This window comes from Lygodium microphyllum, chromosome 30 (genome assembly GCF_053477565.2).
Source record: "Lygodium microphyllum isolate KBCC chromosome 30, Lygodium_microphyllum_v1.1.10, whole genome shotgun sequence".
Lineage (NCBI taxonomy): Eukaryota > Viridiplantae > Streptophyta > Polypodiopsida > Schizaeales > Lygodiaceae > Lygodium > Lygodium microphyllum.
In genome coordinates this window covers 19,753,681-19,825,769 of record NC_141164.1, presented here as the reverse complement: position 1 = coordinate 19,825,769, position 72,089 = coordinate 19,753,681, and positions in this window count along the sequence as shown.

The window sequence follows — 72,089 nt, the reverse complement described above, 5'->3', positions numbered from 1 at the left end:
GGCTGAGCACATTATTTATGCATCACCTTAGGTGGAGGAGCTTAAAGGGGCTCTAAGCTAGTAAATTCCTTGGCTACGAATGATAGGGATATGGAGCTATGTGATCTCCATCACTAATTAATAATCAATGAGATTGAATACTAGTAAAGAGATAGAATAACCTTAAGGGATGAGGGAGTCCTTATGGGGATTGAGATAGCTCCAAGAAGAAAGTGGAAGACCTTAGTATTGACAACTCAAAGCTTATGGTTGGATAAACCTCATAAGTCAATTAAGTTTCCTAAATACTCTTTAGATTTTTTATAACATGACCCCCCAATTCAATAGGATAGAACTAGCTTAACACCATTTTAGGAAAGTAGAGCATGGTTGAAAACTTGCCATAATGGTTGTGAAAGTTTAGAAGAAGCTTCACTCTCTTTGAATTAGGTGTGGTATTAGCTTGATTTCACCTTCAATTGGCTATAAAGTAATCCTTCTTAGGTCAACACTAGACTACCATCTAGGAGACCTTCATAGATTAGGAACCCTCAAGACAATCCTTCGAATTAAGTCTCAACATTTTGCTATGGGGTAGACTCTAATACTATATGACTAACTAAGTCTATGTATCCCATTGGGTTCGATACTATTGGTTTGAAAATGTGTCCAAGAAAGTATTGAACCTCACCTCCTCTAATCTAGCTAGGGGTGAGTATACCATAGATTGCATCAAAGCAAAATTTTATAAATGTAAGGTTTCAAGAATATAAAATATTAAGAGCATGAGAGATAATTGTTTTCTTCTAAACTTATTAAGCAATTAAATCCTCATTTGAGTTGCTTTGGGAAACTTACTCCATGTCATTTTCAAGAGGGTTTGGTTGAGAAGTGACATTCATATGACTTCTTATGAGGAAGGGATTTCTTGGATTAAGAGAAGAAAAGTAATGGACAAATTAAAATGAGTTAACAGAGTGAATCCCATTGTTTGAATTGAATTTTTTTTTGAATAACTAAATTAATTATTGAGCTTTATGGCATATTTTCTCAAGAGTTCAAGATGAGATATTGTTGTAATCTCAAGAACATCAAGGCATTACAATAGCTAAAATCCAAGAGAAGAAACTCATTCTCAACACTAGGGGAGATTTGAACTCACTTTTGGGTCTTGTAAGAATTGTCATGTCATCATTCTATTAAAAAGAGGGGGCCAATGAATAAATGTATCCATTATACCTCAAAACTATATCATGTAACATATCATTGAAAAGGTTTTGATGAGAGGATTCTAAAGCACCAGCCTACAGCAAATTTGAACTTGGTATGCTCAAGTTATGGCATCTAACCAAAAAAGTAATCTCAAAGTTTTATAACCCTCATTTGTCCTTATTGAATATTCCCTAGAATCCAAAAGAGTTTAAATGGCCCAAAAGTGAGTCCAAATCTCCCCTAATGGACAAAATCACCAAAGTTCAATGGTGAGGGTACCAAAGACAAGGTGGATATGAAAGTTAGATTGATAGAATGAATGTTTTTTTTTTAATTGCAAGGACCAGTGAAGAAAGTATATCTATGGTAGCACATTTAGACCTTAATGAATTGTTAGAAGGGTCAAGGAAACTGGGATGAGATAAAAGCCAAATCATGATGGAAATAGTTGCGCCTTGATAATGTAGTGTTAGAGGGGTCAAGGACATTAGGATGAGATAAAAGCTATTATAAAAGGAAGATATCTCTTTCCCTATTTTAAAACCTTTAAAAATAACAAATTCTTTAGTCTCTTATAACTTGAGCTAACCCTAGAGTAGTATTTCTCAAAATCTATCACCCTTAGAAAGTATATCTCACGAATGTCCACTTGCAACATTGTAAGGTTCTATTAAGGCTTGAATTTTTTAGCTTAACCATTTCCTTGAATCAATGATGCGAAACTCTCATATGCATTGCCGTTTTGAAAAGTTTCAAGTGGTCTTTTAAGTCTTTGAGATAATCAACTTTCCAATCAATTTTATTATAATAAAATAATATTTTATATAGTGTTTCCCAAACTTTGGCTTTTCTATTCCAAGCCTGTCCATTATCAACATGATCCTTAACTGCATTATGTAGAAATTTTCATTGATTATATTTAATGGTTGAAACCCCATTTGTAAAGTTAATATTGCCAATCTTTCCATAAAAGCCGAGGAACCTTTTAAAGTCTTCACCCCACCAATTGACTACTTTTTGGGGATACACTTTCCATCCTTGGACTTTTGAAGATCTAGTTCAATAAAAACATTACCTCTATGAAAACCAGCTTTGCAAATAAAACTTGCTTGATCTTTGTTATAGCATCTTGTCTAGATGATAAGAGTTTTAGCTTCCAAGTAAACCCTATGTAAAGATGAATGAGCTTTTAAATTATTCTACAGAATGCATGAGGTGTACATATATGATCATTATCCAAAGAAATATATAAAATTGGCTTGATTTGTGGGTATTTGATATGCCCAAGGGGGCTCTATTCCGGTTGCTTAAGCTCAATTGTGTAGTTGGGGACATGCAATATAGGCAGGGACATCTAGTGTTTGCTCCTTTGGACACATTATACATGCATTTGAGTATCTTTAAGTCACGAGCTATGCGTCATTCGAACTTGTAGTTCCGAAGTCCCTTGACAAATATCTCTTCTCTTACTTGTTGGCTCTTGATCATATCAGGTATTAAAGTTTGATAGAAAAGCTACTACAATATATCAAAAAATCCTTAATGTCTACTTCAAACGCTCCTAACCACTAGATATTGTGTTCAAATTGAGCACTAAGCTAGATTGAATCATTGCAATGACTTGATAAAAGTACTCTATTCATCAAATTAATGGAGACCCTCTCTAATTTTGTACACTTTAAAATCTCACTTTCATCAAGTAATCAGAAACCTAGCTACTCCTTATGCCTCTTCTAAAGACAAATCATAGAACTTGATAATCAAACATTGTAGGATAGGTAGATCAAGGAAAATGTTATTAAATTCATTATTAACAACCTCTTTCTTCTTGCTCTTAAAGTTGGCATTGATATGGAAAGGCTCACCCAAAGCTTCCATCACCTTGCCATTAACTCTTTGTGTAGTCTTCACCACAAATGGCCTTGGAAGTAAACAAGTTCATATTTGTGCACTAGCTAGAAAATTTGTGTATATATATATGTAACTAGTACTAGTACTATCCGAAGTCTTCTACACCAACTTAGAATCCAAAGAATGATGCCTAATAAAGGAATCTAAGCACTATCTCTTTACTTTTTCGAACTTCTTCTTCTCAAGAATATCATTTGCCATTGTTGAGGGCAAGAGATGATAATAAAACTCAGATGCCTTTGAAGCATCTCTCTCACTTAAATTTGGTTGAAGAAGAGACGTAAAAAAAGATCAGCATCATAACTCAGATACTATTAGAATCAAAATTTTATTCAACATTTCTTAAGTAAAAAGATATACCTTGCTGCTTGGATTCTTTTACTACAACAACCACCTCCTCCTTGTTTGAGATGCTCAATATTCTTGAGAGATCTTTGTCGATTTCGAAGGCCTAAACTAGTTTGTTTCCTTTTGGTATGCTTTGATATGTTTTTCCAATGAATGATTCTTCTGTTGATAATCCTGTAGTTTTTGCAACAACCCATCTCTATATTTTGTTAACAAATCACTACAAGATACAGGCCTCATACCGACGTTCAAAGCGATGAAAATGTTCACCAAAAATTTTGATTCTCCAATTTAAGAATATCCTTCTCTACAAATAAGATTAAATGTATAGCCCAAAAAATCCATTATAAAAATCACAAATAAACTGCATTAGTGAACAATTATTTTAAAATGGAGGACTACTGTTTTTTATAGGATCTTTGGGGTATAATCTTCCATCTAACCAAAGATCAAGATTTTTTTCCTTCGAATCAAAGCACATGTTTCATGGACTCTGAAATATTAAAACATATGTTTTATGGACTTTGAAATAGTGTTTTGTTTTCCTACTTGGTACATACTCACATTCTAGCTCAACATGAAGGTGATAGAGAGCTCATTTACTAGTGTTACAAGGCTCATTGGATGATTCATCCATAGCTAAAGATATGATTTGCAACTCTGAATAAGAATACTCTGTGAATTCAAGAAAGTTGAAGAATAAGTAACCAAGCAACAATGAGAAGAAGAAGGAAAATAGACAATGAGGACGGAGGGAGGTAATGAGATGCCACAAAAATTCAAATTGAATATTCACTTATGTACCTATATGCACACACACAAACATACTCATGCATGCACACTAAGTGTTAGGAGAATACACTCGCTTGCTCACTCACTCACCCACCCACCCACCCACTCACGAGAGAGAGAGAGAGAGAGAGAGAGAGAGAGAGAGAGAGAGAGAGAGAGAGAGAGAGAGAGAGAGAGAGAGAGAGAGAGAGAGAGAGAGAGAGAGAGAGAGAGAGAGAGAGAGAGAGAGAGAGAGAAACAATGAGATCTCAATGGCCCCACATGGCCTTTGTATAGATTTGTGGAAAGCATGTTAAGATTTTGATTGAACTCAATAAATCGGCGAGGAAATTTTAAAAGCATGGTGGGTTTGGTGCCAATTATTAAGTCACCTTCAACCTACTCAAGAGTAAGCATTAATCAATGTTAATATGTTAATAAGATAATCACATATCGTGTAAATATTCAATCTCTGATCAAGGATGTTGCATGTTTCATTGCACATAAGCTTCAAGAGTAGTAATGTTTGGGAGGGTTAAAGGCCTTACTTTTAAGTTCTTTTTGAGATATTGGTAGTGATTCCTTATGGGAAAAAATGGAGATCGAATTTTTACATTTCTTTAAATTTTCCAATACACAATGTGAAATAATAGAATTGTAGACCACATTGCCATGATCAAAAATATTCAAATGGATCCAAATTCTAAGTTTTGGACCAAAAGTTATGGGCAATTTAATTTATATCTCATTTGTAGGAACTTTTACATGTGCAAATGTGTGGATGGGTTACATTTTTTCCTCTTTTGGGCTTCTAATTTTACAAAATCATGAATAGTCTCAAAAACTCAAAAAAAACTTAATTTACTTTTCTTCAATCTTAAGGAAATCCCCCACTCTCTATCTATATAAATAGTCCAAGGACAGCCTCACAGCACACATCTCTCTAAAAGGAGACACCATTCTATAGGTATATGTAAAGCTAGAGGAAGCTTCTCTCTCTCTCTCTCTCTCTCTCTCTCTCTCTCTCTCTCTCTCTCTCTCTCTCTCTCTCTCTCTCTCTCTCTCTCTCTCTCTCTCTCTCTCTCTCTCTCTCTCTCTCTCTCTCTCTCTCTCTCTCTCTCTCTCTCTCTCTCTCTCTCTCTCTGCTTTTTCCCTTACTTCTAAAACCACATGGAAGCTTTAGTAATATCCACAGAGTTTTTCCCCTCTTCTCATAAGCATGTGGAAACAAGCTTTTCTCCTCTTCTCCAAATGTGCATGAAAGCTATGACAAGATCCACCATGCTTTCTCTCTCTTCTCCACACATGTGTAGAATATCTTTAAAAAGACGTCAAGTTTTTTATCTCTTATCCATACTCACACAAAAGGTCTACCAAAATTTACCAAACTTTCTCTTTTTTCTCTATAATAGCATAAAATCTATGTTGAAATCTACCTAGGTCTTTCTCTCTTTTCCATAGTTATGCAAAAGCTCTATTAGATTTACTCTGAATGATAGCCCTTAAGAGGCATCATGAAGAAAAGGAAATCATTAGAGAACTCACGAAAGACACTTTGGTGATGGACTCATAGGATATAGTTAAGGATGTAGACCATATTAAATCGAGTCATAGTAATCAAATTTGAATTGTTTATCTCATATTTCCTTATTTTTATTTGAGTTCAAAGTATTACTTTAGCCAAATTTGTTTATTGATTAGAAATTATTGTGTTTCTTGCTTAGATATGTATGCTTTATGATTGTGCTTGTGAATTGATGAGGAGCTCTAAGAGGATATATGGTTGTTGGATCCATGAGATCAAGAAAAGGACCTATTGGATCCATAAGATCAATGGATTCATGGACTTGCCCCAAGGTCTTACAACAATGGTAGATTCATTGAGATATGTCCAAAAGGGCACTATTTGATATCTAGCCACCAAGATCTAAGTGATGAGAAAGGCCAATCTCATTGTTGTTATATCACCTTAGGCAAAGGAACTTATAGTGATTCCTTAGGGATTCTAAGCTATTGCATCCCTTGGTAAGCCCATGATAGAGACGTAGAGATTTGTAATTTCCATCACTAGTTAGGGATGGATAATCAAAAATATTAATCAAGTGGTGGAACCATCTTGTGGTGCGCAGATCGGTCGATGTATGCTCACGTAGTGAATCCCGGAAGGTCCCCAAGAACAATGAACCCTACTTTTTGCACAAGTTACAAGGTAAAAAGCATGAATGACAAGAGCAAGAGACCAATTGGGTTCAATCTCCCCCCATGCCTTGTGTGAGCGCTTCACAAAGCATGTATTTTATGTATATTTCTTCTTCAAGCTCAATAATAGCCCAATTTACAAAATATATCAAGCTTTTAGCTTTTGAGTTTGCTTTTACAAAAATAGAAATAAAGCTAATGGACGGTGCCCAAAGAGTCTGGCACGCCCAACACAATGTCCAAATAAAAATAACATATCCGTGCGCATAGGCGCATACAAAATAATAATAAATAATCGATGCCTCAATAGACATGACAAAATATAGGCGTGGCGCCTATCAAAATATAATCCATAGATCGAATACTCGCTAGACTCCAATGCTTTCCTCCGCCACTGCTGCTATCTCTACACATCAACTGAAGCATTCACAATCGTTAGTAAAATAATATAATTAAACCGACAAAAGTGAATACCTAGCAGTCTTCAGCTACATAAATAAATCAACTAGTTAGAAATAAATCCTAACCTTAATTTATTACGAGTGCACACTCTATACTCATAAACATTTATTAATTTAATATGCATTTTGCGGAATCACCCGCTATGGAATCACCCATGTACACACTAAATTAATGAAACGCCCGAAAAGGACACGCGTCCCCATCAACTTCTCGCACAAAGAATCCACTTTGTGTATGAGCCCCGGTCATCAAAGTTTACGGAATCCACCGTAAAACCTCACGGAATCCACCATGGCACGGAATCCACCGTGAAATATGCCTACCACTGGTGCGCAGATCGGTCGATGTATGCTCATGTAGTGAATCCCGGAAGGTCCCCAAGAACAATGAACTCTACTTTTTGCACAAGTTACAAGGTAGAAAGAATGAACGACAAGAGCACGAGACCAATTGGGTTCAATCTCCCCCCATGCCTTGTGTGAGCGCTTCACAAAGCATGTATTTTATGTATATTTCTTCTTCATGCTCAATAATAGCCCAATTTACAAAAGTATATCAAGCTTTTAGCTTTTGAGTTTGCTTTTACAAAAATAGAAATAAAGCTAATGGACGGTGCCCAAAGAGTCTGGCACGCCCAACACAATGTCCAAATAAAAATAACATATCCATGCGCATAGGCGCATACAAAATAATAATAAATAATCGATACCTCAATAGACATGACAAAATATAGGCATGGCGCCTATCAAAATATAATCCATAGATTGAATACTCGCTAGACTCCAATGCTTTCCTCCGCCACTGCTGCTATCTCTACACATCAACTGAAGCATTCACAATCGTTGGTAAAATAATACAATTAAACTGACAAAAGTGAATACCTAGCAGTCTTCAGCTACATAAATAAATCAACTAGTTAGAAATAAATCCTAACCTTAATTTATTACGAGTGCACACTCTATACTCATAAACATTTATTAATTTAATATGCATTTTGCAGAATCACCTGTTATGGAATCACCCATGTACACACTAAATTAATGAAACGCCCGAAAAGGACACGCGTCCCCATCAACTTCTCGCACAAAGAATCCACTTTGTGTATGAGTCCCGGTCATCAAAGTTTACGGAATCCACCGTAAAACCTCACGGAATCCACCATGGCACGGAATCCACCGTGAAATATGCCTACCACTAGTGCGCAGATCGGTCGATGTATGCTCACGTAGTGAATCCCGGAAGGTCCCCAAGAACAATAAACTCTACTTTTTGCACAAGTTACAAGGTAAAAAGCATGAACGACAAGAGCAAGAGACCAATTGGGTTCAATCTCCCCCCATGCCTTGTGTGAGCGCTTCACAAAGCATGTATTTTATGTATATTTCTTCTTCATGCTCAATAATAGCCCAATTTACAAAAATATATCAAGCTTTTAGCTTTTGAGTTTGCTTTTACAAAAATAGAAATAAAGCTAATGGACAGTGCCCAAAGAGTCTGGCACGCCCAACACAATGTCCAAATAAAAATAACATATCCGTGCGCATAGGCGCATACAAAATAATAATAAATAATCGATGCCTCAATAGACATGACAAAATATAGGCGTGGCGCCTATCAAAATATAATCCATAGATCGAATACTCGCTAGACTCCAATGCTTTCCTCCGCCACTGCTGCTATCTCTACACATCAACTGAAGCATTCACAATCGTTAGTAAAATAATACAATTAAACCGACAAAAGTGAATACCTAGCAGTCTTCAGCTACATAAATAAATCAACTAGTTAGAAATAAATCCTAACCTTAATTTATTACGAGTGCACACTCTATACTCATAAATATTTATTAATTTAATATGCATTTTGCGGAATCACCCGCTATGGAATCACCCATGTACACACTAAATTAATGAAACGCCCGAAAAGGACACGCGTCCCCATCAACTTCTCGCACAAAGAATCCACTTTGTGTATGAGCCCCGGTCATCAAAGTTTACGGAATCCACCGTAAAACCTCACGGAATCCACCATGGCACGGAATCCACCGTGAAATATGCCTACCACTGGTGCGCAGATCGGCCGTTGTATGCTCACATAGTAAATCCCGGAAGGTCCCCAAGAACAATGAACTCTAATTTTTGCACAAGTTACAAGGTAAAAAGCATGAACGACAAGAGCAAGAGACCAATTGGGTTCAATCTCCCCCCATGCCTTGTGTGAGCACTTCACAAAGCATGTATTTTATGTATATTTCTTATTCATGCTCAATAATAGCCCAATTTACAAAAATATATCAAGCTTTTAGCTTTTGAGTTTGCTTTTACAAAAATAGAAATAAAGCTAATGGACGGTGCCCAAAGAGTCTGGCACGCCCAACACAATGTCCAAATAAAAATAACATATCCGTGCGCATAGGCGCATACAAAATAATAATAAATAATCGATGCCTCAATAGACATGACAAAATATAGGTGTGGCGCCTATCAAAATATAATCCATAGATCGAATACTCGCTAGACTCCAATGCTTTCCTCCGCCACTGCTGCTATCTCTACACATCAACTGAAGCATTCACAATTGTTAGTAAAATAATACAATTAAGCCGACAAAAGTGAATACCTAGCAGTCTTCAGCTACATAAATAAATCAACTGGTTAGAAATAAATCCTAACCTTAATTTATTACGAGTGTGTACTCTATACTCATAAATGTTTATTAATTTAATATGTATTTTGCGGAATCACCCGCTATGGAATCACCCATATACACACTAAATTAATGAAACGCCCGAAAAGGACACGCGTCCCCATCAACTTCTCGCACAAAGAATCCACTTTGTGTATGAGCCCCGGTCATCAAAGTTTACGGAATCCACCGTAAAACCTCACGGAATCCACCGTGGCACGGAATCCACCATGAAATATGCCTCCTGGCATCATCTTGAGAGTCATGAGTCCTTGTAGGAATTGAGATGGCTTCATGGAAGTCAGGATCCTTGCAAGGATAATAGTAAAGGAATTGATCTCTAGTTGATTTCTTTCATTATTGATTGTTTGTCTTATACCCAAATTATATATAATGAAACTTGTATAGTGAGTTAATAAATGAAAGTTTCTTTCATATATTCTTTTAGTGTAGTAGCATTCCTTTCTTAATTAGATAACTAAAATAAGCATATCAAGGAAAGTGGGATACCTTAGTCCTAACAACTGTGACTTTATGGTTGGGTGGGCCTAATTAGTCAAGTGACTTTACAGACATTAGATAGAGTTATCTGAGCATGACCCCCTAATTTGGTAGGATAGAACCAACTTAATACTATTTTAGGAGGCTAGTCATAATGTCCATGAAATTTTAAAAGATAGCTCTACTCTTTTTGAGCCAAGTGTGACCTTAGCCTAATCTCATCTTTTATTTGTTACAAAAAGGTGGCCCTTCTTAGTTATGTTGTCATCTAGGAGGCCTTGGTAGTTTAGAAACCCTTAGCTTAATCCTCTCAATTGAGATCTCGATGTTTTGCTATAATGTAGACTTAGAGACTATCCAAATAGCTAAGTGTATATATCATATTGGGTCTAGATTATGTTAGTCATGAAGAGATATTAAAGCTAGTAATAAGTCTCATCTCCTTTAGTCTAGCTAGGGTGTGTACATCACAATACATGACCTTTTAAAATTAATAATTCACAAAAACAAAAGTAGTAATGAATCAAAAGAATAATCTCAATGTTTATATCTCAATATTACATAGCTACTTATTAAATGACTCAAAAGAAAAAACTCAATATTTATATTTCAATATCTTATTAGCACATTATCTCAAATTTGTTCCTAGTCTAAATATTACTCCTTTATAGATATATCCTCATAGGTTGGAGAATCTTGTAGATGATGACCAATGGCTTAATAGTTTGGCATATGTAGATATCCCCATTTCATCCTCCCCATACATTCTTGATATTATGGCAACCCTTTCAAGACATCTATGTCATGTTCTTGTAGGCATATAAAGTTAAAGGTATTCATTCATTGTTCTCATAGAGTAATGGATCTTTATATGGGACAACAAAGAGAAATAATCGATAGGACTCAATTAAACATCCCCAAGCAATACATATCTCTAGGGAAAATTTTTTACATGACCTATGCACGTGCACGTGCAACCAATAGTTTCATGCTATCTAGACAAAGAGGCACCCAAAACCTTGTCACCCCAAGTGTACAAAAGAAAAGAAAATTCATTCATATCAATGCCCAAATATAAACACGTACCAAACTAAACCAAACTTACTCACACAATAACCAAACAACTAAAATCTATGATAGAATCCCAGTCATGTTGGCATGGTTTGTATTCCTAAGGTTGCCTTAAGACATGCCGGAAAGGAGCGGAATGATGCAAATTGTATACAGAATTTAAAGCTTGATGGAAGCGGAAGACAATAAACAATGCATCCTCTTCTTCATGACGACTTGGTGTTGGGGGGCTGAAAGCAAACTACCCAAATTGATCATAATAATGAAATCTTTGACTTTTTCACACTCCATTTCCGCCTTCTATACGTGAAATGACTGCCCAAATGGAAATTCCAAAAATCAGACTTCTCTATCCTCCCTCTCTCCCCCCTTCATGCATGTTTCTATGTCTTAATATATGAGAGAACAGGGTGGGATGATTGGAGATATTTCGATTGGGATATGATCTTGAGACACAATGGAACATAGATCAATGTTTGGAGGAGCATTAGCAACTATTAATGAGCATTAGCGGCCTTCCAAATATGAGATACATGTGAGATAAAGCGTGGTTTTATAAGTGATAAATTTCATCGTTTTATGATAAGTATCCATTGCAAATGGTTGAAAATAGTTGTTCTTGATTGTCAATGATTTATTTTATGGAAAATGTTAAGAAAATTAGTAAGAATCACTCGTCTATTGATTTTCTATAGACATGCCAAACAATAAAATTATCGTTTTAAGGTGAATCATGGATTTTGGGGATTTTGATGCGTTAATGGTGTTCTCATGGGATGAAATGAGGAATAATAATAATTCTCAATAAGTTTAATCAAATTACATCAAAAAATCATGAAATATAAGTATTTATTGATAAATAAATAGAGAAAAATAAAGAAAAATAGTTTTTTTGTACTTGAAAATAGGAAAAACTAATATATGTGTTTGTGGATGTATGGTATGGCTGAAGCATGAGGTTTAGCCTTAATTTAGCCCTATCTTTATGTTAAAGTGAGTATTTATTGCTCTTTATGAAGAAAAATACATCAAAACGCTCTCTAAACCTATCATTGGATGTGCAATCTTAAACGATAGGGAGAGGAGGGGGTAATAAGTGTTGATTAAATGTTGAATCTAATTTTTTCTAATGCACATTGCATATAGGATAGTGTGCTTTGAAAATAAAAGGGTTCAGTAGCACGAGCATACTCGGTGCTGACCCTATCCACAACACAGTAATTATGCTTAGAATGGAAGCATGAAAAGAAATGGATTTGCACTATCAAATGCTATTCTAAATTAATAAAAATGGTTGAGCATGATGAATCATTCATAGTTGCAACACATAGTATCATCGTGGATGCATTGCAATTGTCTTCATAAACATTGACCAACGCTGAGAGTGAGATATCCTAAGCCATAGGCCTAGTTATTAGTTTCCTTTGGGGAGTGTTTAGCGAGGATTGTCTTTTATCTCTTGGAACAATTGTTTAAAAGAGAGGAGTATGTATCGTACGTGATTTATGTGTTCACATGGCACATCTTAGGGCCAATCCTCCCTGAGGTGTAGAAGAGCCGTAGTGGGGCCATGCCAATTAGCAGAGGGGTACTCCCTATGTCTGTTTTATGTGGTGTATAACACCAATATGTTTAGGGGCTCCCTGTGAGAAACTTGGGAAGGGTCATCCATTGGATTAAGAGTCATATAAATATTTATTTAGTTAGATGGTTTTAGGATAAATCATGGATTTTAGGGGTTTTGATGTGTTAATGGTGTTCTCATGGGATGAAATGAGGAATAAAAGTAATTCTTAGCAAGTTTAATCAAGTCACATTAGAAAATCAAGAAATATTTGTATTTATTGATAATAAATAGAAAAAATAGAGAAAATAATTTTGTTGTGCTTGAAAAATAGAGAAAAGTAATATGTGTATGTTCAAAGAGAAGAGAGAGAGAAAGGGAAAAACTCCATATCCATGAGCCTTCAGGCTCTCAAGCTTATTTCTTCATTTCCACACACTAAACTGAAAAGCACACACACTACAAGATAAAGTGACCTAGTGTAAATGTAGACTAGACTGACTAACTCTAGTCAAGTCACTAACTAACTACTAACCCGACTTATTTAATGTAGTCACATGTAGACAGCTGTACACACTAGCTGTCATAGATGTCGGTCATAGATTGTCAAGAATCGCGTGGTGGAGGGGGTTGCTCAAGATGCTGCGCCGAACACACACAGAATGCACAAGGAGAAGCTCACTCAAGAGACAAGAAGAGAGATGGAGGCCAAAACGTTTTCTTGCTGATTTCTTCTTCTTCTTCCACACTCTTTACAATGTACACAAAGTATAGATAAGATACAACATAAAAGGAAAGTGGCCTACTAAGTCAAACAATGCATAACCGACTACACTAGTCGACTGGCGCTATAACTATGCCAGCTGTAAATAGGTGTAACAACCTGAATATAATAAGTAATGAGTCAGTGGCCATGTGAGATGCATAATGACCACCGACGTGCTAAGTGTAGACGTGTGGACCCATCTAACCAGGCGGTCCATCATCCATGTCCACATGTGTTGAGCTTGCCATCTCAACACTCCCCCTCAAGCTCAACTGCATCTCTGCAACTCCAAGTAAGCTTCGAAACTTTTGAAGCTTCTCTGTACCCAATGCCTTCGTGAAGATATCAGCTATCTGATCCTGTGTGCTGACATACACCAAGTCAATCTCACCTGCTAGTACCTTCTCTCTCACAAAGTGGTAGTGTACCTCAATATGTTTTGTCCTGGCATGGAACACAGGGTTCCTAGCCAACTGTATACTGCTCATGTTGTCACAATAAATGACAACTGGACCTTCCACCTGCACATCCAAATCAGCCAGTAACTTTTGCAGCCATACTACCTCACATGCTGCAACAGCAGCACCTCTATACTCAGCCTCTGTACTCGACAAAGCAACTGTAGATTGCTTTTTGCTGCTCCAAGCAACTGCTGCACTACCAAGAGAGAACATGTATCCGCTGGTAGATCGTCTATCAGACATACTACCAGCCCAATCTGCATCTGTGTATCCAAACACCTGTACATCTGTACCTGCCTCATAGAAAAGCCCATAATGTAATGTGGACTTCACATATCTCAATATGCGTCTCACTGCATCCAAATGTGGCTTTCTAGGTACTTGCATAAACTGACTCACAAGACCAACAGCATAGCTCAAGTCTGGCCTTGTAATGGTCATGTAGATCAAACTCCCCACTATTCTCCTGAACATAGTAGGGTCTTCTATCTCATCCCCAACATCAGCACTCAACTTTACATTCTGCTCCAACGGGACTGAAAGTGGTTTGCATGCAGTCATACCATACTTGGACAACATATCCAAGCCATACTGTCTTTGGGACAGCCATATACCATCATCACATCTGATCACCTCAATGCCAAGGAAGTACCTTAGCTCACCTAAATCCTTCATCTCAAACTTCATCTTCAAATAGCCCTTGACTTCAGCAATCCCACTATCACTATCACCTGTAATAATCAAGTCATCCACATAGATGACTATGATGACCAAACCTGCATCTCCCTTTCTCACATAAAGTGAGTGATCAGCATCAGAAACATAAAAGCCAATATTGACAAGATACTCTCTGATCTTGTCAGACCATGCTCTTGGTGCTTGCTTGAGCCCATAGAGTGCCTTCTTCAACCTGCACACATACGTGGGATTCTCTAAATCTTCATAACCTGCTGGCTGATCCATATACACTTCTTCCTGCAAATTACCATGCAAGAAGGCATTCTTTACATCCATTTGCTCCAACCTCCAACCTTTGGCTGCTGCCAAAGCAATCACACATCTGACAGTTGCCATCCTAGCAACTGGACTGAAGGTTTCATCATAATCTATGCCATATGTTTGGGCATAGCCTTTTGCAACCAGCCTAGCTTTGTACCTGCTAATAGAACCATCTGCATTGTGCTTAATCTTATAAACCCACTTACATCCAATAGCTTTCTTTCCCTTTGGCAATGATACTAGATCCCAAGTCTTATTGGCCTCTAATGCAGCCATCTCCTCATCCATTGCTGCATCCCAATGAGCATGACCAATAGCCTCCTCAAAACATGTGGGCTCAACATCCTCAACTAGTTTCACCATATAAGCATAATGGTGAGCTGCATAACCCTCAAAACCAAATCTTTTAACAGGGTATCTCACCCTGCTAGACCTGCGTACCACTGGATCACTCAATGGAGTCTTTGCATTAACACGTGCTCTCTGCACACCTGGAGTCCTCACTGAAGGAATGCCAAGCTCATCATCCAAGCTCTCTGAGCCACTAGAGTCTCCATCAAGAACTGCATCAATGCCTTCTGACACTTTATTCTTTCCTTTGTCTTTACCTGTAGTGCTACTAGATGCACTCGAAGATGTAGAGGTACTCCTTAGTCTCCCAGACCAAGGACTACCAGATGATGTCTCTGGTCCACTAAGAGTCCGTGATTCTTGCCTTTCAGCCTGCACATGAGTGTCATGATCATCATCAACATCCAATGCATCACCACTAGATGCATACCAACTGCTCATTTCATCAAAGATGACATCCCTGCTCACTCTGAACTTACATGTGATAGGGTTGTAACAACGATACCCTTTTTGCTCTAAAGAGTATCCAATAAAGATACACTTTTCAGCCTTTGGATCCAGTTTCTTCCGCAACTCATCTGGCACATGAACATACGCAATGCAACCAAATACTTTCAAGTGTAAAACATCAGGCTTCTTACCTGTAAAACATTCTTCGGGGGTCATACCATGAACTGCAGCTGTGGGAGTTCTGTTCATAATATAAACAGCAGTATGAATAGCCTCAGACCAAAAATGCTTAGGCATATTCTTTTCAGCCATCAAGGCGCGTGCAACTTCTGCAATATGCCTGTTTTTCCTTTCTGCAACCCCATTTTGCTGTGGGGTATACCTGCATGTGAACTGTCTCTTTATCCCATGAGACCTCAGAAAATCACTGAACTCATTTGAGAGGTACTCTCCCCCTCCATCTGACCTCAGGCACTTTACTTTCAAGCCTGTTTCTCTTTCAACTGCAGCCTTGAAAGTTCTAAAGTGCTCAAATGCTTCACTCTTTTCCTTCATAAAATATACCCACAGCTTTCTAGAACAATCATCAATGAATGTGACAAAGTATGAACTGCCTCCAAGAGATACATTTTGTGTAGGCCCCCAAATGTCTGTATGCACAACATCAAGGATATTTCTGCTTACATCTCTGTCATGTGAAAAGGGTTGTCTTGCCTGCTTACCAAACTGACATGCTTCACATACCTTCTGAAATTCTGCAACTTTAAATGTAGGCAAACCTGTAACCAACCCTTTAGACTGCATTAATTTCAGCCTTTGTACATTTGCATGTCCAATGCGTTTGTGCCAAATTTCAATGTCTGCAACAACACCTTTTCCTTTGGCATACATAGCCGCATTCATAGTAGGAATTCCAGCATCTAGAGTGAACATACGTCCAACTCTACTTCCCTTTGCTACCAACCTGCACTTGTCATTGAAGTCTTCTACAAAGCAGCCCTTTGCATTAAATCTGACTTGCAGCCCTTGCTCTACCATTTGACCGACTGACACCAAGTTCTTTGTAATAGATGGTACATGTAATACATCTGAAAGACTCTTTGTCTTACCATCATGCAAGGACAAGGGAACTTTTTCAATGTGTGAAATTGGGTGGCATGAGTCATCACCCGTCTGCACATAACCTGCATTCTGCAAATCCTGCATCTCTCCAAACCATTCTGCATGGCTGGTCATATGATCGGATGCACCTGAATCAACATACCAAACATCTTCATGTGTTTCCTTTCCTGTAACAGCATTCAACATATGCTGCATAACGAACAAACGTTCATTTTTGTCTTCATTCTGTCGTGAAGATGATGCATAGTTTCCTTGCTGCAACTTACCACTACGGATATCATCTCTCTTAGCATAACATTGGGCTGCAATATGACCTGTTTTGCCACAGTAGTGGCACACAATACCAGAGTTGTTAGAACCTCTGTTCTGCCATCCACCTCTTCCTCTAAAGCTCCCCCTGCCTCTAAAGTTACCACGGCCTCCTGAAACCTGCATATCGCCAAATTGCTGATTCAATCTATTTTGCTGGTTGTCACTACCACGTCCTGTACCACGGCCTCTTGAAGAGAACCTGCCACGTCCCCTTCCAGAACTGGAGTAGAAAGCTTGGACCTATTCACCACTTCTTTCAGATGTCTCACTCTGCATGTTGATCTCTTCAGTGATCATAAGGGAGACCAATTCATCGAAATCTGGAAATGGCTTTCTGACATATACGGAAGTTACAAAAGACTTCCAAGCCTTTTCATTGTTAAGTCCACCCAAGGTAGACGACACCAAATCATCATCATCGGGCATTGCATCAATCGCTGCCAATGCATCTGCAATGCTTCTTACTTTCAGTGCATACTCATTGATAGACATCTTCCCTTTCTTCAATGTATTCAACTCTTGCTTGAGTTGAATCTTTCGTGCCTTTGTATTTACAGAAAACATACTTTCAAGTATGGTCCAAGCTGCATATGCATTCTCTGCATTTCTAATGTGTCCCAGCATGTTATTGTCAATTACTGCAGACAACCAATACATGACCTTCTTGTCTTTTGCATTCCATTCCTTTCGTGCCTTTGTCTCTTCTGCAGTTGGAGGATCACTCACCTCCGGCTCCTTTTCTTCACCTGAAACGAACTCGTAGAGGCCTTTTCCAATAAGGAAGTTCGTGACACGAAACTTCCATGATGGGTAGTTGTTCTTGTCGAGCTTCTCAATGATGGGGCTTCCACTGTTCTCTGCCATTATCACAAAACTAATACCAAACAGCAAGCAAATCTTCTGCAACCCTTGACCTGTAGTGCACAGCAATACACCAGACAGCCTTTTTTACTGTCTGCTCAACAATACATGCAATCTGCAACCAGTTTGCAGATAAACCTTGTGTTTACTCACTAATAAACACCTTTGAACTTACAGATCTGAAATCTGTAACCTGCGCACCCACGTTCGGTCAATACAGTCGAAGTCACAGTGTACCCCGAAACTGTTGTCCGCAACCTTGCGGCTCTAAAACGGGCCCTGAAACGGCCTCAAATGCCCAAAATCTCTGCGGGTAAGCCCTAAAGGGCTTATCTGCAGAATATACAGCGCTCTTTGCGCACACCAAATCTCACTGCAATCTGAGATTTTTGCTCTGCCCTGCTTCCGGTGCCTCCACAGGCACTATCCAAGAGAAGGAGTGGAAGAATGGGAGAGATTCTTACCCGTAGCTTGCTTGCTCGAACCTTGCTTCTTCTCCTTCACTTCAACCTTCGAAATCAGCCTCTCTCAATGGCGTGGCTCTGATACCATGTCAAGAATCGCGTGGTGGAGGGGGTTGCTCAAGATGCTGCGCCGAACACACACAGAATGCACAAGGAGAAGCTCACTCAAGAGACAAGAAGAGAGATGGAGGCCAAAACGTTTTCTTGCTGATTTCTTCTTCTTCTTCCACACTCTTTACAATGTACACAAAGTATAGATAAGATACAACATAAAAGGAAAGTGGCCTACTAAGTCAAACAATGCATAACCGACTACACTAGTCGACTGGCGCTATAACTATGCCAGCTGTAAATAGGTGTAACAACCTGAATATAATAAGTAATGAGTCAGTGGCCATGTGAGATGCATAATGACCACCGACGTGCTAAGTGTAGACGTGTGGACCCATCTAACCAGGCGGTCCATCATCCATGTCCACATGTGTTGAGCTTGCCATCTCAACATAGATGAAGACACACTGACGGTGAGCTTGATTTCTAACACTCCCCCTCAAGCTCAAAAACAAAACTCAAATCATCTGCATCACTCCAAGTAGCTGTCTAAAGTGAATGAACTTATCTTTACCAAGTGATTTGGTAAAGATGTCTACTACTTGGTCTTCAGTCTTCACATGCTCCAAGTCAATCTGATCTGCTAAAACCATTTCCCTGATGAGATGATAGTAAACCTCAACATGTTTTGATCTTGCATGATAAACAGGATTTCTTGCTAACATAACACTGCTCAAATTGTCACAATACAGCTTGACTTTGCTGTCCAAGTGTACTCCCAAGTCATTCAGCAACTTCTGTAACCACTTAGCTTCACAAGCCGCTAAGGCCGCACCACGATACTCTGCTTTCATACTAGACAATGCAACTGTAGGTTGTTTCTTACTCTGCCAACTGATCATGCTACTACCCAATCCAAATGCATAGCCACTGGTTGACCTCCTGTCATATGTGCAACCAGCCCAGTCAGCATCAGTGTACCCCATCAAGTCAAGGGGTTTCCCATATGCATAAAACAACCCATGATCTGTGGTACTCTTTACATATCTCAGAATTCTTCTGACTGCATCCAAGTGTGGTTTGTGAGGCTTCTGCATGAACTGACTGATCAGCCCCACAGCATAACTAAAGTTATGTCTAGTGATCGTGAGATAGATCAAGCTGCCTACCATCTATCTGTACATAGTAACATTCTCAATCTCTGTCCCAATATCAATCTGTAGCTTGACATTCTGCTCCAAAGGCGTATCCATAGGCTTCCAATCAGCCATACCATATTTCTGTAACATGTCATGAGCATACTGCTTCTGTAGCAGCCATATGCCTTGAGGTGTAGAGACAACCTCAATCCCCAAAAAGTATTTCAACTCTCCAAGGTCCTTGACCTTAAATTCAGTCTGTAAACATGTCTTTATTTCAGCAATCCCATTTTCATCATCTCCTGTAATGATTAAGTCATCAACATAGACAACTAGGAAAACATAGCCATTATCTGTCTTTTTCACAAACAGACTATGATCAGCATCTCCCAATCGGAAACCATGTTGCTGTAAATAACTGCTGATGCGAGTATTCCATGCTCTGGGTGCCTGTTTCAGCCCATATAATGCATTTTTCAGCCGACATACATGTGCTGGAAATTCTGGATGTACATAGCCTTCAGGCTGTTCCATGTAAACCTCTTCATGTAATTCTCCATTGAGAAATGCATTCTTTACATCCATCTGCCATAGTTTCCAGCCTCTAGCTGCTGCCAAAGCAATCACACTTCTAACTGTAGCCATCTTTGCTACAGGGCTGAAAGTCTCCTCATAATCAAGACCGAATTTGGGTAATCCATTAGGGCCAAAAACGCTTCAAAAATGGCACTTGTAAGAAAGTAATTAAGTTGCTAATTAGTTGAGGTTTAGGAAGAATAAAACCTCTAAATTTGGTTGTCCAGATGTGATTAATGAGAGAATATTTGGTTCATTGAAGAGGTCGGCCATTAATTGCCCTCATCTTTTAATCCAGGTCAGGGGTCACCTTTTCGGCCATTTATTGTCTTGGAACTCGAGAGATTTTGTATTTTTGAGATTTTTCGTACGAACTTCGCATTTGTTTGCTCCCGCGTTTTCTTTCTATACACTATTCTCTTTTACCATTCCTTTTGTTGCACTTGCTTCCTATCACTATGAGATTCTTGCTCGATTCATTTGCTAGAATGTCTAGCAATACTACTTCAAATAACACAGGCGCAAGCACACGTAAATACAAGCTATCTATTCAGCTAGATCCGACTTACACATCTTGGAGAAGTATACATCATCGAGTATTGATAGATGAGATTGAAGCCAACAGGTTGCGAACACAAGGAATGAAGCATATAGATTTGTGGGTGGACGGAAATATCTATCCCAGGGATCCTTCTACAGGTAAACCACCTCCTTTTTTGAATGTCCATGACTATATAAGATATGCTGGAGAAGGTTACAATGGAATGCTTGGCTACTGTATGAGGTTAAACTCTGCATCTTACACATATATAGCTCAAGTGCACGAAATGAAAAAAGCACTAGAAACTACACAAACAAATATTTTAGAGTTGACAAGTCAGATTGATATTTTGAAAAATGTTAACAATTCATTGCAGGATAAGCTAACACGCTTGAGAGAAACTCCAATAGGATTTAGAGAGAGGAAGAGACCATTAAAAAATATAACCAGCTTGTGTGAGAGAGCAAAGAAAAGGAGACTAAATCTTACAAAGAAATATGTCTCTAACATACTAGGCATAAATATCCGAGAGAATGAGGAAAGAATCAAACTTTTGAAGGAAACCATGAATAAGAAAGACATTTTGAGGATTCTTAAGTCACCAGAAAATGTGGATTTGAGAGGTCCAACTCTAAGAGAGTTAGTGAAGGATTTAAAAGGCACAGTGAAAGCAAATGAAATCGTAGAGACATGTGATACTGTGGGTATAAGTCGAAAAGGTTATCGTGCTATCTCTGGATTCTGGTTTAAAAATCTTAAACGCATTAGGGTAACTATATTTGGATTGCCCCGAGCCCTTGCAGTTTCGACTGCAAGAATTTTCATGAATCGCAAGATTCCACATGTTTTTGGAGATTACATTCACATCGAAAGGTCTATGTCCTATGAAAAACAAAAAAAACAGGTAATTTTTTATTACAATGAGTTTAACAATATATGGGTTGATCTAAAAAAGGTGCAAATTGCAATGGTTCACATGTATAAAATCACAGTAGAAGAAAGTTATGGTGTTCTAAAGTTTGCCTTGAAGTTGGATGAAGCACAGATTCAAAAGGGACAGAAGATGAAAAGAATTAGCATTTGCCTCATGAACATGGCATTGGACCATGGCAATGGCGAGGGCAAAGCTCCATTGCATAAGATCCAATCCGAGATGGAGATTTGGTAGATTAGTGCAGCCCAGGTACCAATTGAAAATCATCAAACATTGAAATGGTTGTTCAACCATACAGGTATTCCAAATATCATTAAGTCTCAAAGTGAAGGCGAAATGTTGGTAGTTGATGGGGTTGGTAAATTTAATGTGGAATGGCATATGAGTGCTGATTTGAAAACTATCAAATGTATGCTTGGAATATGTAATGGTGCAAATGCAAAATATCCTTGCATTTATTGCATGGAAAGTATTGGATCCAAAGATTGGAGTAGTTTGCGACCAGTAAGAAGAGCCCCAAATAGAGACTCTATAGATTTGAGTAAATTTAAAAACATAGAAGACATCTGGGATCCCATTCTTTCCATCTCTCTTAAGAATGTTCATATTTGTACTTTGCATGCAGAGATTAGAATAATCGATAAGCTTCTCAGGTTGCATCTTGACTACGCATATTCCATTAAGCCATTATCTTTATCAGATGAGTGTATTGATAAATGCGAGGCATTGCTATCGAAAATGGGATTTCATGGGGGCCAAGTTCACTTGAGAAAGGATCCAATACTTTCAGGAAAAACAAGAGATATCTTGGCCGATGTCTCTATAGGAGGCTCAAAAGCTAGACGATTCTTAGGAAACCATTCAGGAAGGCAGGTGAATGCGGCTTGGGAGTGTTGGAAAGAGCTATGTGAGATCACAACAAATGTTGCAAGCACGCCGAGGCTTGCGTTTCTTAGAATGGAGGTCTGGATACACCTTGATGTTTTTCTGAAACTCCTCAGGCAACATAAGACAACATATACATATGCGGAAGAGTTCAAAAGATCAATCACAAAGCTTGTTCAGGCGATAAAAGAGGCATGGGGAGAAAAAGATATCACTTTTTATCTGGTAAAGTAATAATTATTTAATATGGGCTTATTTTGATAGGTTTTTCAATTGGTATAAAATTTGTGTTACTTTGTATTGCAGCATATTCTTCATATTCATGGACCTTTCTTTGTGGAGGAGCATGGCCCCTTAGCAACTTATAGCAACCAAGGCATGGAAAAATACCACTATCAAGCATGCACAAGTTATTTTCGAAGCACAAGGCATGGGAGAGGAGTTACAAAAAGCAATGCTTTGGAGGAGCTATTCAACTGGTTTTTTCGATGACAACTTCAAAGAATGCAAATAAAAGACGGCAATGACACATGAGCAATCGCACTTTTATATATAAGAAAGAATATATACAAAGCTAGTTTTCCAAAACTCTCACATTCTCTTCCTCCTCAGGAATCTTTCCTCTATAACGTAGAAATTTTTTTCTCTTGTAGCTAGCTATAGATTTTACATCAGTTCGGTCTGCAGCTAAGGCGTAGGATGAAAATGCCAAAAAGTATCCTGTTCTAGAAGTAGAGTAACCTGGACCGTAGCCAAAAATCCTAATTGCTGCAGTCTTTTCCAAAAACATTACTTTGTGGGCATTATATTGTAATCCTGAGAAACCTAGAAGCCTTGTAAGAGCTTTAATACAAAGTATGGGCCATGCTGCATCCTCTGAGAAACTACTATGAAGTACAAAAAAGGAATCAGGGTCAATCCTAGCCAAGTAGTGGCCGAGTGCAATGTCTTTGGTGGTGTTACTAGCATCTCTCGATCCTTTGCCACGCCCCAAGAAGTTATCTGTATCAGCAATCTCCAACTGCAAATAAAACCCATACTGAATGAGCATGAAATGTAAACCTACCAATGTGTAAAAGCAAATTCAAAATTATCTTACCACTTGATTTTCATCGTACTCCAATTTAAATGGATTCCATAAATTAATTGATGATGCTGTCTCATTGGTGTTAGTCAATTCTTTAACATATTCAGACTCCTCTCTTCCAAAATTGAAAATCCCGAGTTCGCTTTGAATGCGATCGAAGTCCTCATCAGTAATACTCAACTCTTTCTCAGCTTCTTTGGCCTTTTCAAAACAAAGAGAGAGGGCCTCACCAGCATCAATAAACTTATCATCTAGAGTTTCTTTATCAAGTTTCAGAATCTCTTCCTTTGATTCATTTTTTGTGTCAATTATCCCATTTGCAGCATCAGAAGCCTCTGCAATAATTGCAAGACAATAATCTTCCCTGAGATTAAAAAGTTTTTGAATATCTGACAGTAAAATGTACTCCTTGTCCTTGAAAGGTATACATGGTAGGGAAGGAACAATATGGTGAGAACTCTCATCAGGTTGAGGGTTTGTATCTGCTTGGCTCTCCTCAATGATAGTCTCAGCTTTGAAGTGAGCAACATCCAAATTCTCAGCAATAGAAGCCTCAAAATCTGTATCTACAACCTCCTCTGTTTCCTTTTCATCTACCAGATCATCTAACATGCAAAAGCTTGCAGACTTTGCTCCTTCCAATTGTTGCTCCTCAGCTTTCATAGGGTATTTGACAAGGGTGAAAACAATAAAAGCAGCAGATTTTCTCATCATCTTGCAGTTTTTGGAATGAGTGCAGCAAAATATGTCTCTTGAATAAAACCTCTCCAGAGAGTGGGCCCTACACTTTTTAGTAAATACTGACTTTTCATTTCCTGTTGACCCAATGGGAACATGGACATATTCAATTGTGCCAACTTCAACAGAAGGACCTGCAAGATTTTTAAACTCCAAAAAGTCCTCCACAATATATTTTTCACAAGATTTCAGAACTTTGTCAAGTTCCCAATCAGGATTAAACACATTTTTCACAACTCCATAGAATGAGAGATCCATTCCATTCTGAAGCATAAAATCAAGTAGCCTCTCTGATGGAGTGATATCAGTGAGCTCTGATACTCCTTGACCTCTCACTACCGACGTTCGCTTCCCTGGAGATGTACTTGGCTTTCTCACACTGGTGGCAAAGGATGGAGAGGAAAAAGAATGCACAGGCTCATCAGATATTGATGCCCTTGAGCCTTTTGAAAGCCTTCTTCTTTTACCAGTTCCTGGAGAAACCTTGGATCCTAGGAATTCTATGGGTTCAGACATGTTAACAACTTTTGCCGATACGGCGCGATAAGAGAGAAACGATTCAGACGGATAGGCCCCCTCGTGCCGTATCGGTGATTCTTGGGCAAAATGAGCTTGGGCAGAATGAGCTTGAGAGGAGAGCTTGGGCAGAATGAGCTTGAGAGGAGAGCTGGAAGAAGACTCTACAGAACCTCCAAAACGACGCGAAGAGAGGAAAGCGAAGAAGGCGTTCAGTCGCCCTCGCGCCGTATTAGCAATACAAACAGAGCTCCCGAAAAACCGAAAAAAAACGTACGGATAAGGAACACACCCTTATGTAGGCGCGGAATTATGCCACTTGGCAGTATCCGTTGGTCTCCGACACGTGGCAGTAGCCGTTGGCCAACACGTGGCCGATAACCACGTGGCAAACAAGTGTACCTGTCGTTACTTGACACGTAGCATACGGACCATAAATGCAGATACGTGGCACAATCAGCGTCGGACACGTGTTCGACACGTGTCATGATTGACGTGGGTATATAAGTGGTAATTTTTCCTACATGTACACTTTTCATTTCTCGAGCTCTTCCCGCCTTGCTTGCCGATACGGTGCGATACAAGACTTGCATCTTCTCCATTTCTTATCTCTTGCATTGTATCGGTGGTCTTTCGGCTGAGTCCTTTATTCGCTAGTAAAAAAGAGGTTTGCCGATACGGAGTGAGGGCGTCCGAACACTGTTCTCGTTTCCTCCATATCGCGTCGTATCAGCAGTTTGGTCTCACCAATACGGAGCAGGTCTATTAACATTCCGCTTTTGTCATTGCCAATATGAAGCGAGGGCGTCCATACGCTGTGTTTGTTTGCTCCATATCGCGCCGTATCAGCATTTTGGTCTCACCCTTATGTCATTGCCAATACGGAGCGAGGGCGTCCATACGCAGTCTCGGTTTCCTCCATATCGCGCCGTATCGGCATTCTGGTCTCCAATATGAAGCGAGGGCATTGTTCCATTCTGCTCGTTTTGTTCATATTGCGCCGTATCGGAATTGCTCATTTCATCCCTTTTCGCGCCAATTAGCCTGTTTGATTTACTATTTCAGTTATTGTCCTTCTGGTTGGTATTTTTGCTTTTCTGGATGGCAAGGACAAAGCAAACTGCAAGAAGAGTGTATCTGGATGGGAAGGACAGTGGGGGGAAAAGAAAGTTAAAATTTGATGAATCTGAGGAGGAGCCCTCTTCCAAGTTTACTGAAGCTGGTCCATCACAGGCCCCAGAGCATTTTACAAAAGAAATCCCCCCTACACCAGGTGTTGGCCTTACATCTTCTATAAATGTTTCTTCTCCTGAAGTTGAGGAAGCAAAGGGTGAGGCTTGCCCTGTGAAAGATTCATTCCCTACAATGGCACCTAAGGCTACATCTGCTGAAGCCACTGAACCTCCCAAGCCACAAAAGAGAAAGAGGAAGTCCAGGTTCTTCTATATGCAGAGATGTTTCAGTGAGATCAAGAAAGCCCAGAGAGCTACGCAGCATGTCATTCCAAAAGCTGTTTTTATAAGGGTCGTTAAAGAGATCTCTGATAGATTGTCTCAAGTGGCAACTGTCTCTGGTCTAAACAAGAAGTGGCAACTCTCAGCCATTCTTGCCCTGCAAGAGGCCGCAGAAGATTTTGTTATTGATTTCATGAACGACGCTTACATTGCTGCCGCCCATGCTCATAGGATCACCCTTATGAATAAAGATTCCAGCATCATCAGCAGAGTCAGGTATAGGTTTGACAAAGTGCTAAGGCCCTTGCCTTCCAATGATCAAAAAGCCTTTGAAATCCTTAGCATTCCCCCAAAATTGTCCAGGAAAGAGAAAAAGCTAAATGTTGAGGATGTTACTCACCTTTACCCTACAAGGGGTGCCACCCAGCAGGAGGCTTTCTTGAGTGAAAAAAATCAGGAGGTGCTTGAAACTGAAGACGATGTTTACAAGAGGAAAGCCGCATCACTTGCTCCCGTCAACAGCGAGAGGATGGGCAAAGTGTATGGGCAGATTCTTGTGAATGTTTCTGCGGAACCTGAGGAGGAATATCTTAGTATATCTCCCGAGGACAAGCCCATGTTGGAAAAAAGGGATGTCCAACTATCTGACTCCGTGGTTTTTTGTTGCATAAGGTAAGGTTTATATTTTTTTTTTTTGCGTAAGTTAAGTCTTATAGGTTCAAGTATATTTTGGATGAAATTTGTATTGAATAGCTTTTGCTATTGTCTGCAGGGCATTGGTCTCCTCTCTCACTCTCGATATCCGAAGAACCATATACATTGTTGATCCACTTCTCTCTGTGGAACTTTTTGCAAAATCTGGTTCTAATATTTCACCATTTTTTCGTAGCTTCAATAGTGTGAAAAATTACCACATCTTTTTCCCTTATGTAGAAATGTATTTTTCTTTTTCTGTAGAGGAAAATTTATATTCATTTGCTTTCACCCTTCTACTCACCTCTTTTATGAATTTGCAGAGGGCATTGGAGTCTCATCTACATTAATTGTCTTTCAAGGGAAATTATCTTTATGAATTCTCTCAGCGGTGTTCATGGTCAAACACGAATGTATGTTGAAAGAAAATTACTTACTTTGATTTTATTTATAAAGAATATTTTGAACTTACAAAGCTTCCTTTTGCAGTGCTGGTAGACTCGTTTCTACATTTTTGGATACAACATACGAGGATCTTGCTGATCCTCAAAGGCCTTATACTTTTCTTCTACAAGAAGTTCCATTGCAAAGCGATGCGCATTCTTGTGGATGGAGAGTTATCTCAAACATTTGCAGAACAGTGGATTCAAAGTTGTTACAAATAGAAGGAGTGAATGTAAGTTAATTTCATTTGATGTTTGTGTAACCCTTATCATGATTTCTTTTCACTAACTTATAACATTTATTCTTACAGTGTAGAGACTATCCTGAATCATATGTTTGGTGGATAAGGGAGAGATGCATCGAGCTGATTCTGGACAAGGCAATCACACCGTATGATCCTGACTCCCCTCTTCCTCCCAAAACTTCAATGGCCAAGGGCACAAGCAAGGGAACGGTCAAGGGAAAGGGTAAGGACAATTGCAATGGTAAAGGCAAGGGCAAAGGAAATGGAACCACTGCTGCAGAGTCTAAGAAAAAAGGAATGCCAATGCTCTCTCCTCTTAAATTTGATACATCCCCTCTTAAGCCCCAAGAAAAGAAATTACCTGTAAAGGTGAAATTTTTTCAACAATCAAAGAAAGGCCCTGTGAGAAAAAATATCTTTGAAGAAATCGATAAAGAATGAAAATAGCAAACATAAGCATACACAAGCCTTATTATTTTGGCTTTGTACATTTTTATGCAATTTTTGTACCTCATTGTGTAATGAAAATTTTCACTTGTAAATCAAATGTAATGTACATTTTATTTATACACATTCGAAAGGCAACTTGCTTCATGATAGCTTATGAGTTCCCATTAAAAAATTTCTTAAGGACAGTCTATTAAGATAAATTCCTGCCAAGTTTTCATTCTCAAGGCTCAAAACTCACAATTGTGGGAGACAAACAACTCGTACAAAAGAAAGAGCGCTCGGCTCTTTTACCAATTGTTACACCATTCACTTTGAACTTATATCTAGGGGATGTATTGTCTAGCAATTCCAAGGTATCCCTCACATCTTTCAGACTCCAATTGGAAGTAACATTCACCTTCTTTACTTCTTCATGCGGCAAAACGTGCACCACAAGTTTATATGGTGTGTTATCTGTATCGGAATCCAAGGGAACCCAAATACCCAATCTTAGTTTGTATCTCCTGTAATCAAAGCCCAAAGCAAGAGTTTGGCGAGGGATACTGTAAGCCAAAGCCAAGGATTGAGGGCATGCACTGCACCTCAAGATATCACCCTTATGATCGCACTCTCTAGATTTCCAATGCGTCCCTATAATGTTGTCCAAATCCTCTTCCGGTTTCTACTTAGCCAGGATACCTTCGTTCTTTGTAAATTTGCTGTTTTGAAGCAAGCCACGAAGATATGGAGGGGTACAAACCATGATAAACGTATTCTTCTTGAGATCCTTCCAGCTGTCATGGACTTTTTAATATCTTGAGATATTTTGAATTTGAAACTCTGCACCGTTACCTTGTCAGGAATCTCCCAGTTTAGAGATGAAAGACTTGGCAATGGCAAATCTTCGATATTCCCATACCTATCCACTTTAGAGGGAACCACATACTGTGCATAATATATAAAAACCTTGCATTCACTATAAAAAGACAGTTTGATCGGCATAAATAATGTCTGCCAATACCTTATGAATGGCATGGAAAGTCCCACTTAGGCTTTCCACAGGTTGCCATTCAATACTTGTTGACGGAAAGATATCTACAATGACGAACCGTTTGTTAGAACTTGCATAAATGGAAAAGAATTATATACATTATTCAACTTATAACTTACAATGTGTTTGTTGGGGAACACGTTCGTTTGGAGGCAAATGCATATCCTTGGCCATGTAAACATGTTGCACCTTGACAAACCAGCCTTCGGGCATAATTTTGAAGGCAATGATATGCCCCCTCCAGTGATGTTTTATATCTTCTCGTTTTCTTATTTTCACCTTATGAGAGCCCTTGCAAGAAGGCAGCATGGTAACCCAATCGTTTACAGCAAAGGTTTTGGGCTCAAAATTTCCATCTACTCCCTGGCTATAGACTGTGCAAGAGTGTATTAAACGAGAAGGGCGCCTGGAGGAAGCCATGAAAAGAAAGAAAGCGCAGAGAAAGAAGCTCAAAGAGGGGTGAATGAACTAAAAAGTAGCGCCAAGAACCCAAATGAGTATGTATTGGGTGCCAAAAACAATATTGAAAGATCTCTCGACTTTCAAAAAACTCATTATTAATTTCATCACATCTCTGTCACGTATTTTGTCAGATTTGTAAGTAAATAACGTCTTTAGGACTCCAAAACATGTCAGACTTTAGGGGTTTTGGCTAAAAAAGAAGAGAGAATCACGAAATGGACTCCACTATCTCTAAAAAAGAGGAGACAAGAATACCATATTCTTGCACACGTGGCGAACTCTCTTTGGCCCTTTCCTTAATCCCGTGATTAACAAAAGTGCATTTTTTGAAGCGTTTTTGGCCCTAATGCCAAGTACTACTTCTTTCTGCTGCATAGATTTCAGCTTTTGTACATTGACATGTCCAATCCGCTTGTGCCAAATCTCTACATCCCGAATGGCACTCTCATCATGTGCAAACATGGCTGCCTTGAGTCCCGGAATGGTCGCATCCAATGTAAACATCCTGCCATCCCGTCTGCCCTTGGCAATTAACTTGCAGCCATTTCCATGCTCCTCAATGAAACACCCATCTTTGTTGAACCTCACTTGCAAATTCTGTTCTGCCATTTGACCCACAGACAACAGATTCTTTGTTATGGTCGGGACATGTAATACATCATGTAGGGCTTTCTTCTTGCCATCAGGCATCATAAGAGGAACAATCCCTTTATGCTTAATGTCATGTTGGGTGTCATCCCCAGTACATACATGACCATGTGTACCTGCAACCATCTCATCAAACCACTCTCCATGCGGGGTCATGTAGTTTGACGCTCCAGAGTCAATGTACCATTTTTCATCTCTATCATGTCTCGATGCATTTTTAGATACATGTTGCATGGCAAAGAGTCTATCAACTGGCTCATCATGAGCACCACTAGAAGATGCATAGTGCCCATGCTGTCTGCCCTTTGCCTTCATATCTCCCTGCTTCTTGTAGCAATCCTTTGCAATATGCCCATACCGGCCACAATAATGGCAATCCTTGTCCCTGTTGGACTGATCAGATGACTGCCATGAACTAGATCCACCACCTCTACCTCGGGGTGATCTCCCCCTACCTCTAAACGCACCAGATCCATGCTGGCCTTGTGTATTTGCACCATGCCAATTACTCTGCTGCTACTGCTGTCCATAAGTATTACGAGTGTCATCACGACCTCGAAATGAACCACGACCTCTAGATCCTCTACCACGCTGGCTAGAGTATAACACAGTGTCTCTACTCTGAGATGCACTAGAACCTGTATTCAAACCAAGTTTGACTTCCTCATGCAGCAACAAAGCAACTAGCTCTTCGCAGCTAGGGGGCTCTTCTCTGACAGAAATGGAAGTATCAAAAGCTTTGTACTCTTTGCCTAAGCCATTCAAGGCAACAACAATCATATCATCTTCTGATACACTTGAGCCAATAGTAGCAAGTTGATCAGCTATGGTCTTAATCTCCGTGGTATATGTCTGGATGCTCTTGCCATTCCTAGACATGTTGTTGAACTGCTGTTTCAGCTGGATCTTTCTTGCATGTGTCATGGTTCCATAATTTTTCATCAGTATGTCCCAAGCATCCTTCGGAGTCTCACATCCAGTTATTTGAATTACCATAGCATCAGATATACATAAGGAAAACCAATGCAGCACCTTGCATGCTCTTTCATTCCATAGCCTGTAGGCTCTTTTCTGTTCATTTGTTGGATTGTGTGCAGGCAACTCAGGAGCAACTTCATCTCCTGTACATAAATCCCAATAACCTCTGCCAATCAGAAAGTTTTTCATTCTAAATTTCTATAATGCAAAGTTCTTATTATCCAACTTCTCTCCAACTATTTGAGTGATATTGTCAGACCCATGTGCATTAGCCATGATGCAATAGACTGCCTATCAAATGCCTGACTCCCTATAGTCCAATAAGTATGACTAACTAAGTTTAGTCCGTAACAGTTTATGACAGTTTTTTACACTAAATTGCAGAAAAAAACCAGGGTATTTCAGCCCACTAACACCCCAAAAAAACCCACAAACAAATGGTCTCAACTGTAGATATAACTGTCAATATATAAGCTATGTGTTTGCTTCAGCTTAAGCTTCTGTAACCTCACTGCCAGGGTACATACATGCAGTCTGAAAACTGTGAACTGTGAGTAACTAGCAGCCATTTCAAATTCAAAACTGAGTGGTAATCATGTCATACATGTTCCAAAATCTCCCAGGTAGCTGCTAGTACATTTGGCAGTCAAGACATGAGCATAAAGGCACAAAACAGTGCATAACCAGCACATACAAGTGTCAACAAATTCAGTTGCAGGTTGCAGTCAACCAGAATTTAGCATAACAAGCTCCAAACCACTTCAAAGTGTCTTCAATCCAAATCATACATTTGCTCCAGTATGACATGGTCAATGCATGACTATGTAGTGACCATAGACTGTCTATCTCTAATGAGCAAAGTCATACATTACTTCTGCAATTTGTACTCAGCCAACAAGACAAGATTGTATTTGCTTCAGCTCCAAAAATTTTAGCATTCAGTAGCACTTAATGCTTTTCTCAACCCATAAACATTCTGGCATACACATGTCAGTACATACATCTCATAGATGTCACCAAATATCACACTATGCTCCAGTAAGGAACTAATGCTTGCTGTCCATATTAAATGACAGTTTTCAGCCTGTCTGAAATGCTCCAGATCTGAGTATTTCAATTACAAAAATCAGCTTGCAATGGATCACAACAAGTACATATGATCTCCAGCATATATTTATGCTCCAAGAGTGCTTCTGGGCTTGTCAGAGAGCTTCCAAAGCTCTTCAATGTGTTGCATATACCATGTATACTATGTATACAGCAGTGCCTGCCCTTTTTTCCAGATCTGCCCACTTTGATTTCAGCTCATGTCAGAGCTTAAGGTCAAGCATTTGCCTCTTGCCATCTTAAAACACTTCATACCTGTCATAATCAAGCATTTGATGACCAAATGCACCAGCATTTGATGAGATGCAGCCCAACAATTGAGAGCAGGAAACATGCGCAGTTCACACAGATCTGTCCTCTGCTCTAGCAGCTCTGTTTGCTAAGTTTGATGCTCATGGAGCACACACTAGTGCTCAATACAGCCTCCACAAGGCTCTGAACAAGTCACAACCTGTAGCTTGACCCATAGAGTAGGTAATCACTCGGTGCATACCTTCAGCTTTCAATGGCATTCAGCCTATTTGAGAAAATGACACAAGTCTTCGACTGTAGATCATCTTCACTCCCTCTTGCTCCAGGAGGTCCACCAAGTAAGGCTCTGATACCATGTTCAAATAGAAGAGAGAGAGAAAGGGAAAAACTCCATATCCATGAGCCTTTAGGCTCTCAAGCTCATTTCTTCATTTCCACACACTAAACTGAAAAGCACACACACAAGATAAAGTGACCTAGTTTAAATGTAGACTAGACTGACTAACTCTAGTCAGGTCACTAACTAACTACTAACCCGACTTATTTAATGTAGTCACATGTAGACAGCTATACACACTAGCTGTCATAGATGTCGGTCATAGATGAAGACACACTGACGGTGAGCTTGATTTCTAACAATGTATCCATGGATCTATGGTATGGCTAAAGCATGAGGTTTAATCTTAGTTTAGCCCTATCTTTATATTAAAATGAGTATTTATCGCTCTTTATGAAGAAAAATACATCAAAATGATCTCTAAACCTACCATCAGTAGATACACAATCTTAAATAGTAGGGAGAGGAGGGAATAATAAGTGTTGATTAAATATTGAATTTGATTTTTTGTGATACTCATTGCATATAAGATATGTGTGTTTTGAGAATTAAAGGCTTTAGTAGCATGAGCATGCTTGGTATTGACCCTATGCAACACAACAATTATGCTTAGAATGGAAACATGAAAAGAAACAATTTTGCATAATCACAATGCTATTTTGAATGAAGAAAAATAGTTGAACACTATGGATAATTCATGGTTACATTGCATTCAACACATGGTACCATCTTGGATACATGGCAATTGTCTTCATACATATTGACCCACGCTGAGAGTGAGATATCCTAAGCCGTAGGGCTAGTTTTTCGTTTCCTTTGGGGAGTGTTTAGTGAAGCTTATCCTTTATCTCCTAGAACGATTATTTAAAAGAGAGGAGTATGCATCATACGTGCTTAATGTGTTCACTGCACATTTTGAGGCTAAACCTTGAGGTGTACAAGAGCCGTAGTGGAACTGTGGCAATTAGTCGAGGGGTACTCCCTATGTTTGTTTTTAACATGGTGTAAATACCAATATATTTAGGGGCTCCTTGTGAATAGTTTAGGAAGGGTTATCCATTGCACTATGAGCCATACAAATGCTTATTTAGTTAGATCAGTATGTAGCCTCTTGGCACTCCTGGCCGGGAGGTCGTGGGGTGTTTTGGTTGAGCATAGAGGCCTAGCTAGAACCTTAGAGTTAGTGTTGGGCCTATTTTAGGTCCCAACAACATGCATGTGTGATGTGTGTGTGTTGCACGTGTGTGCATATACATATGAACATTGGGGTTCATTTTAAGTTAAAATTTAAGTATATTATTGTAGCAAAGTGCTTGTGCAATGGTGGGGGTTTTCACTTTATCAAGTTTAATAATCCATTCATTTTATTTAAAAGTTATTAGGGTATAGTGTGCTAATTCTATGGTGGTATGATGATGGGTTGATTTTATTGAAAATTATTTGCGTGTTAGGATGCATGTGGAGAAGGAAAAAGAAAAAAACCTAGAGGTGTATGGGCACACTTACAAGATCTAACAGCATGCAAAATAAAATTATTAAAGAAAAAAAATATTGGTGTGATAAGTTCCTTGGTTTTATATGGCTTGGATTTATGCAGGTTTTTTTCAAATTTTATTCTCATTTTTTAATTTATTTTACTCAATGATGGGACCGAGAGATAACATAATGGAGATTTGGATACTTACATATATGTCTTTTATTATTAGTATACGTTGTGTGTGTGTGTGTGTGTGTGTGTGTGGTGTGCTGTGTGTGTGTGTGTGTGTGTGTGTGTGTGTGTGTGTGTGTGTGTGTGTGTGTGTGTGTGTGTGTGTGTGTGTGTGTGTGTGTGTGTGTGTGTGTGTGTGTGTGTGTGTGTGTGTGTGTGTGTGTGTGTGTGTGTGTGTGTGTGTGTGTGTGTGTGTGTGTGTGTGTGTGTGTGTGTGTGTGTGTGTGTGTGTGTGTGTGTGTGTGTGTGTGTGTGTGTGTGTTGCACGTGTGTGCATGTGCCCATGTATACATGTGCTTGGGTGTTATTTTTAGGTTACATTGTGATTAGTAGTTTTTGGTTTTTTATTGGGTTTTGCAAATTAATGGATGTGGTGTGTGCTAATGGTATTTCTTACATTGTTTACTTTTGTTTCTTTTTTAGGTGCTTTTTTGTTTTTTTGTTTTAATATGACTTTTGTTTTTTGTTTCTATTATTTTTGTTGATATTCTTTCTTGTTTGTTTTTTGTGGGGATGTGCCTATGTGTTTACTTAGCTATGATTTCTATGACCATCTTACATACAAGTACGAGTCAATCACCTCTCGACCCACTCATCCTATGCTACTCTATGATGTGACACTTTCGAGTACAAGCTCATGTTCTATCACTTGGCTTAGAGAGTGTATGCCTTCTTGCTCAATTCTATCACTCTTAGTTACAAAATCAAAATGGCATTGCTTTCGCAATCTTGACCGAAATGGAACACTTTTTATTTTCAAGATTTTGAGCAGTATGGCTATGGCTAGCTCTCACATAACCATTGCAAACTCTTCAAATAAATGCAATGAACTCATGATTTACCTTCTCATTGTAGTCTATCCACAAGGGTTATCAATGGCTCCATGATCCTTATGATGCACCTCAAGCAATCTCCACCTCTATTGCCTCAATTGTCATGGAAGCTCTGTGAAGAAGAAAAAAGAGAAGAAGATGAGGAGGAGGAGGAGGAAGTAAGAGGTTCTCTACACCACTCCCTCATCTACCACACACACACATTCTCTCTCTCTCTCTCTCTCTCTCTCTCTCTCTCTCTCTCTCTCTCTCTCTCTCTCTCTCTCTCTCTCTCTCTCTCTCTCTCTCTCTCTCTCTCTCTCTCTCTCTCTCTCTCTCTCTCTCTCTCTCTCTCTCTCTCTCTCTCTCTCTCTCTCTAGAGATCTCTCTCTCTCTCTCTCTCTAGTAAGAAGCAAGAAAAGAGCTCAAAAGATTACACACTATAAGAATGAGCTTATCCATTCACTTCCTAGTTTTTTTGCATGACCTTAGTTTTTTTGGGCACCCTTCCATTACATTAGCTTAAACCAGCCTTTCTCTCATCTTACATACGCTACTTTACATTTTCCAATTGTATTTTGACTTGTTAGGCTAAAATCCCTTGAGCCTCACTTATAATTTTACCATTTGCATAGGAGCAAGCCTAGCTCTCTTTTGCAAAAATAATTTTCTTCTCCAAAAATTACATGCACTAGACAACAGTTTTGATTTCTATCTCTTGTCTTTCTAAAATTTAAAATTTATGTCATCCTTTTGCATGCTTTCTTTATTGCTCCTTCCCAGAAGGGGTTAACAAGTCCATTGTGTACTTTTCACACTTTTTTTGTGCACACTATGGACTATGTGCTATCCTTCATGTGTGAATTTTTCATATTGAATAAAATTTCTTGATGTTCATATATGTATGTAGTAGCAAATTTTGACATATGCCTTGTGTCCCCTTTTCTAATATCTCCCCATCAAATATTTAAAACAAGACTAAAATATTTAAAAATAAAATATCCATAGGAAGGTAGAATGGTGATGATTAAGGTCCCAAGAACTTTTAAAAATCTAAAAAAATAAAAAACTCTTTAAGTCTCTACTTGTTGATGCAAAACTAGAAGCAAGGGGCTTGAGAAAATTCTATATGACACTGAGTGTAATTCATTTTGCTTTCTTTTGACTTTTGATTTTGAGTTCTTGCTTTGTGTGTCTCACTTTTGTGTTTTCTGTGGAAGTTTATGGGATTGCAGAGTCATAAAAATAGGCAAGACAAGAAAGAGGAAACCATGTCTAGGAGTGTTCTACATGAGAGCTAAGGCAAAGGAAGACAATTTGATTCCTACTAAGGTCGGCTTCACTCCTTCCCTCATAAAGAGCTCACAAATATGGCTCTCATGGTCTCACCTTACATAAATTGTAGGTGTACTTGAAACTTGGAGGTTGTTTAGCCTTCTTACCCTTTCTCTTCTCATGAAGCTCATAGGCATTACCTTAACAACACATGCAAAGGCCTTACATACAATCGCTCCCATGTGAGAATCAACCAACAATATTGTACCAAGGCAAAAGAGGCATTAGAGCCACTATTGGGTGAGTGGAACCAACTAGGCCTTAAGGTCTTATTAAAATATAGGCTTCTACATATCAAAGGCCTTCATGCCACTCATCAATTTGTTAATCACTATCAAGACCATTGGGCATTTAGCAAAATCAACACATCCACCTCATCTCATGGAAAATGCCACTAAGGCCATAGAACATTTGTCTGAACAATGATGTTGGTCTCCTTAGGCCTCAAGGCCTTCAATTAAAATTTAGCTTCCACTCATCAATTCATCCACCTCCATTCATAGTCAATTCATCCTAGCCATTGGGGCCTAGAACAAAGCCATAATTAATTCACCACTAATCAAAGGCCTTAAAGGCCATAGGAAATCACACTCAAATGAAATCAATTGGCCATTGAGGCCCTTGCATTATAATTGACCACTCTCAAGCCATAAAGGCCACCACGATTGAGTACGACCAATTTGGCCCTTGCAAGGATAAGTAAGGCCTTCTTATTTTTTTCAATTATATTCAACCGCTGTAAGAAAACCAACCAACTACTAAGGGCACCATGTACCACCAATTTGGCCATAAGAAAATTGGCTACATACACCACATAGCACACAATCAACCGCTATAAGGCCATTTATGTTCATTGGTCGCATATACCATTGTGAGCTATCACAAAATTATCATGCAATAAGGCTAATTAGGCTCATTGCCCACATGGGCCACATATGATTTATCACAATTGACCATTATAAGAATGCTTAGGTTCATTGTCCCTCTAGGCCAATGATGATTTATCACAATCAATCATTATAAGGTTGTTTAGTATCATTGGCCACATAGGTCACTTATGTGCTTGTTTGAAAATTTCATGGGCTGCACCGGCACATCTCATGAGAGACCATAGTGCCCAATTTAGATCATGGTTACATGCGTGACCACAAGCACATTACGTTCTCACTTGTTGGCAAGAGAAATATGATTGATTAGCAAGCATTGATTACCTCATTGAGTTCATCCGGCATAGGTTGCACACCAGCCAATCAAACATCCATTGTGGGACATCGTGCTATATTGTGCTTTTCACCCAACACATGGTAGTCACTTAGGTATTATGGAACACATGAGGATTGAAGAGTACTAAGGCCCATATACACATTTAAATTAGTGGGTTAGAATTTATCCCTTTTAGACCAAGCCCATAGTGCATTGGCATACATGAGCACATTATCTCAAGACACCCACTCTTAGCCTATTTGTATTCCCTTATAGGTAGAGTTAGATTACTCCTTTGATTGTTTAGAGATAGCATAGTTAGCATCCTGCCACCAACACTAGGATAGCTTACAACCACCCTAGACATATATCTACCTATCTCTACCTCCATAAATACTCATCCTCGTTTAGGAAGATTTATTTAGGCTCACCTAGTCCTTAGGAGGACCCCTTAGATCTAACCCTAGCACATTCCCATTGCACTCAAGCACATTGCCTTATCCATAGCATGTTGGATTCTCATATCGCTACACAACCTACGAACCCTTTGAATATCCAAGCTTACACCCTAGAGCTGTGTGCACCACATGGAGAATAAGGAAAACTACTAACCCCTCAAGGGGGGTCAATATATGTAAATCATATGTATCATGTGCATTCAAAGCCTATTTATTTAAAAGTACCCTTATATTTGAATTTTTCCAAAATAAAATACACCCCTTTTGTATTCAATTTGTAAGTAACCCCTTTATATGGCATCCTTCTATATATAAAACAATAAAAATTGTTATTTTAAAAATCATTTCCTTTGAACCCAAATGATATGATTACATATTTACAAGTGATCCCCCCATGAGATTAAACCCTCACCATTGAAACCATCAAGTCCTTAGCGCCAACAACTAAGTTGATTCTTGCATTATTCCTAGTGGAAATTCACTTGGGTTCTCATTTTTTCTGAGATCACTTGCACATCTCTACACTTAGGTCAAGCTCCACATATCAATTAGGTGAGAAGGAAATCAACTCACCACAAATACTAGGGCTGAATTCAAATCATGCACAAAGATGTCATTGACTACATCAAGACATGCGATTGCAAGGAAAAACCCAACACCTTAGTTAATTACCTTGTCTCCTTTGACCTAACAAGCCACATCCATAGGGTGCTCACTTAACCCAATCAATATTTTTTATTCTTTCAAAGCCAAACTTAGAGTTACTTACTTCAATTAATCGAGACTAGCCAAGGAATATTGCCTAAAGCACTATGACTTGACAAAGTATTGGGCATGATGTTGTTAGTAACATATTCTTGATTGCACACCAACATATTAGGAGAAAGTAGTCCCTTCAGGGGAAAACTTAAAATACAAACACAATTGAGAGACATGCAATAAGGAAAGTGCATTGGCAATAAGAGGATTACTTATGCATTTCAAGAGGATCTTACGATTCTACTTAGAATCATCCATTGTACGAAAAAAGGAAAAAATAAGGAGAAGTCTAGAATAGTTAAAAAACCTTATTTGACTAAACCTTAAGAGCACTAATGGACCATCCATGAGGAATCAAGCCAAAAGTGAGAACTAATAACCCTTGTGACAATCACCTATAGTGCAAAACTAACAACTAAGTCTAAAAGGGGGGGTTAAGACTCTATCTCAAAGTCATCATTTCAAGTGTGTAAAATTGTTAAAGGTTAATAATACGCTCCTAATTAGTGCTACTTGTTTTGAGCTTTGATGTTTGTATATGGATTGTATAAAAAGTGTAAACACTTTGATGTTACAAAAAGTGCATTGTATTCACTCACATTTTTTGAGAAAAACTGAAAGCTTGGTTGCGCACCATGCACTAACATTTGTACCAAATGAATAACATTATTTGTGTCAAAAAGCAATGTGCGACTAAATAAAAAAGAGACAACAAAGGAAATTGGAATCAACCAAGACAAGCCAAGCAAGAAAAACGAAACCATAGATTTGTACACTTGACCCCACAAACTATCTTACTGTAATAAAGAAAGGAAAACACAAAAAAAAGAAAGGTAGATTATTGAGACACTCCAAGAGAGATAATGTGACAAAGTTACTAGCATCAATACACCTTGCTAGCCCCAAGGAGGGCTACCTAGGTGACAAAAGTCTTAAGCCTAGGTAACCAACATGCTGATCACTTGGTAAGATCTTAGAAGCAAAGAAAGTTGTCTACAACAAGGGTACCTACCACTCTACCTGATCTCATTAGTATCATCAAAACCTTAATTGCATAAGAAGAAGAAGTGACCATGTTAGCATCAAGCTCAAATACTGATGAGGGATTAATCCTAGAGAATTTCCAACTAAAATCTAGGAATTTCTAGTGCAATATGAGTAGAAAGCACAAATTGTGTATGTGGGTATACTAGTGCATGAGATCATAATTGAATCAGAAGAAGAGAGAAGGCTAGGAAAAGATCTATTGCAATACGTTGCTAGGTTTACACAAGCATAAAGGGTCAATAGGTAGAGGAAAGAGGTTGAACTTACTTAGGTCCATGGCATTTGTGGAATGTATCAAACCAAGGGTCAATGTAGAGAGAGAAAGAGCACTCAAAGAAGACGAGCATACTCAAACTAAACTCTTGACAATAGTTGTTAAACAATTGAGCCAACATGCAGAGTAGTATGACATGAACTGTCTCCATCCTAGTTGGATTAGGAATTTCACTCAATATAAGAGCCAAATGAAAATCCCAATAGTCGCAAAGTAAATCAAAAAGTACAAGCAAGAGATGACCCTTAGAGTAGTTTGACCAAGTTTGTGAGGCCAATAACCTCTAAGATGTTGTCCAAAGTGCACAAGCTTTAGGGTTGTACCTGAGAGAAAAAAGATGTAGCTAGTTCATTAGACTTGACAATGCTGAATGCAATGATTTTCAAATGGTTAAAGACCTCTTCATTGAGACTTTTTCCAATGTGGGATACCAGATAATTTGATCGCCAAACTAACGAATGTTAGTTATAAATATAAAAAGGACATCCTTGATTATGTTACCCACATCTAAAAACTCTACAAAAGGATTCTAATAGCTATTGAGTCAGCTGTGATGGAGCTTCTGTGTAGAGATGCAAGTTGAGAGAGAGAGAAGAGATAGAGACACACGATTTGTGGTACTGAAGAGTGTACCTCAATAATGATTTTAGATAGGTATATGTACTATTACTGCCTAGCCCTTTTGCGGGCGAACACGGGCACTTCTGTTTATCCCAATAACCTCCCCCCTAAAGGCAATGTGCCCAAAGGTAGAGGAAAAGAACCAACTAAGTCTAAGTATGTAAAATTTTGAAGAGACTATACCTCCATCATCTGCCGGGGCAATGGGCAAACCTCTATGTGGGAAGACCCTTCATGAGAAGGTCTGTAGGGTTATCATTAGTGTGCACCTTGACCAACTCAATGCTCTTACTGTCAAGTACCTCTCTAATGAAATGATACTTCATCTATATGTGTTTTGTCTTTGCATGACAGATAGGGTTCCGTGCTAACATGATAGCACTTTGACTATCATAATGGAGGATAGGAACCTCAGTAATCCCAAGCTCAGCACAGCCAAATGTGATAGCCATAAGGCCTCTTTGCATGCATCAGTGATGGCAACCACATACTATGCTTCCGTAGTAGACAGTGCAACACACTTCTTCAACCTAGATATCCAAGAGACAAATCCCCCTGTGAAGTTAAACACATACCCTATAGTGGACTTCCTATAGTCCGCATGTCTAGCCTAGTATGCATTCGTAAAGCCAATGGCAGATGCCTTCTGCTTACCAAAGAAGATGCACAAATCCTTTGTGCCCTTGAGGTATCTCATAATACCTTTCACTGCTTCCCAATGCTTCTTGCCAAGGTGATGGGACCTAAAATGGGCTGGCACTGGCTATGGCACTAGCCGGACCTCATGAACACAACAGACAACCCCACCACATGGCCTCGCGGGCTAGGAGTGTCTATAATACACTGATGTACACTAGGTAGACTTAATTATGTGTTTGAAGTTGATATGCAGTTCAACATTTACCTTCCCTTCTCCTCAAAGGGAGATCTCATAACATATAGGCATAGTGCCTTGTAACACAAAAAAAAGGAAGCTCCCCTCGACTGATTGCTGCGGCTTCACTACGACTCTCCTACACCTTGAGGATTGGCCCCAAGATATGTTGCCTCGACATATAAAACATAATGAAAAAACTCCACACTTTTCTTGTTTTGTACGATCCAGGAATATATAGATCCTCACTAAACAGTCCCAAGGAAAGCGTACACCTGCCCTACAACAAAGGCTCCTTCCCACTCCATGTATAAGTCATGTCCTAGAAAAACAATTGCTATGCAATTCAAGACTAATACCATGTCATGCCTCAGCTTTGTTATACATCCACAACCACAAATCATGCTTTTCTAGATTTTATAACGCGATAATCCTAATTTTTCCCATTTTAAGCTACTTTTATCTATTTATTTGTGCATAAAAATAGATTATTTTTTAGTTTATGATTAGTGACTGATTATGACAGCTAAAAGATGTTTTTTCTTAGAATTTAATCCCATGCGCATCTATTTTTCCCACCTGAAACCAATAAAACCTTCATTTTTACATTAAAAATACGCTTTACGGGCTTTACTTTAATTATTGCAACTATTTATTATTACGGATACGCATTTTTTTTATGCACAACCCTCAATCATAATGCAAACAAGATCCAAACAAATTTTTGTTCCATATGAATTCCATTTCAACCATCAAACATAAAAAAGAAGTAAATTTCCTTTGTAAAAATGATGCATACCGCTTATTTGCATGTTGCGGGTTTTGTGATTAATTTTTCGGGTTGCCAATGGACTGACCAGTAGCAAATCTTCAATGTTGAACATCTCCCCTCAGTCTCCTCTTAATCTTGGAGCAATCTGGACAAGCATCCGTCAACCGGTCTTCATTCTTCTTCATGTGCATGAACTGCCCCTTAAGGGGAAAGAGAGGGAGGAGAGAGAAAGACTAAAACTGGTTCTCTTCATTTGGGCAACCATTGGATGCATGAAGACCGGTGATGGAGAGCGTAGACAACCAGCATCAAGCTGATATAATAAGTTGGTATGGTTGCATAGAGGTGGAAGATGGCCTATAGGCCCCCTCTCCCAAAATCGTCACCTGTCAACAATGGCGTTCATTTTTCTCCATGCGCTGAAAAAAAGAGGCCCCCCCTCCCCCCACGAAATCAAATTTTTTAGGGGTCCCCCCAAAGGGATCCCCCAAGGGTCATAGCCTTTTTGCCCCTGAAGTCCATTTACACTTGACCTTTCTGGGTCTTGGTCTCTTGGGCACTATCATTCGACTGTCCGGCGTCCAATTTGAGGACTGGAAATTTTTGGCATTCTGCCTTGGAGTCCCCCACTACCGGGCATCTCCCAAAGTCTCATTTGACATTCTGAGAAATTATTAGCATCAAGTTGTGACCCATCCCTCTTGCATATATAGCAAGAGTGGTATGCATAACATGTTGTCTGATCAACCTATGGGTCCAAGATAATAGTGATAGATGGGTCTCGACTACTCTTCACATTACCTATATCAACCATCGCATGCCATATAATGCGTGATCTGATAACATTTCCCACAAACAACCAAGTCCTATCTCATGATCAATAGCAACATCTGGACTAGGACCACAGTTGAAGAAGAGATCACAATCAATTCCAGTGGTCGTTTATTTGGCCAATTGCTAAGGAGTGAATCTTTCTCTCCGAATGCATCCAACACTCGATCCAATATCAATTGCGACTTGGCAAGATCCCCAAGGGTTTGTTTGTTAACCCTATATCCTTGGGTTAAGGCCGTACCCTACTAACCCAACTTAACCAATACCTTAAGTTCTATTTAACAGTAAATATGTTATTCCAATTTACTAATTGGTCTTTTGCTTCCAAGTAAATATCTAATCCTCATATCTTGGTTACTTTACCCAAGAAAGGTACTATATCACGACGATTATTTCTCCTCTTGCAAGATAAACTGGCATAAGAATCTGCCAATCTCATTCCGAGGAATTGGCCATTCCCTTTTGATCAAATCACAAGATCATGCGACTCTGCAACCAATTGCGCGAGTGTCGCATAAAAATCATGGGACTATTTTACTCATCGAATGGCATTGTCTAATCATGAAATCATGATTAGATAGGAAACAGGGTTAGGGTATCTTCATAACAATCCGTTCCTGATTGTACTAGGTCGATATTGTCGGTCCTAAAGGTCCAAATCCAAATAGAGTTTCATTCTTTTAGCGAGCGATCCTTAGGGTAAAAACCCTAGATCGTTTCTCGCAAGTGTGTCCTATTGTCCCTACATTCCATGAATGAGGGCGAGTCTTTAGGGTATAAGAGTTTCAACTTGGCAATAAGTGCGACTAGGTCATGTCCTCAATGTGCTAAACCCTAGTTAGCACTTAGGATATGTTGCATCGATTTAACCAGTCCTAAGGAAGTCCTTTGCGATTTAGGTGTTTAGGGTAAAACATTATCCTTGTCTATTCATGAAGATATTGTCTTGATCAAAGAGAAGAAAAACTAGTTGCATTACGATACCATACACGATTCATTGCTTACCTATGATTAGATTTACAACTCCTAACTTTTCTTGTTAAGATCAAAGCGTATGTTAAGTTACGACATAATTTCCATTGATGCATTCATGATTCATGCTACTAAGCTTTTAGGGTTTTATGTTAAAACGAACCATGTAATCTTTCCCTAATTTCATTTCTGAATGAAATATTCGTATGCTGAATGAGCATTACACAACCTTTCTCTAACTACTTACGTAGTTGATGGAGATTTATGCCAATTGACTAGAGTTTAACTTGCTTCATGCAGCCGTAGAATCATTTCCATGCCTTGCAAATTCCTACAGTTGTCAGCAACTTTCTTTAATGAATCATTACTAAGAAAGATTCATCTAATAATGCGATTTGTGATTTAATCTTTCCATGCATAGTCAAAGATGTACTATAATAATTCCGACTTTGTAAATGATAATCGTTGTTTGTTCTAGATTCGTTACTTTGCAATGCACAGAAGCCACTTGCTAAAAATGCATAAACATCTTTCGTTCATTTCCTTTAAAAAAAATTACAATTGACCAATCTTCATTCGTGAGTTATTTCCTTTAAAATAGCCAATGTATTTCATTCATAAAAGTGCATCCTAATTCCATAAATTATCCATGCACAATTGCAATACTTCGACGTAAACTAAAATTAGGAAGAAAACCTGGACTTGTGGATTCGGTGAAATGTCCACCTGAATGCTAGGAGATGATCCTCCTGCGGTTGCGCCTTGTGTCTTCTTAGGAGCCATCGTGACTTGGACGTTCTTGCCTTGATCGTAGACTTATGATCTTGGCCCGTCTCCCTTGCACGCACCATTCCTTTTGAGATTCGGCTTCCTTGACCGATGCACCATCTTGCGGAATTGGGCTTTGGAAGGCTTTATAGGCTTTGTTCTCGAAGCTTAAGAGGGGAAAGAATTTTGGGTTTTTAGAGAGTTCAAAAGGGAAGACCCTTTTTAATTCGGTTAGAAAAACCTGTGGGAGATTCAATCGAAAAGATGGTTTTTGAATCCGTCGGTTAGAGTGAACTTAAGGAGAACCAATGGAAAGAGGGTTTAAAACTTGCTAGCATGGCTTGAGTGGGAATGCCATGGGAGCCTTTTAAGAACTTGGGTGGGGGAAATCCACCATAGGGTTTAAAAAATGGCTTGGTGGAATGCAAGGGGAGGAGTTAAAAGGAAACGGGGTTAACTAGCCTTGTGGAAATGCTATGAAAAGGCCTTAAAAACCCCGGGCTAGATGACTTATGGGGAGACCAAGGGGGGGAAGGCTTAAATCACAAGGATGCAAGGGGAAAGACCTTAATTCCGGGGGTGTAAGACCGCACAAGAAGGGAAAATGGACAAGGGTTTTTTTTTTTGAAAACCGGGAAGTGATAAAAACCCACTTGAGAAGGCAATAACAAAAGGTCCACGGGAAGGGGGTTTAAATGGACCACGGGAAGGGGGGCTTAAAAGAAGATCCCTTTGAAGCTTCCAAGAAGCTTCTTGGAAGCTTCTGTGGTCTCAGTATTCACGTGGGGGGAGAGGGGATGGCTATAGTCGACAGCTGTTGATGGGCAGGAGGTGAAATATGGGAGCAGCGGATCTTCAGGAGATTCCTCCTCCCTCTCGGCCAGCAGAGCGGCGCAGCTCTCTTCTCTCCTCACACCCAGTAGCGTTACGCTCTCCTCCCTCACGGCTAGCAGCCGATTATCACAGCCTACTCCTCGGCTAGTAGAGCAGCGCGGGTCTCTTCTCCCCTTCAACGGTGGCATCTCGGCTCTCTTCAATCTCGTTCTTCCTTGGCCTGGCCAGCGCCCCGTTGTATCATAGCCTCCTTTTTTCTTATGCCTACCTTCTCCCCCCCCCCACTCCCAACTCCCATGGCGATGGGTTTTATAGGGAGAGGGAGAGATACCTCCCCTCCCCCACGCGGCCTGCTGCATGAGCATCGAGCCTTCCATGAGTTCCAGCACGGTGCACAATCATCGTGCCTCCCCTCCCTCTCCTCCAGCACGACCGTCGGCTGGGGAAAGGAGGGGATAATTTTTATAAAAAAATTGCTATTATCTAACTTAAGAGGAGATTCATATGCGGGAATATTACATTCTCTCCCCCTTGGAGGAATCGAGATGTCCTCATCTCGAGACAAACTGGGGATATTGATGGTTGAGAGTGCTTTCATCTATCCAAGTGGCATCCTCTTCGGGATAATCTTTCCACTAGACGAGGCATTCTCTCAAGGTTCTGGATCTCAATTGTTTCTTCCTAACATCTAGGATCCTATCAGGCCGTAGCTCAAGGACTCCTTGACTAGGTATTGCAACTTGTTGGTCATCAAGTACATGGTTAGGATTAAGTATATACTTCTTCAGTAGGCTGATATGGAATACATTATGAACCTTTAGGTTCTTAGGGAGTTGCAGTCTATAAGCATTTGGTCCTAGGTACTTAAGGATCTTGTATGGTCCACAATACCTTGGACTTAGCTTCTTGCAATCTTCTAAGGATAGGAAACTCTTCTTTGGGCGTACACAATTGAAGACCATGTCTCCTTCCTCGAAGGTTCTACCTTGACGCTTCAAATCTGCGTATGCCTTTTGTCTATCCTTGGCGGCTTGGATGTCCTGTCTTATTGACTTTACTTGGTCATCCATCTCTTCCAACATCTGCCTTGAAGCTTAAACCCTCAAGGTTGGACCTGAGAAGTTTAGGGTACTTCAACAGTCATGACCATACAATGCTTGAAAAGGGGTCATCTGAATGCTTTGTTGGTAAAAAGCATTGTAGGCAAATTCAACTAAAGGCAAGTACTGAATCCACCTTTTTGGCTCACGACAGCAGTGTGCCCTTAGCATATCCTCAATGACTTGATTGACTTGCTCTGTTTGGCCATTAGTTTGGGGATGGTAAGCTGTGCTAAAACTTAGTTGAGTCCCAATGGCTTTGAAGATGGCTCTCCAGAAGTGTGATGTGAAGAGAGAGTCACGACCACTAATGATTCTTCTGGGTAGCCCATGTAGCTTGAATATCTCCTTGATAAACAACCTTGCAATGTCTGAGGCTTTATAGTTTTTCTTTGCAACCTTAGTCAGCATGTCAACCACAACCATGATGGAGTGGTATCCTCCCTGAACTTGGGGTAGGCCAACAACAAAGTCCATACTGATGAATTTCCATTTCATTTGGGGAATGTCGAGTGGTTGCAACTTCCTTAGCATCTTGACATGTTCGATTTTAATACGTTGACAAGACAAACACTCAGTGACATATTTGAAAATGCCACCTTTCAAACTCTCCCAATAGTAGCTCTTCCTAACTGCATTGAGAGTCTTGGCATAGCCAGGATGTCCTGAGAAAGGGCAATCATGAGCGTCGTACAATATCTTCTGCTTAAGTGACTGGCTTGCCGGTATACATGCTCTCATTCTATAGTAGACAAGTCCACTATTGACAGAGAATTCATGATACTCAGCCTGTAGCTTTTATTCATGGTCCTTGATAGAGATTTCCCTTAGCATCTTTTGATAGGCTGGATCGCAGCATCCTTCCTTTCTAGCTAGCTCAAGTATTGGATTTGTTTGGCATGGACACCTTTGTGGCTAGAGATCTAGCTATTGATGGATTTTGCAAGATCAGAGAATTAAGGAATGCCTTGCGAATGAGTGCATCAGCAACTACATTCTCCTTTCCAGGTCGGTATTTGATTTCAAGGTCATACTCCTCCAACACTTCAATCCACTAACATTGCCTCATGTTGAGCTTGTTCTAGGTAAAGTTCCACTTGAAACTTTTATGATCAGTCACTAATGTAAACTTGTTACCCAGCACGTAGTGTCTCCAAAGCTTGACAACCAAAAGTTCAAGATCATGGGTAGCATAATTCTTCTCATGGCTCTTCAGTTTCTTGAAGATTATGCTATAGGATGACTTTCCTACATGAGCACACATCCTAAGGCAAGTATTCTAGTATCAATTACTACCTCAAACTCCTTACTGTGGTCTAGAAGTTTTAGGATCGGTGCTGATACCAAACTTTGCTTCAACCTATCAAAGCTAGTTTGTTCGGTAGTTGACCATGCAATGGACGTTTGCTTCTTCAGTAAGTCTGTCAAAGGTGCTACAATCAAAGCATAGTTTTTTATGAAGACCCTATACCATCTTGTCAAACCAAGAAAGCCGCGTATTTCTTTGACAGTTGTTGGTATTTGGCCATCCTAGAACATTTTTGACTTAGGCCGGCTCCACTGAGATTCCTTCTACTGATATGATGAATCCCAGATAACCAATCTGATGTTTGAGGAATGCACATTTCGTCATCTTAGCGTATAGCTTGTGTGACCTCCTTGTCTCAAGGAAAATCCGAAGTTGGGGTTCATGATCTCCTTCCTGTTTGGACTAGACTAGAGTGTCATCAAAGAAGACGAGCACGAAGTTATCAAGATATGGTCTAAAAAATATCTTGCATTAACCTATTGAAGGTGGCCGGCGCATTCGTAAGCCCTAATGACATAACTAGAACTCAAAGTGTCCATATCTAGTGCTGAAGGTCGTCTTTGGGATATCTTCTTCCTTGATTCTTATCTGATAGTAACCAGACCTAAGATAATCTTGGAGAAGATATTGGCACCCTGAAGACTATTAAGAAGCTCATCTATTCTAGGAATATGATATTTGTTATTGACTGTTGATTGATTCAACCCTATGTAATCAATACATAGTCGAAGTGTTACATCTTTCTTTTTCTGGAACAGTACTGGTGCTCCCCATGGTGAACTGCTAGGACGGATGTAGCCCTGATCTAGCAGTTGCTTGAGTCGTTCCTTCATCTCAATTGCTTCCGGTATAGACATTCTATAGGGTCTCTTCGCAATTGGCGCAGCTCCTATTACTAGCTTGATCTCATGATCTACTTCTCTTTGAAGCGGGAGTTCTGTTAACTCTTCAGGAACTACGTCCGCGTATTCCTTTAGCCAAGTGACCAAATCACTTTACTTTTTTATCAATATTCATAGTCAAGACAATCGTTGATTTTTTAAAAAAAGTTTTATTCCATTCATATCAGCATAGCCCTTTCGAGGTACAATTATTTCTTGGGGCGATGGAACAAGTTGATACATTAATTCGAGGAGAATAAGATGTTGTTGCATTCAGCTACAGGAACTAAGTAGTAGTACGGATTGGGGTCATCGATTTTCAGGAATCGATAGTTCATTGGAAGATTAGGGTATCTTTTCCTTTGATATCCATTCTTCTCATGACGTCCCAAAACCTTGATTCGGTCGGCAGGGATTCGTTGAGTCACTTCCACGTACACATACTTATTCTGGTTAACCCTTCGACCTCCGACCTGTAGGGTCGCGTTTGCGTGAGTCTCAACAAAGACAAATAGCTTCACGATCTTCAAATCCTCCATCTACTTGATTCTCTTCAAGTTAATTTGAAGGTACGCAAGTCGATGGGCAGCTATATAATAGATCCCTGAAACACCCATCCATCTCCGTTCCACGTACACAGGCGATGGATTGTAAATGCGGTATAGGATGTTCATCATCTCAACCCTTTGTCGATAATCCGTGGAATGCATCGCGGTCATAAACATGACTCGGAACACTAAGAACCTGTTCCATGCTTCATAATTCTGCAAGACAGCATTGAAAGTAAGGAAATGTTTGGGACAGTAACATTTGCTTTACTTCTTCTTATTAAAATTTCTTAAAAACAAGTCCTTTGTTGGTTCGCTCTGATACCAAGTGTAACGTGTCCACTAGAATCATCCAGGACACGTCTTAGCAATCCATCGGAAAGGATGTCTAGAAAGCTCCGTCGGCATTCCCATGGAATGTTACGGGATTTGCGATCTAGGTCTTCCCGCGTCTGCCATGTAGCGAAAGTATCTTGGCCGTTCCCACTTAGGATCGACCTGAATTAGGGTTTTTTTGATTTGGTCATTAGCTAACAGCACTAGCGTCAGACCCGAGCGAACTACTTTACACAGAAACGCCAGGTCCGAAGTGGATTCACGCTGCACTTGGTTCAAGGAGAATGGGAAACGAGAGGGATGCAAGGCTCAACCTTTCTACCATAAGGCATAGTCCCATTCCGTTCCCCTAAAACAGCGTAAATCGGGTAAGATGTAACTCTAGGTCATCGCTCTCGTTATTCGTTTTGATGATGATGATCATCCCGCTGTACTTCGAGATTTTTGAGAAAAGTTCCCGGCTAACCGGGACCACCCAACCGTAGGACAGACTCCTGGCCCATCCTCCGCACTTTCCTCGGTTTGTTTTAGTTATATAATTATCTAACACATTAATTTGACATATAACAATCAGCTTCTTTAATTACTCCTATTAAGCACTGGTTCCTTCACGTAATCTTATCACATGACATAGAAAAACAATATCAAACAAATTCTTTATTATCATTCCATCATTTTATCTTTGAAATACAAGGAGTTCCGCCCGTAGACTTGTCCATAATCCGCCCGAAGGCTATCCAATGATCCTCAAGGATCACTATTCCAAGCTTCCGCCCGTAAACTAGTATGCGGGCCTCGAGATCCAATCCCGAGTCACGTTAGCCTCTTGTACAGGACCCGGAAGGCGAGGGATTTACGGCCAGAGCCCCCCCTGGCACCCAAGCATCCTCCTGCTCCAAGTAGAACTCAACGGAGAGACCTCTCATGGCGGGTTTGGTCCACATTCCCGGCGCGGTCAACAACCCCCTTGGTTAGGGTCAGGCAGGCATCGGGGGTAACTGAAGCTGCCTCTCCCTTCAGGCCTTCAACTGAAGCATTAGATATCTTTTCATCCTTTAGTTCCTTGAGCAAACAATGCAAACAGTGCTTTCTAAATTGTTACAAGCACAATCAAATCCAATGGTCGTTTATTTGGCCAATTGCTAAGGAGTGAATCTTTCTCTCCGAATGCATCCAGCACTCGATCCAAGATCCATTGCGACTTGACAAGATCCCCAAGGGTTTGTTTGTTAACCCTATATCCTTGGGTTAAGGCCGTACCCTACTAACCCAACTTAACCAATACCTTAAGTTCTATTTAACAGTAAATATGTTATTCCAATTTACTAATTGGTCTTTTGCTTCCAAGTAAATATCTAATCCTCGTATCTTGGTTACTTTACCCAAGAAAGGTACTATATCACGACGATTATTTCTCCTCTTGCAAGATAAACTTGCATAAGAATCTGCCAATCTCATTCCGAGGAATTGGCCATTCCCTTTTGATCAAATCACAAGATCATGCGACTCTGCAACCAATTGCGCGAGTGTCGCATAAAAATCATGGGACTATTTTACTCATCAAATGGCGTTGTCTAATCATGAAATCATGATTAGATAGGAAACAGGGTTAGGGTATCTTCATAACAATCCGTTCCTGATTGCACTAGGTCGAAATTGTCGGTCCTAAAGGTCCAAATCCAAATCGAGTTTCATTCTTTTAGCGAGTGATCCTTAGGGTAAAAACCCTAGACCGTTTCTCGCAAGTGTGTCCTATTGTCCCTACATTCCGTGAATGAGGGCGAGTCTTTAGGGTATAAGAGTTTCAACTTGGCAATAAGTGCGACTAGGTCATGTCCTCAACGTGCTAAACCCTAGTTAGCACTTAGGATATGTTGCATCGATTTAACCAGTCCTAAGCAATTCCTTTGCGGCTTAGGTGTTTAGGGTAAAACATTATCCTTGTCTATTCATGAAGATATTGTCTTGATCAAAGAGAAGAAAAACTAGTTGCATTACGATACCATACACGATTCATTGCTTACCTATGATTAGATTTACAACTCCTAACTTTTCTTGTTAAGATCAAAGCGTATGTTAAGTTACGACATAATTTCCATTGATGCATTCATGATTCATGCTACTAAGCTTTTAGGGTTTTATGTTAAAACGAACCATGCAATCTTTCCCTAATTTCATTTTTGAATGAAATATTCGTACGCTGAATGAGCATTACACAACCTTTCTCTAACTACTTACGTAGTTGATGGAGATTTATGCCAATTGACTAGAGTTTAACCTGCTTCATGCAGCCCTAGAATCATTTCCATGCCTTGCAAATTCCTACAGTTGTCAGCAACTTTCTTTAATGAATCATTACTAAGAAAGATTCGTCTAATAATGCGATTTGTGATTTAATCTTTCCATGCATAGTCAAAGGTGTACTATAATAATTCCGACTTTGTAAATGATAATCGTTTTTTGTTCTAGATTCGTTACTTTGCAATGCACAGAAGCCACTTGCTAAAAATGCATAAACATCTTTCGTTCATTTCCTTTTAAAAAAAATACAATTGACCAATCTTCATTCGTGAGTTATTTCCTTTAAAATAGCCAATGTATTTCATTCATAAAAGTGCATCCTAATTCCATAAATTATCCATGCAGAATTGCAATACTTCGACGTAAACTAAAATTAGGAAGAAAACCTGGACTTGTGGATTCGGTGAAATGTCCACCTGAATGCTAGGAGATGATCCTCCTGCGGTTGCGCCTTGTGCCTTCTTAGGAGCCATCGTGACTTGGACCTTCTTGCCTTGACCGTAGACTTATGATCTTGGCCCGTCTCCCTTGCACGCACCATTCCTTTTGAGATTCGGCTTCCTTGACCGATGCACCGTCTTGCGGAATTGGGATTTGGAAGGTTTTATACGCTTTGTTCTCGAAGCTTAAGAGGGGAAAGAATTTTGGGTTTTCAGAGAGCTCAAAAGGGAAGGCCCTTTTTAATTCGGTTAGAAAAACTTGTGGGAGATTCAATCGAAAAGATGGTTTTTGAATCCGTCGGTTAGAGTGAACTTAAGGAGAACCAATGGAAAGAGGGTTTAAAACTTGCTAGCATGGCTTGAGTGGGAATGCCATGGGAGCCTTTTAAGAACTTGGGTGGGGGAAATCCACGATAGGGTTTAAAAAATGGCTTGGTGGAATGCAAGGGGCGGATTTAAAAGGAAACGGGGTTAACTAGCCTTGTGGAAATGCTATGAAAAGGCCTTAAAAACCCCGGGCTAGATGACTTATGGGGAGACCAAGGGGGGGAAAGGCTTAATTCACAAGGATGCAAGGGGAAAGACCTTAATTCCGGGGGTGTAAGACCGCACAAGAAGGGAAAATGGACAAGGTTTTTTTTTTTTGGAAAACCAGGAAGTGATAAAAACCCACTTGAGAAGGCAATAACAAAAGGTCCACGGGAAGGGGGTTTAAATGGACCACAGGAAGGGGGGCTTAAAAGAAGATCCCTTAGAAGCTTCCACGAAGCTTCTTGGAAGCTTCTGTGGTCTCAGTATTCACGTGGGGGGAGAGGGGATGGCTATAGTCGACAACTGTTGGTGGGCAGGAGGCGAAATATGGGAGCAGCGGATCTTCAGGAGATTCCTCCTCCCTCTCGGCCAGTAGAGCGGCGCAACTCTCTTCTCTCCTCACGCTCAGTAGCGTTACGCTCTCCTCCCTCACGGCTGGCAGCCGATTATCACAGCCTACTCCTCGGCTAGTAGAGCAGCGCGAGTCTCTTCTCCCCTTCAACGGCGGCATCCCGACTCTCTTCAATCTCGTTCTTTCTTGGCCTGGCCAGCGCCCCGTCGTATCACAGCCTCCTTTTTTCTTATGCCTACCTTCTCCCCCCCCCCCTCTCCCAACTCCCATGGCGATGGGTTTTATAGGGAGAGGGAGAGATACCTCCCCTCCCCCACGCGGCCTGTTGCATGAGCATCGAGCCTTCCATGAGTTCCAGCGCGGTGCACAATCATCATGCCTCCCCTCCCTCTCCTCCAGCACGACCGTCGGCTGGGGAAAGGAGGGGATAATTTTTTAAAAAAAATTGCTATTATCTAACTTAAGAGGAGATTCATATGCGGGAATATTACATCAAAATTTATAAACAATGATGGCAAAAAACTTTGTTCTCCTACACAAAGGTACAGTCCGCGTGCTCAATCACTTTGTACCCTTTGCTCCACCAGATAAGCTTCCCTTGATGATATCTTTGCTCTAGAGATGGGTGCTCCAAATAAGGTCTCAAATCAACCCCATCATGGACCTGCAATGCATTTAGCACATTAGCATATTAAAAAATAATAAGGTTTAATCTTATTAAGATTACCCTTATTTTTAAATTTCACTCCCTGAAGATCAACTAGTAAAGCCGTGGACTTATTTTTTCCTATCCTAACTACCTTGTAAGGGCCATCCCATCTAGGTTCCAACTTTCCTGGAAATAGCTCCCTATGCGCATAATAGTATAGAACTAATTGTCCTTTCTTAAAGGTATATTTCTTCGCTTTTAGATCATGGAGCCACTTCATCTGACACTTAGTTACCTCTTGGTTCAACAAACTCTTCAATTTAAGCTCATCCAAGTGGGCTATAGTTGTAAACCGCTCGAATAGGGCATCTTCATCACCCGAAGAATGATTGATTGCAAATCTTATGGTCTGCAAATCAATTTCTAAGGGCAAGGCACACTCCTCCCCATAAACTAATCTAAATGGGGTGTGGCTAGTGGCTTGTTTAAATGTTGTGTTATACGCCCAAACTGCTACATATAATTTTGTATCCCAGTTCCGTTTCTTTTCGAATACTATCTTGGATAGGATACCCACAAGCTGATTGTTGGTACTTTCAACTTGTCCATTTGCCTGTGGATTATAGGGAGTCGTCTTATTGTGCTTAATTTTCCAAGTTTCAATTAGACTTTTAATCACCTTGTTCAAAAAATGGGTTCCACGGTCTGATACTATTTCCTTTGGTAGACCAAAATGGCAAATGATCTACTCAAGTAGGAAATTGACAGTCTCTTTTGCATTGTCTTGCCTCATCACCTATGCTTCTGACCACTTTGTAACTATAATGTATCTCTTCTAAGTAGTAGACGACGGGGTAATAGGACCCACAAAGTCGATGCCCCACTTCTCAAATGGAAGGATAGCCATAATAGGCATAAGTGGTCGCTTCCTATTCTCTTGATTGTCATGTCTTTGACATGTATCACATCTCTTAACATACTCGAATGAATCCTGAAAGATGGATGGCCACCAATAACCAACTCTTAAAGCCTTCTGTGCCGTCAACCGTCCAACAAAATGTCCCCCCACAAGCGGAGTCATGGCACTCTTCCAAGATAAATGGAACCTTGTCAAGGCATCACACATCGGTGATAGATATCATCAAGACCCTGTCGATATAGTGTCCTTGAAATCAAGGAAAATTTCCATGCCTGCTGTTTAATTTTCCTCTTCTCGGATTTTGATAAAGTAGTTCCAGTCTCTCCTATAGAGAGATAATGCATTATAGCAGCATACCAGGAGGGAATAGACATTGTATCAATCTTAAACAATGTTTCCATGTCACTTCCTTCAGCTACGACCTCTTTTGGCTCTCTGAAATCCACAAGACACTCTAAAATGCCCTGTAGCTTCGGTATCTTGCTCTTGATCTCGTAATCAAATTCCTTCAAAATGATTAACCACTTTGCTAAACGATCAGGCGGCTGTAGCTTATTTAGCAACAACCAAAGCCCTTGCAATGGTATTTGTGACCAGAATGTAATGCTTGAACTTTTTGGTCACAAATACCATTGCAAGGCACAACTTCTCCATATAGGTATAGTTAATTTTCGATATGCCCAACTTCTGACAAGCAAAGGCTATCAAATGGTACCACTTTTCCTCCCAAATTTGGGATAAGTAGCAGCTGATACTATACATGGTGATGGCTGCTGAAAATATATAGAACATTTTGCCCCTTTTAGGTGCTTTTAAAACAGGTGCTTTGGCAAGCTCCTACTTCACATCGTCAAAAGATACTTTGCAAGCATCACTTCATTCAAACTGACAATTAAAAGACAATAGGTTCGTCAATGGCAACGTTCTTTCTGCCATGGCATTTATAAACCTCTGATAATACCCTATTGATGACAGAAAGCTATGCACCTCCTTTGGAGTACATGGCGGACTCATGGCGACTATGACCTTGATCTTTTCAGGGTCGGTCGCAATCCCTACTAAACTGACCACATGGCCTAATAATAGCCCATAAGGCACTCCAAAGACGCACTTCCGTGGGTTGAGAGCTATGCAAAATTGTCTGCAATGCTCAAAACACTTCTGCAAAATAATCAATTGCCTTTCTCTTGTGGTGGCTACCCCCAGATCGTCAATGAATACTTTCAACTCCTCTGGGGAGATGTCACCAAAGGTTTTATCGATTGTTCTTTGCCACGAACTGGCTACATTACATAAATCAAATGCCATCACATGGTACGCAAAGGTACCGAAGACAGTAATAAATGTCGTTTTAAGTTTGTCTTGCTTAGCAATTGCCATTTGGTTATACCCTGCAAAGCAATCCATGAACGAATACATTTTCCTACCTACTAATTGATCTAAAATTTGGTCAATAAAGGGAAACGGGTAGAAGTCTTTAATAGCTTGCTTATTCAACTCTCTAAAGTCTACACAAAGCCAGTTTTGATTATTCTTCTTCTTTCTAATCACAACTAGTGAACACCATTCAGTATGCTGAACAGGGAAGATCAAACCCACTTTTCACAACTTTTGTAGCTCCTCAAACAACCCGTCCCTTAATTCAAAAGGCATATGCCTTACTTTCTAACGTATAGGGCGGGTACCTTCCTTTACAGGAATAGTATGCACAGCTAGATTGGGGGGAATGCCCCTAAGTTTGTCATAGCTCTAAGTGAAGATGTCACAAAACTCCTGCATCAAGGACACATAGTCCTCTCTCTTTCGAACTGAGCATGGAACCTAATCTAATTGGCTACAAATCATTAGACATGCCAAGGTCCAACTCAATAATGTCAGTGTCTCTTATTCGATCTTGAGGCTCTATCAGCTCATTCAATGTTATCTGATAAATGTTCTCTATAGTGGACCCTTCTTTAGATCCATCGCTCGATGATGTCTCACTACCAGATGGATCATCTACTATTTCTAGCTCAATAGAGGATAAAGGAGCTCTCTCACTCTGAGGAGACTCAAGGTAAGCATCCACTATTACACGATTGGCACCTCTACCTAGAATCACTTGACCAGTGGGTATATCGACTTGACAATCCGTTCGTAAAATCCGTGGCGTGCCTAGCAAAACTCGATAGCTAGGACGTCCTGCAAACCTTATCACCCTAAAGTCCAAATAACATTCCACTCTTGCAATGGTAACATGGACTTTAGTGATGCAACCTTCTGGTTGTCTTAGACTATCATTCACCATCCTAAGAAGTGTGGAGCCATCTTTTTGAATTTCTAGACCTAGCCTCTCCATCAAGTCCGAGCTCATGATATTGACGGTGGATCCAGTGTCCATGAAAGCTTGCTCTACTAATATTCCATCCACGTATGCTTGAACCCTAGGGCAATGCTTTTCAACATGATCGAACCAATCTTCTCCCACTCGTGAGATGCCCAAAGGTTCTACAATATACCTAATAGGCAGGATTTTCTTGAATTCCTTGCATACTCCTAGAGAAATTTTAATCAATTGCAGGAGATTCACGTCTGGTTTGACTTCACAAAGAAAACTTGCTAGATCAAAGACGTGATAGTTAGCCAAAGTTCTCTTCTCGTGCCAAACCATTCTCTCCTTTGGTCTTTGGACCGACTTTGGTTCCTCTTTTTTAACTTTTGCCTTCTTTCTTAGAAATCCTTTATCCTTCTCGGGATCAACTTTACTATCAACAAGTCTTAGAGGTCCACCTTCCATATCAGGATCCTATCTTCCTAGCTTCCTTCCTACTGCCAATCTACCTTTACAAATTGTACGGGTGAGAGCCCGACGCTCCTTAAATTAAATCATGGTACCCTTGTGCTTTTTTACAAAAGTATTGACTTGCGCCTTTTCTTGTGTGCCTTTTTCCTTTATTTAGGACTTTTCTACACTTCTTGCGTTCCCATATTTTTCTTGGCCCGCCTTCCTCTTCCGTTTCACTTTTGTCTTGGCCTTGTATTCTCTTTAGCTTTTTTGAATTTTCCACCTTTGTTCATTTGAGAATTAATAGTATGGAGTTCTCTTATAGGTCTACATGGTTGGTATATGCTTGAAAATGAGGGTACAAGTCATTAAATGGCCAAAACAGAGCATTCACAAGCTGTATGAATTTTCAGACAGCTATAGTAAACTACTTACAAAATTTTCTATACTCAACTACTTTCAACACTTGATAGCTCGCTAGAAAGAGGAATTCTCAAGCTTCAAGAAAAGCCAAAGAATTTGTTATTTGGAGCACTAGAACTCAAGATATTTGATTTTTTCTTCTGTTGTATACCCAGGAATGCATGTATAAAATGGGAGACATACATGTATATTTTGATGGGTGTATAATCATGCTTATAATGATCCATATGGGCAGTATGATGCTTGTGCATTATGTACAAATGGTGGGCAACATTAACTGTATGCATATGAGCATGATATGGGTGCAAATCATGCGTATGGGATATACTATGTAGGGTACCAAGGGCAATCAACATATGCAATGGATTATCATTTGGAAGAAGAAGTACTAACTCGTCCTTTTTCCTTCAACAATGTCCATGGTACCTACTTATCAAGCCATATGTTGGATGATATCATTTCTAGGGGCCTATGCTACAAATGTGGAGAGAAGAATGTTATTGGCCATTCAAATGTATGCAGGGCACATCATGTTAGAATTTTAGTTGTCATATGCTATAAATGTGATGGTCAATGGTCTCCTAATCATGAAAGTTATTGCAGGAATAGACATTTTGCTACAGCCCTTGTATTAGAGGATTCTAATGCATATGTATCTCAATTGGAAGTGCAAGTTTGTCAAGGACAGCAAGAAGAAGATAAAGATGCTGATAATGAGATTGAAGACGTAATATGGCAGTTTGAGAAAATGTCACTTAATGCAATACAAGTAGAAAATTTTCAAGAGCAAGATGAAGATGAAGCTGAAAATGAAGATTGTCAGATATGATCAATGCCCCACGCTCATTAGGTGCCACCAATGATCCACGGTGCTCAAATTTGTAAGGCCCCCATCATGAGGAGAAGCCAAATGTGAGCCCGGACATTGGTTGAGTCTTGACTTGTATATCAGATGAGTTCTATGTGACCGGATGGCACAAAGGTGACCATTGTGGGTCTAATCTTTGGGTAGACGGAGTGGTTAAGCTAGTAGCAACTCGAGGTGCATTGCATCGAGTTACGGGGTAAGGGAGTTAAAAGGGGCCCCTATTTTGGGGTCCAAGGGCGGCGAAAGCGGCCCCTGGCTGAGGGGCCATCGGTCAAGCCAACCTAATGGCCTTCACGGGCTATAAAAGCTAAATCCCTTCACATCCATCTATCATTCATCTTTCACCCAGTCAGAGTTGTTGTTCCAACTAGCCTTAAGCTCTTCACCTATCTTCTGTCTACATCGCCATCTAAGCTTCACACAGTGGAAGCACATGGGTGGATAGAGCCATCTTTGTATCAGTTGTTTGGAGCTAAATAATTTACTGATTCTCCTCTTATCTGTTGTGTACTCTCTATCTCTTTCTCAGATTTTGTTCGCTGCGCCGTGTAATTTTTTACATGGTATCAGAGCCCAGGGGGCTCTAGAGATCGGAGAGTGTGCAAGAGGCAAAGGCTTCAACAACAAAGAGAAACTATGTCGACTTCCGGAAGCAGTTCTGGCGCATCAGGAAGCGGTGCAAGAGGTGGTGCTACTGTACCGACTATTCAAACACTGAGGATTCGTCCATCAACCTTCAGCAAAGGCAAGTTAGATGGTACAAACTACACCTTGTGGAAGTTCAAAATTACAACTATCTATGATTCTTATGAGCTTCTGGAGACTGTGCTGGGGATTGACACAGAACCATAGCCTACCCCTGACCCATCAAATTCTAGAGTGATGATTCCTCTGAATGCAGATCTTCTACGAGCTTGGAAACGAAGGAATGCAGATGCATTGTGTGCCTTAGTTACAAGCTGTTCTAACAGTGTTCTGACTTTGATTCAGCATACAACCAAAGCATCAGAGGTTTGGAATGTACTAAGGAGTCAGTATGAAACACGAAACCAAACAAGGATTCAAAACTTGGAGAATCAACTAGCAGCGAGAAGTTTGCTGAAGGAGAGACGGTTGAAGCATTCATCACTCAGATTAAGAATCTGCACGACCAGATGGCTGGCGTTGAGATACAAAAGACTAGCAAAGAGTTAGCTCGGAGATGTCTTCGGATTCGTCCACAAAAGTTTGATGGACTAGTAACTGCCCTTAATACTCAGGTGAGACCTCAAGCTTTGACTTTTGAGGAGTTTTGTGCATTATTGATGGAGGAGGAGTTAAGGCTGAAAGCCCGAGAAGGAAGCAACAATGGAGATGCTGCATTCTCTGCCAATGCAAAAGGCAAAGGTGGTTCCCCTACCAAAAATGATGGTGACAAAAAGAAGAAGGGCGGCAAGAAGAAGTTTCAAGGAGAGTGCTTCTATTGCAAGAAGAAAGGACATGCAATTGCAGATTGTCGTGTCAAGAAGGCAGATGAAAAGAATGGTACCCTTAAAAGTAAAGGGAAAGAGACAGCCAATACGGCTGAAGCAAATTTGGAATTATTCATGGCGACCATTGAGGAAGTGTGCTCCTCGGCGCAAGAAAAATCTACCATTGACTCATGGGTGTTGGATAGTGGGGCCTCCCGTCACATGACCAACAAGAAAGGTCTATACAGTTATATGCAGCCTCTACAAGAATCCATCACTGTGATGGTTGGAAATGATGCTAAATGCCCTGCTACAGGCACAGGTACTATTTCTTTTGTTGCTGCAAATGGTGAAGTCAAAAATCTTTCAAATGTGTTGTATGTTCCCGAAATCAGGAGAAATTTGTTATTAGTTGTTGCTGCCATAATTGATCTTGGTCATGAAGTGAGGTTCAAGAAGACAGGTGCAGAAATTCTTGATAGTGCTGGCACAATGGTTGGCAAAGGAGAAAGAAGGAACAACCTGTATGAGCTAAGTGCTCTTACAGCCACCGCTGGAGTGGGCACAAGTAAGCTTTGGCATGAAAGGTTTGGACACATTGGATTTGCAGTGTTGAAGGAGATGCAAAAGCAAGGCATGGTTGCTCACTTACCTACAATAACTGAATTAAAGGAACCATGTGAAGCTTGTATGATGGGCAAGCAACAGAGAAAGGCATTTCCACAAGAAATCAAGAATAGAGCACAGGCTCCTCTAGAGTTGGTGCATGCTGACTTGTGTGGTAAGATGCCTACACAAGCCTTGGGGGGATTTTCTTATTTTATGTTGATTGTCGACAACTACAGTAGGAAGATGTGGGTGTACTTCCTTCGTGATAAGGCTCAAGCTTTTGGTAAGTTTAAAGAATGGCTAAAACTTGTTGAGAATGAAACAGGGAAAAGTGTGAAGAAATTTAGAACAGATGGTGGTGGTGAGTTCAACTCAAAGGAGTTTGAAGACTTTTGCAAGAGCAAGGGGATCAAGCATCAATTGACGACGCCTCACACACCTCAACAGAACGGTGTTGTGGAATGCAGGAATCGCACCATTGTGGAGATGGCAAGATGCATGCTAAAGGGCAAGTGATTGCCTAACCATTTTTGGGCTGAAGCTATTAATACTGCAGTCTACATTCTAAATCGGAGCTACACAAAGGCTCTCAAGGGAAAATTACCTCATGAGGCTTACACTGGTAAGAAACCATCTGTCTCATATTTCAGAATTTTTGGATGTGAATGTTATGCACATGTTCCAGATGAGAAGAGAAACAAGTTAAAACCAAAAAGCAAAAAATGTATCTTCTTGGGTTATAGTGATGAGCATAAGGCTTACAAATTATATGACCAAGAGGCAAAGAAGATCATCGTGAGCCGTGATGTGGTGTTCAAAGAGGAGCTGCATATAGTGGAGGAGGAGAAGGCAAGTTCTTCCACTTTATCATCAAGAGAAGAAGTAGTCCACTATGAACCTATCCCGAGAGCTGTCCCTATCCTTAAGGAGGAGGAAGCATCATCTTTAAATGATGAGGAAAAAGTTCACCAACCTGACATCACCCCACCGAAAAAGCCATTACCGCACTGGGTGAAGCAACTCTATGACCACAATAATCCTATGCTTGCATCTGCTGAGGAGAAGGCAGACGGACCAAGGAGATCTCAGAGAATAGAGGAGCAAAGGAGAACTTCTGCTCACATAGTCAATATGGCCTTGATGGTTGAGATTATGAGAGAAGTAAAGGAGCCAACTGACTTGGAAGAAGCACTTGCAGATCCATCATGGAAGGCTGCTATGCAAGCGGAGTATGACAGCATAATGAAGAATGACACTTGGGAGCTAGTGGATCGACCAGCAAAGCGGAAGGTTATTGGCACCAAGTAGATCTAGAAGGTATAGTACAAGGCTAATGGTACCTTAGAAAAGTACGAAGCTAGAGTGGTTGCCCAAGGATTTTCACAAGTTGAAGGGTTTGATTTTCAAGAGTCATTTGCCCCAACTGCCAGAATGACCACTATTCGCACGGTACTTGCAGTGGCTGCCCACAAGAAGTGGCCAGTGTACCAAATGGATGTTAAGTCAGCATTCTTAAATGGTGACCTCAAGGAGGAGGCGTACGTGGCTCAGCCACCAGGGTTTGAGGCCCCCCATTCTAAGAACAAAGTGTGTAAGCTAAAGAAGGCATTGTATGGGCTGAAACAAGCCCCTAGAGCATTGTACTAGCAGATAGATAAGTTCTTTTTAAACCTAAACTTCAAAAGATGTGCCTCAGATGCTAACTTGTATGTTTACAGGGATAGTAAAAAGTATGTAGTGATTGTCCTATATGTGGACGACCTTCTTATTACAGGTGACTATGAAGATATGATCAACCAAACTTGAAAGGCTTTGAGTTCTGAGTTTGAAATGACAGACTTGGGCTTGCTGCACTATTGTTTGGGGATTGAAGTCTGGCAAGGCAGGAAAGATCTTCATCCCTCAAAAGAAGTATGCATGGGAGATCTTGAAGGCATTTGGCATGACCGAGTGCAAGGAGATAGCTACACCTATGGAGGTGAATGCAAAGTTATCCGTCGAGGATACATCAGCACTAGCAGACATTGGGAGGTATAGGAGGTTGATCTACTTGTGTAACACCAGACCAGATATCAGTTTTGCTGTTGGTGTTTTGAGCAGATTCTCAAACAAACCTCATGAGAGTCATTGGAAGGCTGGGATGCGGGTGCTCAGATACTTGAAGGAAACTCTTGACTATGGTATCACATACAGTTTTGGAACTTCTCTTGTGGGGAACTGTGACTCAGATTGGGCAGGAGACAGTGATTCCAAGAAGTCAGTTTCTTTCTCTTTGGGTTCAGGAATTTTCTCTTGGATTAGTAAGAAGAAACCAATAGTGGTATTGTCTTCTACCGAAGCAGAGTATAAGGTAGCTTGTTTTGCTGCATGTGAAGCAATATGGTTGAGAAGGATTCTATGGCATATGGGAGTGTAGGATGAAAAACCAACTATGCTAAGATGTGACAATCAGAGTTGCATCGCCATTGCCAAAAATCCAGTGTTTCATGCACGCACCAAACATATAGAGATCCATTATCACTATGTGTGTGATTTGATGGAGGATGGGATAGTGAAACTGGTCTACTTTCCAACAGAGGAGAATGGAGCAAATATCTTCACCAAAGCACTTACGAAGGATCTGCTTCAAGTTCATCTTCAGAGACTCGGCATTGGGCCGAGGAGATAGTTCACCTATGGGTGGACATTGAGGGGGAGGGGGGGGGGTGTCAGATATGATCAATGTCCCACCCTCATTAGGTGCCACCAATGATCCATGGTGCTCAAAGTTGTAAGGCCCCCATTATGAGGAGAAGCCAAATGTGAGCCTGGACATTGGTTGAGTCGTGACTTGTATATCAGATGAGGTCTATGTGACCGGATGGCACAAAGGTGACCGTTGTGGGTCTAATCTTTGGGTTAGATGGAGTGGTTAAGTTGGTAGCAACTCGAGGTGCATTGCATCCAATTGCAGGGTAAGGGAGTTAAAAGGGGCCCCTATTTTGGGGTTTGGGGGCCGCGGAAGTGGCCTCTGGCTGGGGGGGGGTCCCAGGGGGGCCAGCAGCCCCCCTGGCAGGGGTCCAGGGGCAACACCCCTGGCCCGATGGTAAAGGGAATATTCCCTGGCCGAATAGTGGAGGCTCATATGGTAGGTCGGTCAAGCCGACCTAACAGCCTTCGCGGGCTATAAAAGCTAAACCCCTTCACAACCATCCATCATTCATCTTTCACCCAATCAGAGTTGTTGTTCTAGCTAGCCTTAAGCTCTTCACCTATCTTCTGTCTAGATCGCCATCTAAGCTTCACAGAGTGGAAGCGCATGGGTGGATAGAGCCATCTTTGTATCAGTTGTTTGGAGCAAAAGAATTTACTGATTCTCCTCTTATCTGTTGTGTACTCTCTATCTCTTTCTCAAATTTTGTTCACTGCGTCGTGTAATTTTTTACAAAAATGAAGATGAAGATGAAGATGAAGATGAACAAAGGATTGATATTAATGCAGACAATGTAGTCAAAGAACAAGGTAACGTGGATTACCAAGAAAAAGAAGACAACTATGATGGCAATGGCATACAAGATGACAGCATTGGGTATGATGAAAGCTTTCATGAGTCCATTCATTCCCAAGAAGAGTGTGATCATGACAGTTTAGCAATGCATTTCAGCCTACATCTCATGAGGATTTTACTAATCTTGATCATGATAGTATTTCAATGGACATAGATCATGCTTACTTGGATTATGTTATGAAAAATGAGGATATCTATGCTCATGATGATGATCTTTATTTTCCCTATGATCCGAGAGCCTATGAGGATGCTTATGTGGATCATGGGTAGGATTGGTCATACCCATTTGACCCAGGTAATGATACCTCCTCATGATGATTATCTCATTTATGACAATTTCTATGATGGATTTCCTTTCAATCCGGGTGAGGGCAGCAGTGACTTGATGGATGATGACCATTATTTGGGTATCCCATATGATCCGGGATAATATTTTTACCTCTTTCCTATGTCATGGAGCAAGGGACAGCCCGCTGTCATAATTTTTTGTCAGAGAAATAATGTGTATAACTTCATTAAACAGGGAAAATTTTTGCACGCGATGTTAGCTTACGTTATGAACTTTATTTCTAGAGTTCATATGTCCCAATCTGATGATTCTACTGAAAGTTATGCTCATTTTTCTTCAGCTCCCTATTTCAGGCATGTTCACTATATCATGGCAGTTTCTTCTACAACGTGAATAATATCCTTTGAAGATCTTTTCTTAGACTTCCATTTGGGTTTTATCTACTACCATCCTTGTAATCATTGTACTTCAAGCTTTGAGGACAAAGCTTCTTTAGGAGGGTATGGTTTGTCATGTAGGAAATTTTGACATGTAATTTGGACATAACCACAACCATAAAATGGGCTGGCATATGTAAATGTAACCTAAAGATTAGGTTTAGCCATAGTTTGGCTAGGGTGAGCTATAGCTATAAATAGGAGGACAGCCACTAAATGGGAAACACATTCTATTTTGGAACAAGAAGTTTGGTTTGTTTCTTTCCTTGTAATCATCTTCATTTCCTAGTTAATGACAATTCTAGCTATGGTTTCTTGTCAATTTCTTGTCATTTCTATTTGATTCTAGGCTTGAATAGGCTAATTTAGTCTTATTCTAAGATCCCTTTATTACATCTTTTTCTTAGATTGAGCAGCTACACTACTAAGTTGCTGGTGCCTGATTTTCTATTTTGGTTTTGCTGATAAAGGCTCTTGGTTTTGAGGAGACTTTGATTGTTTTGAAAAACCAACAACAACTTGGGGTTGTCGCTTATCAACACTTGAGGGCTTTATCTCATCTATCCTTGGACTTTCCGTTTCAGCTTCAGCAGCCTCACATGGAAGTGGCTACTTTGGCTCTAGCTTTTTCTCCTTGCTCAATGACTTTTTGAACACTATCGGTTCCTCTTGTGGAGTAGCAGCAACTTCAAGTGGTTGCTCTTTTGGAATTGTGGGCTCAAGTGTCACAGGAACGAGCTTATCAATCACTAACTTATCTGGTGTTGTCTCCTCAAGTACCTTGGTCCATGACCTAGATCTGTGTGTGAAACTCTTTTGAAAATATTTTACTCATCAAGCCCTTGTAATGATTGGAATGAAGCACATGGTGATGGCGGCTTGGTTGGATGATTTCCCCCCTAATGACTTGCAGTGCATCCTATATGTAGATGTGAAAGTGACTGTTGTGGTTGTGCACTATTATCCTAAATGACCTAAGGTAATGTCAGCCCAGTGTGTGTTGCTAAGGTTGCCTAGGTGCTATGTGCAATGTGTGCCAAGTCCTTGCAATATGATGAGGTGGTAACTTAGTTTAACAAGCTCCTTGTTGAGTTCCTAAGTCATTAAGATATTTACTTCAAATGCTTGACTTCAAAGCCTACAAGTTATCAAGGCACTTTGCAACACTTTGATTCAAAAACTTGCAAGAGTGAGGTGTGCAAAATTTGGTGCACAGATCGGATGTTGTAAGCGCACGTAGTGAGCGTCAGAAGGTCCCCAAGAACAAAAGAACTCTACTTTTTGCACACAAAACAATGTAGAAGACTTGCACGACATGAACAAGAGACCAATTGGGTGCAATCTCCCCCATGCCTTGTGTGAGCACTCCACAAAGCATGTATTTTATGTATTAATCATCTTCAAGATCAAATAATAGCCCAAATTACAAAATAGCACGCTTTAGCTTTTGAGTTTGCTTTTGTGCCAAATAGAGAATTAAAGCTAATGGGCGCCCAAGAAGTCAGGCGTACCCGAATACAATGTCCAAATACAAATATCTAAATCGTGCGCCCATGCACATACAAAAATAATAAATAAATATCCAATGCCTTGATAAATAGGCGTAACAAAATATAGGCGCCATGCCTAAGGTATGTGCCCATCAAAATATAGATGATAACTCGAATACATGCTATCCTCCAATGCTTTCCACCGCCACTGCTGCTATCTCTACACATCAACTGAAGCATTCACAATCGTTAGTAAAATAATACAATTAAACCGACAAAAGTGAATACTTAGCAGTCTTCAGCTACATAAATAAATTAATTGGTTAGAAATCAATCCTAACCTTAATTTATCACGAGTGCGTACTCTAAACTCATAAACGTTTATTAATTTAATATGTATTTTGCGGAATCACCCGCTATGGAATCACCCATGTACACACTAAATTAATGAAACGCCCGAAAAGGATAGGCGTCCCCATCGACTTCTCGCACAAAGAATCCACTTTGTGTATGAGCCCCGATAATAAAAGTTTACGGAATCCACCGTAAAACCTCACGAAATCCACCGTGTAATATGCCTCCTGGCATCATACCCCCAGGGTGGGATAGCAATTGTCCTCAATTGCTATTAGCTCAATGTGGAGCTAACATAGTGGGGAAAGCATTTAACTCTCTAGTGTGCATCCATTGGGCCTCTTCAACAGGATGGTTTTTAAACTTGACCAAATATCTAGAGTATCTACAGCCAGTTCTAGTGGTCACAAAGTCAGTATCTATAATAGCTTCAGGCTCAAGGATTTCAGTCTCTTCATCTAACAAAGGTGGGTTTTCATAGACAGGGTGTATGGGTAATTGGCCTCTAAAGGGTCGTAATAAACTAATGTGAAAGGTGTTGTGAATTTTCCAATGTGGTGGTAGTTCTAGTTTAAATGCATTGTCATTGATTTTGTGAATGATCTTGAATGGTCCATAGAATCTAGGTGTTAATTTCACAACTGGGTGTTTATCTACACTTTGTAATCTACGTTTTTCTATTCTTAACCAAACATAGTCATCAACTTTGAAATTCATGGCCTGTCTTTTCTTATTTGCTTGTTTTGTATATGATTGCTGGGCTTTGGCAATCATATCTTTAACTTCATCAAAAATAGTAGCGTGCATATTAGCAATATCATCAGCACTCTGAATCTTATTTGATAAAGATGCAACAGGTGTAGACAATCTATAGCCATAAATAACTTCAAATGGTGCTTTCTTTGTAGCTGTGTGTGGTGTATTGTTATATACAAACTGAAGTAAATGTAGATGTGTATCCCATGTGTGTGGTTTTGAAATAGTGTAAGCACGTAAAATATCTAAAATAGTACTGTTAGTAGCTTCTTTTTGATCATTTGTTTCAGGATGAAATACAGATGAAAAATCAATCTTTGTTCTTAAGTTAGCAAACAAAGTAATCCAAAAATTATTACAAAATCTAGAATCACGATAAAAAATAATAACTTTTGGTAAACCATGATTAGTAAAAACTGTTTTCAAAAACAATTGAGTTGCTTGAGATGTTGTTAAAGTTTTCTTGCATGGAATGAAATATGCTTGTTTGCTAAACCTATCTACAATAGTCCAAATCATATCATGGTTAGCTTTAATGTTAGGTAAACCAGTAATAAAATCCATAGAAATCTGTTCCCATGGTCGTGATGGAATAGATAAAGGCATTAGTAAACCATATTGTTTACCATGATGTCTCTTAACTCTTTGGCAAACTAAACATTCAGAAACAAAGTTAGATACATCAGTGTCCATATGTGGCCAATAAAAATCTTCAGTCAAAGTGCGCAAAGTAGATATAATACCTCTATGACCTTGATATGGAGGACAATGAATCTCATTCAAAACAAATGATCTAAATGGAACTGTTACACATAATCTCTTTTCATAAAACATGAATCCATTATTGTAAGACAGTGAATCAATAGGAATCCAATTATTTGCAACTAATTTATTCCAATCAGCATAAAAAGTAATATCCTGATGATAAGTATCTTTCATAGGGATAAGGGAATCAAATGATATCACAGAAATATTATGAATGGTCGGTCTTCTACTTAAAGCATCAGCTACTACATTTTCTTTTCCTGGTTGATATTGGATAAGGGGATGAAAACTTTGAATGAAAGCTGCCCATTTGATATGTCTGTTAGATATTTGGGGTTGACTAAGGAGATGTCTAATGCTTTGTTGGTTAGTCTTAATCATAAACTCAAAACCCATTAAGTAATGTTTCCATTGACGTAAAGCTTGTACTACAGCTAGAAATTCCTTATCATAAGTAGAATATTTAAGTTCAGATGGTTTCAGTTTACAGCTAGAATAGGCTATGGGATGATTATCTTGCATAAGGACAGCTCCTATTCCAGATCCACTAGCATCAGTAACTACTAAAAAGAATGGTCTATTGAAATCAGGTAGTTGTAATACAGGAGCATGGGTTAATGCATGTTTCAATAAATCAAAAGATTTTTGTTAATTATCAATCCAATTATACACAATACCCTTCTTTAAAAGTTTAGTCAAAGGCAAGGCAAGTAATGAAAAATTTCACACAAATTTCCTATAAAAACCTGCAAGACCTAGAAAAGAACGTAACTCATGCACATTTTTGGGTATGGGCCAATTCAATATTGCTTCTATATTTTTAGGTTCAACCTTAACACCTTTTGATGACACAATATGACCTAGATATTCAATTTCTATTTGAAAGAATTCACTCTTTTCTGGATTAGCATACAATTGATTATCTTTCAACAACTTGAAAACTAAAGACAGATGTTCATAATTATCTTTCTCATTTTTACTGAATACTAAGATATAATCAAAGAATACTATGACACAATGCTGATATTTCAGAAATATGCGATTCATCATTCAATTAAATGTAGTAGGTGCATTAGTCAATCCAAAAGGCATCACTAGAAATTCATAATGTCCAAATTGTGTTCTAAAAGCAATTTTGAATATATCAAATTTATTCAATCTCACTTGATGATAACCAGATTTAAGATCTATCTTGCTGAATATGGTAGAACCTTGTAGTTTATCCATAAGATCATCTACCCTAGGAATCGGATATCTATTCTTAACAGTAATTTTATTTAGGGCACAATAATCAATGCACATGCGATAAGTATTCTTCTTCTTCTTTACCAATAAAACAGGTGCGCCAAATGGAGAACTTCTAGGTCTAATTAATCCTCTATTTAATAACTCCTCTACTTGATTTTGAATTTCTTTCTGTTCAATTTGATTATGCCTATATGGTGCTTTACATGGTAGTTGTGTACCAGGAATTAAATCTATTTTGTGATATTCGGGACGTGAAGGTGATAGTCGAGGTGGTAAATCATCAGCAAAACGATCTTTAAATTGAGTAAGAAATTGTTTATGCCTAGGATGCATATGTTTTTCTTTAGCTTGAACTTCATTCACCCAAATTAGATAAGATTTACTACTTTTACATAATGCACGTTTAGCTTGAGTATGAGTAAGCAGTGGAAAATTATTAGATGCGTGCATACCATGCAATGTAATTATTTTCCTTGAAAATGAATTTTAATTGAATGCGTGGAATAATCTATGTCAGGATTATACTGATGACGCCAAGGCATACCTAGGATAGTATCACTAGACTGCAAAGGTACAACTAGAAAATTCCTTCGTTCAGTGTAGTCACCAATTTTAATTTCTAAGGCATGCACCTCTTGTGTTCCATTATATCTTGTGCCTAAGAATGCTGCTTTAATGCGATAATGTGTAGAAACAGTTTGTACTTTCACTAACTTTGCAGAAATAAAATCGTGTGTGCTACCATCATCATGCAAAATAATATTTTCTTTACCATGCACTAATCATTTCATTGTCAACAAAGAATGTGGAGTTGGCATACGTGGCAAAGTATCTAAAGGAGTAGCAATGTCGTCATCATCTTCTGTAAAGTCAAGTATTTCCTCACGTTCTTCTTCTTCCATTGCGCCAAGATAATTGATATGGACAGATGGTTTCTTCGATTGGCAATCGGCTGCTAGATGTCTAGGTTGATGGCGTTTGTAACAAACTATAGGTTTGGCTTTAGATACATTATTGGCAATGGTAGGAAGTCTAGGAATATTGGGATTTGGCTGTGAGGATGGCTTAGGGTTTCGATTGGTATTTGATGGCAAAGCAGGTGGTTTTGTCCAAGACTTACAGAATGAAGATGGAAGAAAATGACTTTGATTGGATCTTCAAAAATTTGAATTGAATTGCTTGGAACCATAGTTACCATTTACTTGAAATTGTTGTGGACGCTTGTCTCTTGCTCGAATCTTGTCTTCATTGTCATGAGCCAAAGAAATTGCATCTTCAAGGGTTGTTGGCTCGAACATATTGACTTTGGCGTAGTAATGTCCAAGTAAGCCAGACATAAACTTGCATTTGTGAGTCGCTTCAGGTACGTCTTCAAGCATGCGGAGTTGCAGTAGGG